The following is a 72089-nucleotide window of genomic DNA, read 5'->3' as shown; positions in this document are numbered from 1 at the left end:
CCCACACCTATCATATCCTTCTGAAGATATGGATTTAACCACTGGAGTATTATGGTATGGTTACGTTTATGCTGCCTTTATGTGCTTTTTGGAGCATTACAATTTTTGCCTACAGAGCTAAAATTTTCTTCTAAAAATCTTAATTTGTGTTCTGCAGAAGAAAGGAAGTCATACACACCTGGGATGGCATGAGAGTGAGTAAATTATGAGAGAATTTTCATTTTTGGGTAAACTATATCTTTAAAGTGATAGCTCAGCCATAATTTAATATTCTGTCATAATTTCCCTACCCTCATGTTGTTCCAAACCAGTGTGACTCTTTGTATTATGTGGAACACAAAATATGTTAGACAGAATGTTAGGGACTGACAGTCTCAGTCACCATTCACTTTCAAAATATGGATAAAAAACACATTCACTGAAAGTAAATGGTGACCAAGGCTAACATTCTGTCTAATATCTCCTTATTGTGTTGTATGGAGGAAAGAAAGTCATACAGTTTTGGAAAAACATGATGGTAATGATGACAGAATTTCCATTAATAATAATAATAATAATAATTCTGTAATACAGGTTAAATGTATATTAGATATGTAAATTGTGTTGTATAAATCTGATGTTTATTGTAAATTGGTATATGTCTCATCACTGTCATGACTGCTATGTTGCTCGGAACTGCACCCAAGACTTTCACCCACTTTTGCACTTATGCATATGGTTGTGTGACAATAAAAGTGATCTGATTTGATTCGATTTGACTCACTACTTGAGTACTCTTTTAATTGAATACTTTCTTACTCTTACTCAATTAATTATTTATGTTAGTACTTTTACTTGAGTACAGTTTTTGGCTACTCTACCCAACTCTGCATAACAATGATGAGGACATTCCAGCGCAAGCATCTCCACCCATACATTCCCGTCAGACGTGATATGAGAGGGATGAGTGAAGCCAGTCTCTGTCCTAACCTTTCCACTCCCCTCACTTGTGCTTTATTACACCGCAACGCACCAAAGGACACAAATCGATCGCTTTGGTGGTGATTTTTTTGGTGTGCCCATTCTCTTCTGAGTAAGGGGATTATTTTACCCCTTTCCAGCTATCAGTTTGTTTAAATGAGTGTGTTTGCGTGTGAGCACACACACACACACACACACACACACACTGTTAGCACTAACCTTCCTGTGGTGGAAAACTCATTTGTCAAAGTAAATCAGTCTGTGAAGCTGTGGAGAGCTGTGAGCAGTGGTCAAGGAGGAGTTCAGAGGCTTCACTATGATGGATGGATGATAAACTGAAAGACAGAAAGCAGGATGACACACAGTTCTGACTCCAGCTTCACTTTTTATGCCAACCTCTTTGTCTTTTTTTTTTTTTTTTTTTTTTTTGGTGGTGGTGGTTTTGTCACTGGTTGGAAAGCTGAAGGTAACGTGTTATGCATTGATTGTAGGGATGCACTGATGTATCGACTGCCGATATTTATTATGCAGTTATTTACCAAATTACAACCGTTGGCATATCGGTTATTAGCATGAAAAAATCCAAATATGAATTTATAATTGATTAGTAACACACTATGTAAAATCTATGTTAATTCAACTGCACAATCCAGAAATAATAAAAGCCACAATATGTAGAAGGGTTGGCACTCCTAAGAACACGTAATATTACATTTTTGTTCTTTCTTGTTTTCACATTAATGCAGAAAAAAAGTCATAAACCAACATTACAGTTGTGAAAGCAGCACTTACCTTTAGGCTATATGATGAGGGAAACCATCTACTGTAAAACGCTTTGAAACCAGCAGACTTTGACTTCTGAGACATCGGTATGATATCCAGTAATGCTGCATGATTGATTGAATTAAGATTGAAATCACAATATGGCCTTGGCCTAAAAGGCTTCGTTTAAAATATAGTCTGCCTTCAGCGCTTCAGTCAGCGCTGTGTGAGCAAGCGGCGCTCTCTAGTGGTCTGGGTGGCATTATCCATTATACCACTTCAGTTCTGAATTTAAAAGGGGGTTTTGTTCCTTTGGTTATTTTTATTTTTTATTTTTCCATGATGTGGTATTGCCCAACATATGCATAGTATGAATTTGTAATGTTTTATCATATACAGTACTAACATGTAAAATGTGAGTTCTGTTGTTTTGAACAGCAAAAACAGAAGTGCAACAATATTTTGGAAGTACATTTTTTTTTTTTCATATCAATCATCATGTTGTCATATTTTTTTTTTTTTTTGTGTGTGTGTATCTTTTATATCTTTTTATCTTCTATTTATCATTCATTGTGGCTCTCTTTAAAATGTTGGCCTGTGTTCAACAGATTCAATCCATTTTTAATGGAAATTATTTATTGTTAGAACAATAAAAATCATTTGTAACTCCAAAGTAAATCAGTGTTCTGATGACTTAAGGTAAGTGGCAAAATAACGCTATTGGTATTGTTATTGGTATCGGCCTATAATATTTTGTTAAAATTGGTATCAGTCAAAAATTTTCATATTGGTACATTCCTAATTGATTGCACTATTTTTTAGTTGTTTTGAGGCTGTATGTGTGCAGAGTGGCTGCACTGCAGGGTGGTTGTAATGGAGAGATGGTTGACAGCTAAGGGGCTCTCTGCCTTACTGAAGAGAGATGAAAGTGATAACAAATCTATCTGTGACTCCTGGCACAGGAGTCCAGTGTTGGACATACACATACACATGCTCCACTGCTGTGAGAAAACCTGATGTCAGAGATACTTAAGGTACTTCCTAGCATGGGAGTAGAGAAATGTACACAAACACACTGACATAAATCTGCAGGCACTGGCATAAGAAACAAGTCTCTCACATGAACATACACCACTGAATGTACGTATTGCTGTTGTTTCCTGGTGAAAAAAAAAATACTTCTACACTTAAAAAGATATTTTCCCCTTAAGTAGCTTCAGTGTAGTTAACTACTTTTGTTTAGTAGCTTGTAGTGTGCCTCCTACATTTTCACAAGAGTAGCATGACCTTAGATTAACTACAGTAAAATATGAGTAGTTTGTAGCTTGGGAATCTTCCGCAATGCGGATGTACACAAACGCAACTTTACATTTAGAAGTTTCAGATCAACTGTGACAGCACATGCACACAAATCAGGATATGAGTGAAATACACATGAATGTTACATCATAACCAGGTTTTGAAATGTACTTTTTGGCTCCTAGTTTCCAAGGTCACAAGCCACTCAAAATTTTCACTAGCCAAAATCCCCCACCTAAAGTGATAAAGGTACAGTAACTGAAGACTGTAACTGCATGCAATTGTTTGGACATTATTTGAACAAGAATGATATTACTGTAGTTTAGCAGGACACAGGCCTAATGATTTAAGCCACCTTTATAATATCTATGTCATGGACAGGAAAATCTGTCAGTAATTTGTCCATAATTCATGGAAGTTTTAATACCTTCATTCTAAACTGTACTTGCCTATATTAAAGTTTACCATTTTCTACCCTTGTTTAACAGCGGCATTTGTAATGATAAGGCCATAAACACAGGTAAGACCATGGATGGCTCCTCATTACTGTGGTTAGGTTAATGTAATACAGGGGTGCCGTATCATGGCTGACCCTGCACTCTGACCCCAGCTTAGCTGGGATATGTGAAAAAAAGAATTTCACTGTATATGTGCAAATGAATAATGTGTGATAAATAAATAAATAATTATAATAAATTATAATAATAATAATAATTATGTTGATAGTCTTCTCTAATATATATATATATATATATATATATATATATATATATATATATATATATATATATATATATATGTTATTTATTTATTTATTTATTTTTATTTATTATTTTTTTTTTTAAGAAAAACATTATCAAATACCAAAAAGAAAAAAAAAAAAAATGATTTTAGTAAGGATGATGTGTATTATTTTTTTTTTCCATTTCACCTCATCAGTGCTGTTTATAATGAAGGGGAAGTCTATCAGTTTGAGGGTTTAGATTTCCTCCATATAGAGTTTTATACTAGAATGTTCTCTGTAGATTCAAATGGGTCACATATATTTTATGGTCTCCTCCGGCCGCCCTGATATCGAGTGAAGCCAGACTTAATCACACAAGTTTCGCTCTGGAGCACACTGACTGTACGTGTCCACTGGTGTGTGTGTGTCCACTGTTTTCAATTCATTCTGATGAGCATCCAACTTGCGAGCGTGGTGCTCGGCTCCCATTGGAATTAACTGCAAACGCTTGCTTCACTTTGCTCAACAAGTGCCAGTGGACACCCAGCTTAATGTGCGCTGTGGCAGTTTGCTCAAAAGCACCTGGAAAAAAAGCCTCCCAGAATCAAACCCACGTCTAGAATGTCACAATTTTGCCTTTAATGTTTTCTTATATATTCTGTAGGTATGATTTGCCCTTGTCACTTTAACGTTTCACCACCAAGAATGTTAGAATGAATCCAGAGTGCATTCTGTTCAGTACCGAGTGCAGTTATCTTGTCTTCAGATGTCATTTCTGTACTCATGATAGTCATGACGCCCTGACCACTATTACACTGTAAGTGCAGTGACATGAAAGCCATGGGACAAAACATTCTCCATGTGAGAAAACAAAGGTTAAGCTCACTTGACCTTGTGGTGAACCACAGTTTGAGGTCAGTTACTCATAGAGGACACAAACAAAAATACCCCCTAAGTCAAACTGCACCACCACTGAGCAAACATTACCTTTCACATCTCAAACACACAAATGTGTGAGGTGTCACCCAATTCAGAATTTGATTCAGTGGTATTTGGCATGAGTAATATAGAACAAACCGATTGCACAAAGGCTAAATGGAAAAACTCAAAAACAGTGTATGCAAAGCAGAAAATACAAAGACAGACTCAATCAAGTGCAAACAAAATGACAATGCAAAGGACAGTATCAGAATCAAGGGATGCAAGAGGAATATCTTTATGTTAACTGTTTTGCCCATCAAACTTTAATGGCCAGTTACTGACCTAAGGAGGGTATTTAAGGGTACTCACCAATGCCTCTCCACATCTGGTTTCCATAATAAAGCTCAACCATGGTGGGTAAAATACCTGCAAGTCACACACACAGAAAGAGAGAGAGAGAGAGAGAGAGAGAGAGAGAGAGAGAGAGAGAGAGAGAGAGAGAGGGAGAAGCCAGGTTATATGAAAGCAGTGTTAACTCAAGCATTACCCCAACCCTTGGGAAAGTCCTTCTCCTGGCCTTTCATTAATATGCCATATCAGCCATGATCTCACATCCATATGCTGGTGTGAGATAATCATTAAGCCGAAAGCCTGAAGCCATGTGTAAGGAGGAAGATTTGATGAGGTACAGGAGTCATTAAAGAAATAGCTCAACCAAAATATACAAATTACGTCATCCTTTACTCACCCTTGTTTTGTTTTCCGTATTTTAAATTTATCCTGTATACTCTTTTCCCTGTATTGAAAGTAAATGGGGACTGGGTCTATCAAGCTTCAAAATGACAAAAGAACTACCACAAAAGTATTATAAACAGGGTCCGAAATTCACTTTTTAGTCCACCAGCCAAGGTGGCTGATAGATAAAAAAATTTACCAGCCAGTTTCTTACTGGCCATTTTTTTTTAATTTATTTTTTTATTTCAAATTTATTTTTATTGCATTTTACAAGTGGATTTTACAGACATGAAAGACAAATAAACAATACTGTAAGCATGTTTAAAAGTGAACTGTTTTTAAAGATTTGTATTATTTTATGATTTATGAAATATTGAATTGCCAGATAGTCCATTTAGAATTATTTTTCAGATTATTCACTTATTACAACAAAACTAAATTTGTATTTTAAACTAAATGTTGTCATATGAATGACCAGTAAGTAACTCTTTAAGTACACATAACACAGTAACAGATCTTGATTTATTTGAAGTGTCAATTACTTCAGTCAGCTCCATCTGATTCATAAGCCTTTTTGATTCACTAAAAAGAGCCGGCTCATAGATTTACTGCTAAATAGGGATGTCCTCATACCATTTTATTTATTTATTTGTATTTGTATTTTTATATATTTTTTTTGAACGAGTACCAAAACTTTTCAGTTCTCGCCGATACTGATACCTGTTTTTTGTTGAACAGTTTATTTTAATGTTATCATCAAAATTGTGTCTAAATAAATGAATTTAATTAAAAATGTAATCAAATGAAAATAGAACAATTAATTTTCAACATAATATTGTATTAATTAAATGAGGTGGTTTTATTCAGAACCTCACTAAAGTGCTGCAGAACAGAGCATCACAGGTGTGAGATATTGCTTAAATATTATACAATTACTACTGACTTGTTGTTATTATTATTATTAGTTGTTGTATTACAGTAAATATTTCTTAACTAATAAAGTAGTGATATATTTATGAATACATTTTTTCCATTTAAATCAAGCTTTTATTTTGAAGCCCTTTCCGTTTTTGTGTGTTTTAACGGAGGTTTTCACCTCCAGAAAAGCTGGTTGCTACGTGACTCAAAGTGTTTATTAAACTGCAAATGGCTGCTATTTAATTAAATATATATGCAGCCTGTATGAACTGAATTGGTGCTCTGATCGTGGTAATCTGCTACAAACAGAGCACGCTAGTGTGAGACAAGGAGCTCATAAGAGCAGCCGGCATCAGCACAACAGCGGCTCCACACATTTGAAGAGGCGCTGACATTTGAAGAGCACACAGCGCATATATATATATATATATATATATATATATATATATATATATATTTCTGTCTATTTTTAACACTATTTTTATTTCTATTTTTATATTATAAGTCTTCATAAAAATCAAATGAATTACTTTTATTATACTTATATGGTGTTTTTTGTCCTTGTTGGAATTCTGCATTTAAAACCAATATGTACATTCTCTGTATGGAAAACAGAAGCTCAGGCATTCTGCCTAAAATCTCCTTTTGTATTTCACTGTAGTTAACAAATATGCGGCTGGAACAACATGTGGGTGAATAAATGAACAAATGGAACATTTTCATTTTTGAGTGTACTAACCCTAACCCTAACCTAAACCTAACCATTCCCCTATTTCTTGTCCACCAGCATCCGCTAAACATTTAACAACAGATGACAGCAAGTTCCCCAGCTATCTAAGAAAATTGTTATGACCGAGCTTGACCACTATTATCATTCCCACTGCATTACAACCTCCATTTGGTGCAGCAATGCCTTATTATAAACACATTCTTACATTTCTATAAATAAAAAGCAGACAAATCAAACCTGTGTCTGACATTTAAAGAATGAACAAGCAGACAAAAGGAAGACATTGTCTATGCATCATGACACACTCAGAGTCATGTGAAAATAATCATGAAGCATGAAGTACGTTCATTAACAATCAGAGTAAAAGAGACAAGGAAGAGGAAGAAAAAAGAGGGAGGGAAGAGGAGAAAACAGGAGGGAAGAGAAGTAGGTCAAGGAAGGAAGAACGCAAGCTGCTACCTCTCTAATTAACTCTTCAGCATTGTTTCGATGAGTTTGGACTAATGAGTAAATACAATTGCAACAATGAGATACACAAGGGTTAGTGCTGGCAGATATAGGTTAACCTCTCTGGGCCAGAACCATCAACCGGACAAAACCTTAATGGCAGCAGAAGGTTCCTGCTCCATATCCCACTTCCTACTTGAACTGTTCAAACAAAAATGAACATTTTGTCATCATTTATTCACCCTCATGTCGCTCCAAACCCAAATGAGTTTCTGTCTTCTCTGGAACACAAAAGGAAGTAATCTATGAATGTCCTGTTGCCTGAATTCAGTGCATTGGCAGCGAATAATGACTCACTTTAATGCTTAATAAAGCACCCAAAAGTTCCAAAAAAGTAGTCCATGTGACTTGTTTGTGATAATATTTGGTGTCTTCTGAAGGCATATGATCACTTTGTATGATGAACAAACCTTAACTTAGGGTTTTTTATCACTGTAAAATCAAATAAAATCATGAATAATAATAGCCCTTAAATCCATGAGGTGGCTACGTCGATAACATCAAATCTCATTGATTCTTGTGCATATTGTGACCAAATGTCATGGTGTCAAGATACAATGATGTCTGATGTTATCGAATATTAGATTTCAGTGCTATTTATGTTAATGATTTGATTTGAGGGTGAATAACAACTTAAATTACTGTCTGTGCATAATACAAAGTGATTGTTTGCCTTAAGAAGACTTGGTATATGATGCTTGAAAAGTATGGACTACTTTTATGACACATTTGGGTGCTTTATTAAAGGAATAGTTCACCCAAAAATAAAAATGCTCTCATCAATTACTCACCATCATGCCATCGCAGATGTATATGACCTTTCTTTCTTCTGCTGAACACAAACAAAGATTTTTAGAAGAATATTTAATTTCTGTAGGTCCATACAATGCAAGTGAATGGTGACCAGACCGTTTAAGCTCCCAAAATCACATAAAGGCAGGATAAAAGTAATCCATACAACCCAAGTGGTTAAATCTATGTCTTCTGAAGCAATGCAATCACTATGGGTGAGAAAAATATCAATATTTCCGTGCTTTTTACCATAAATCTTCACTTTCACTTTTAGAATGTGAAAGAAAGTGAAAGTGGAGATTTATAGTATAAAATTACTTAAATATTTATCTGTTTCTCTCCCGCACCTATCATATCGCTTCTGCACATACTGATTTAACCACTGGAGTCGTATGGATTACTTTTTTGCTGTCTTTATGTGATTTTGGGAGCTTGAAAAGTCTGGTCACTATTCACTTGCATTGTATGGACCTACAGAGCTGAGATATTCTTCTAAAATCTTTGTTTGTTCAGCAGAAGAAATAACGTCATACACATCTGAGATGGCATGAGGCTGAGTAAATGGTGAGAGAATTTAAATTTTTGGGTGAACTATCCCTTTAAGCGTTAAAGTGAAATATGTACTGGCATTGTATTGAATTCAGCCAACATTAAATTATTTACTATTGTATTTCACAGAAGAAAGAATGCTGTATGGGTTTGGAACGACATGAGGGTGAGTAAACAATGACAAAATGTTCATTTTTGGGTGAACTATTCCTTTAACCACACGTAAAAAATAAAAACATAAAAAGTTAAAACTTGATGCCTGTTACATTTTAAAAATTCATTTAAAAGGTGCGTTACATGGTTTAAACAGATATGAAATATGCATTTTATTGCGAAATAAACCCCAAAAAACAGGTCTTGATATTATCCAGTCAGGACACTAGGAAAACATCATTTATAAATCTCAAGTATAATTATTTATTTTTGAAACATCCTCCTGAGGAGGGTCATGATCATTCTCTAGTGCAGAAATCCATCTTTTACATATCCATGTTGCTAGCATGTGCACAGGCATGACAAATTAAATATTAAGAGATAATTCGTTTCAGCTCTGACAGAACATGAAAATAATAAATCATCAACAACGAGCCAAAAAGATTGTATTTTCCTGAAACCCTCTCCTCATCTATGAGTAGTACTTAAGAGGAATATCAATTTGTGCAAAATTAGAATACAATATCAGAGACAGCACTGAGCGGTCCCATAGTTGGGGCCATTTTCCAGGGTTTTCTAGATTGCATTTTAATGGCCATCTGAAGTGTGAGTAATGAATGGTGATTATCACCCTGTAGAGAGAGTCTATTTAAGCACCAGTGGGGAAGAAAACAAAGACATAACGGAGCCTGGATAGGCTTTTGTCTTCCTGCCGTTAGGTTGGGAGCGACCAATGACTGCGGCACCACTTTAGGAGCAGTAATGTTCAACTTCCAGTTTAGTATTTCGACCCCTCCCTCTGCAACGCTCCACACCCATCACTCTTCCTGCCCCATTTTAGTTTCTTTCTTCAAGGACATAAGTTGGAAGGCCAGACCCCCTGCTCGGTCCTAATTGCCCATGATGAGTGCTCCACACATGAGTAGAGAGACATCAGACTCCTGCTGACAGGGCCCATGCCAGGGGCCTCTCTCTCGCTCTCTCTCTCACTCACACACATACACACACAAACACATACAGAGGCCAGACTGGGGTCCTCACCTGCTCTCACACTTCATCCAGTGTCTCATTTCACCTTCATCTGTCCCCATTTCACACACAATGAGATACAACACACACATAAACATGCATTTCTCACAAACACACACAAAGGTCACACCAGTGAAGATTAGTTGAGTAATCGAATAAGGACAATGCACTGGTGTTAACAGAATGTAAACAGTGGTCAAAATATGGACAGAAATCATTCAAGAAAAATAATAATAACTAGCGCTGTCGATTTACACGTTAACTCAGTGTGATTAATTAGATGTAAAAATAACGCGGTACAAAATTTTACACAATTAATCATTCCCCCAAACCGTAACAAGGAATATTGCTAACACTTGAGAATTTCAAGCTTGAACAACCACCTATATGTTTTTACGAGTCCTAGTCAACAGGGGGCAGTAAGAGCAACTCCAGCTGTACAGGCAACAACCCAAGGGCATAGCAATCATTTCAAAAGTGAGGGGGACAGAACGATTAGCGCAAGACGAACATAAATATATAAGATATATATTTTAAGGCTCTCAATTGATTCCAATTTTTTACTGAAATATTTACATGCTTGACCAGTGAATTTTAACTTTTGCATTTACACATTTATCCATTTGCTATATGAAATTCACAGCGTAAACACATTTTCCCTGTGAAAAAGTGCGTATTCTACGCCCATGCAACAACCCACACTTAATGAAAGCAGGCAGCACAAGATGAGGATGCATTCTTTAAACACAGCTGGAAGTATGGCAACTCATACTGCAAGGTTCAAACTACATTTAACTCAGCTTCCTAAAAATGCTTGTTTATGACGCAACGCAACCAAAGTGAGCGTCCGCCTGATGCATGTGTACATAGACATGTCCTTAGAAAAGCTCTTCTAATAAGTCTACCTCAGACAGATTGTTGAATTTATCTGCAAAATGATAGGCTTTTGTTCAGTGATATGGAAATAAACAATATATTGCCTTCTAAAGCCACACTAATGTCTGCTATAGCACCCCTTGTGGCAACACTGAAAATGCAACGTGTACTTGCTTTGTAAGGGTGGGTAAAAATATCGATTTTCCGATGTGTTGTGATCTTCGTATGAATGATCTCGATATCGACTCTTAAATCCCAAGATCGATCTTTTACTTTATGCGCAACCCTCTACTACAATGAGGAAATCGCTCGCATCTGCAACCAAATTTTGCGCTATGTGACTAAAATGTATATTGGCAAATGGCTGGTAAATGTTTACATTTCATTCACCAGTAATTATGTTGTATAGTATAGGAGTATTCAGCAGCGAGATCCTTTCCGTTGAGAGTAAAATTTCTTTAGTGTAATGTGTCCAAAGACGAGATCCAAGCGACCCATTTTTATATACTTTTAATACCCTTTCTGTTCTGTACAGTCAGTTGTTGATGAAAAACAACAAAAAATAAATATTTTATTGTAATCAGGCATAGCACAGATGAGATAAAGCCATTTGAGTCTCTCTCCTTAACATGTGGTTAAAGAAATGTCATTTTTCTTAAAGAGACAGTACCAGTTTTTAATTTGTGTTCAACAAATCAATGTAAATACCTGTAAATAGTACATATTATGTTAATAAACAATAAACATGTAACAAAAAAATTATATATATGCAATATATTATCATTGATTGAATAGATGGATTTGTTAATTTTTCAAAGCTAAAATGTGACCAAAATGATGAAAAACGAATAAAATATCATTAGTAAAATTAATATTTTCATTATGTACCTAGTTAAAAGGTCCCCTGTATGATTAACAGCATTAGCTGGGAGAGAATTTCTTTCATATGTAAGCAAAAGGGATATTACAACTGAAATATACCCATTGAATCGATATCGAATCGAGAGCGTGTGAATCGGAATTGAATCTGGAAATCTGTATCATTACCCAGCTCTCTTGCTTTGTGTTATGAAATGTGGTCTGATAAATTTTGGAACATGATTATGCACAAGATCAAGCTTGCGTAATTAGAAGCATCTGCGTTCACGTCCTTGCATAGAGTATGTTTTGGCCTTAAATGTTGTTTGCGTTGTTGTGACAATGGAACACTGCCCCCCCCCCCCCATCCAAACCCAGCCATGCTTCAGATGCAGCCACATAACTGAATAAAAGCAGCAGCGCCTCCAGGATTCATAAAAAAATAATAAAAAAAAAAATAAATAAATAAAAAAAACGAATTCACCATTTAACTGCTATAATGAATTATTGTGTTTACAGCCAGTTGAGATTTTGTGCTTTATAAGTAGTTTATGTACTCATTTATTTATTTATTTGTGTTAAAATGATAATAGCTCTGCAAGCAACCTCTATTTAATAGTGTTTAACAGAGGCAGTAATTTTCATTTTAGGAGACTAAGTAGGTGCAGACAATATTCCCTTTTTTATTATTTTAGAGGATTTAAACTTCAACAATTGGCTATTAAATGGCCCATAATTTGCATATTTAAAAAAGGAAGTGCCTGAATCCAACAACTTTCTCCATTAATTTGATATGCAGAAAAAATTAGCACAAAGACCTTTTCTGTGACCTGTCCATGGTTCTGCATTTAAAGTCAGAGGTCTTCAGAGATGCACAGCAGACCTTAAGCACTATTAGCATTGCCTAACTGCATAATCAGAGCCTTTGGTAAGACTTATCAGTGCTCAGCGACTGACACCGAGTAATCGAAAATACCCCAGATACACTGGCTAATCGTCTTGTGAATGAGAGTTATATTTCATCAAGAATTAATGTTTATCTGCAGCAGATATTGCATATTTAGGCATTAAAGATGAAGTGTGTAATTTCTGCGCCACTAGCTACACTAAACAGAATTGCAATAATAATAATAATTCCCAAAGAGGTTTCTCAAACACTCCTACTGCCCCTACCCACTCATCTACCATTTTTCAGCCAAACTAGTCAACGGACAACTTGCACAATTGCTTTCGCCGCCACATTCTACTTAGTAGGTGTTTCCAATTACAATGTTCAGCACAACTACATGCAGAGGTTTATTTATGCAAGGCAGCTTATTTAAACCTTTTAGGGCTGTTAATTGATTAAAATAATACATCATGTTTTTGGCGTTAAGGTGACTGACATCATATGTATAATTTTCTGAAATCTGCATCTAAATATATTTTTTTTCCTTTTCAAATGTAGCTACTCTCAACTCCTGAATAATAAATCAAACATATATAACCTGCAACAGTCTGGCCATTTCACTAATGCATGTATCATTCATAAAAATCACTCAGAACAGAATGAAGCAATTGAATAAATACATTAACTGTGCTAAAATATATTTAATGGCACTATACATATTTAATCAATTTTAAATGTAATAACTCATTATCTTTGGCAGCTCTTCTACCTATGCATTTCATCATACAGCAAAATACTTATCAATGACACAAAATAGAGATTAAAACAGGCATTTAATAAAAACGAGGTGATGCATGTCACGTAGTGTTGGGTTCGAGTCCACCTTAGTCGAGTCCGAGTCAAGTCCATGTCTTTAAACAATCGAGTCCGAGTCCAAAAGGGGCCGAGTCAGACTCAAGACCGAGTCCATAACAGGCCAAGTCCGAGTCGAGTCGAGCCCGAGTCTGAATTAATCTACTCATGAATCTGAATTCAAATTGTAACCGTAAACTCAACATCGATATTTTAAGCTTATTTTAACATTCACAACTAAGAAAAATTATTTGTTCATTTTTCCCCTCCACTCAAACATACACCAAAGAAAGTGAGTTATTATTATTTCGAATATTAATGTATTTATTTATTTTTTTAGTTTTTTATTTTTTTACTTCATTTTCAATTTGTCCATTCAATTTAGTTTAGTTTTATCTAAAATTATGGGTGAAATACATGTAATGTAATTCATTAAATACATTTAATGTGTTTAATACATTTAATTAATGGTAATATTAAATCATTTAATAATGCCCATAAAATTAAACAGAAAATAAAAACAGAAAAGGTCAGATACCATTAGAAATGTATTTTTATTCTACTACACTTCACACTTTTCAGTCCTCCTGCTGTGTCCAGGTGTAGCCTACTTCCCTAAAGTTAATATCAATTTTTTTTATGACAAACTCTTCTTGAGCTGATGTGTTGTTCTTTTCACATTATATTTAGTATGAATAATAGGTGAATAAAGACTTCTCCCTTCACATTGTATTTTCTGACTTTTTTTGCCATTGAAACGCAAGTGCCAGCTTTACAGGTAACACACACAGAGGTTGCACTACAAATATGTAATGGACTGAGTTGTACAATTTCAATGGTCTATTTCATCCATCATATTAGTTTAAATATCCCTGATCCCTAGCATATTTGATTTGGGGAACGTACATTTAAAAGTGTACTTACGTTATTGATGTTTCTGTATGACAGTGGCAGAGCACGTGTGGCGATCTCTTTCATGCACACAAGTATTTTGAAAGAGTGTGCGCTGCTGCTCTCAGCCAGAATAATCACACATAAGGACATATACGCATGAAAACTGATGCGCAGTATCAAATACACAGAATGTATGATAGTACTAACTGTAGAGAGCACATCATTATGAAGACAAAGCCAAATCCCGGACATTTAGAGGCAATTTTGAAATCAGGGCCGGACGCTTTTTTCAGGTCTGAAAAAAGGACATGTCCGGGAAAAAGAGGATGTATGGTCACCCTATGTTAAATTATTTGTTTGCTTGTTTGTTTGTCATTGCATCACAAATGCCATGGACTCCCAGAGTCCTAAAGGTTGAAGTCCGAGTCAAGTCAGAGTAAAAATGCATCCGAGTCTGTGACAAGTCCCAGTTCATTAATATTGGACTCATGACTGGGACTCGAGTCCGAACTCGAGTACCCCAACTCTAATGTCATGTATTGGACTCCTGTTAAGACTCTTATTTTGAAAGTTCCTTTGTTTCCCTCCATTGTCTCTGTCTTCAGTTCCTTCCTTAATTGTATCCCAGGTGTTTATCTTGTTATCCTTTGTAAATATATATATATACAGGTGCATCTCAATAAATTAGAATGTCGTGGAAAAGTTCATTTATTTCAGTAATTCAACTCAAATTGTGAAACTCGTGCATTAAATAAATTCAATGCACACAGACTGAAGTAGTTTAAGTCTTTGGTTCTTTTAATTGTGATGATTTTGGCTCACATTTAACAAAAACCCACCAATTCACTATCTCAAAAAATTAGAATACATCATAAGACCAATAAAAAAAACATTTTTAGTGAATTGTTGGCCTTCTGGAAAGTATGTTCATTTACTGTATATGTACTCAATACTTGGTAGGGGCTCCTTTTGCTTTAATTACTGCCTCAATTTGGCGTGGCGTGGAGGTGATCAGTTTGTGGCACTGCTGAGGTGGTATGGAAGCCCAGGTTTCTTTGACAGTGGCCTTCAGCTCATCTGCATTTTTTGGTCTCTTGTTTCTCATTTTCCTCTTGACAATACCCCATAGATTCTCTATGGGGTTCAGGTCTGATGAGTTTGCTGGCCAGTCAAGCACACCAACACCATGGTCATTTAACCAACTTTTGGTGCTTTTGGCAGTGTGGGTAGGTGCCAAATCCTGCTGGAAAATGAAATCAGCATCTTTAAAAAGCTGGTCAGCAGAAGGAAGCATGAAGTGCTCCAAAATTTCTTGGTAAACGGGTGCAGTGACTTTGGTTTTCAAAAAACACAATGGACCAACACCAGCAGATGACTTTGCACCCCAAATCATCACAGACTGTGGAAACTTAACACTGGACTTCAAGCAACTTGGGCTATGAGCTTCTCCACCCTTCCTCCAGACTCTAGGACCTTGGTTTCCAAATAAAATACAAAACTTGCTCTCATCTGAAAAGAGGACTTTGGACCACTGGGCAGCAGTCCAGTTCTTCTTCTCCTTAGCCCAGGTAAGACGCCTCTGACGTTGTCTGTAGTTCAGGAGTGACTTAACAAGAGGAATACAACAACTGTAGCCGAATTCCTTGACACATCTGTGTGTGGTGGCTCTTGATGTCTTGACCCCAACCTCAGTCCATTCCTTGTGAAGTTCACCCAAATTCTTGAATCGATTTTGCTTGACAATCCTCATAAGTCTGCGGTTCTCTCGGTTGGTTGTGCATCTTTTTCTTCCACACTTTTTCCTTCCACTCAACTTTCTGTTAACATGCTTGGATACAGCACTCTGTGAACAGCCAGCTTCTTCTGCAATGAATGTTTGTGGCTTACCCTCCTTGTGAAGGGTGTCAATTATTGATCTGTCAGATCAGCAGTCTTCCCCATGATTGTGTAGCCTAGTGAACCAAACTGAGAGACCATTTTGAAGGCTCAGGAAACCTTTGCAGGTGTTTTGAGTTGATTAGCTGATTGACATGTCACCATATTCTAATTTTTTGAGATAGTGATTTGGTGGGTTTTTGTTAAATGTGAGCCAAAATCATCACAATTAAAAGAACCAAAGACTTAAACTACTTCAGTCTGTGTGCATTGAATTTATTTAATACACGAGTTTCACAATTTGAGTTGAATTACTGAAATAAATGAACTTTTCCACGACATTCTAATTTATTGAGATGCACCTGTATATATATATATATATATATATATATATATATATATATATATATATATATATATATACAGGGTTGGGAGGGTTACTTTTGAAATGTATTCCACTATAGATTACAGAATACTTGCTGTAAAATGTAATTTGTAATGTATTCCGTTAGATTACTCAAGGTCAGTAATGTATTCTAAATACTTTGGATTACTTCTTCAGCACTGGTAGATTTTTTCACTTGTTTTGACTATAAAAACTCTGCCAGTACAGTAAGACAAAATACATATGTTAAAAATACATTCTCTGAAAAACCTAAATATCTTATGCAGTGTTGTTTCTAAAACAAGATCAATCAAATTGATCTTGTTTTAAGGATTTTTAGATATTTTTACAGGAAAATAATACAAAAATTATCATCAAGAATAAGATTTTTGCCCTAATATCAAAGGTCTTACCTTCGTCCAAAGTGAATTTTCTTGTTAAAAAATATGATCGTGCCTTGTAACGTGCATGTAAAATGGCTAGAAAAAGCATTTTAGCTTAGCGTAAAGCTGACAATTTACAAAAAAGGTTTATTTCTATTTCTTCTGCTCCAAACTTACTTCAAACTTACTTCTCTGTCTGCTCGTATGAATGTAACACTTTGTAAGAAAGTTTCACCGCTGTTCAAATGCACTTTGGATCGCATCATATATATGTATAAATGTTTTCCATCTGAAAGGACTAAATAAAATGAAACAAATGACAATAAAATGCAAAGTAATCTCTTCAGTAATCAAAATATTTTTTGAATGTAACTGTATTCTAATTACCGATGATTTAAATTGTAACTGTAGTGGAATACAGTTACTTATATTTTGTATTTTAAATACATAATCCCGTTACATGTATTCCGTTACTCCCCAACCCTGTATATATATATATATATATATATATATATATATATATATATATATATATACTATATCCTCAGTTTCTTTGTTCCTTTGTCAGTTCTTGTTTGTATGTTAGTGTGTAACCAGCATACGAGAGTAGAGTTTGTTTTACCTTCCTGTTTGTATATTACCTTCATTGTTGTATCCTCTTCTTTTGTTTAAATTAAAGTTCTGCGTTTGGATACGCACTCTCTCATCTCTTCCCTGCATAAACCCTGACAATGCATGCATTTGTCAGGTCTCTCTCTCCTCCCTCACAAATGAATCATTGCAGTGTTTGAAGGATGTAGCTGTTTCATTCAAAGAGCGCTGGTGCTGACACCCTTTAATAGTCTACTTCAACCATCTGTTATTTGCGGTATAAACTGATCTGTGGTTAAATGTTTGCTACAGACTTCTGTGTGAGAAGAAACTGTGCAATGCGCTTGGAGTGTATACTAGCCATTGCTTTCTAAGATGAGCGTGGGCTGAATTAAAGCTTTGAAAACTTTTCCTGTATTCCAATGAATTTTAAAAACGCGGAACACATTAATGTTCAGAATGTTTTTCTCCTGTCTTTGAAAATATCCATACTTTATAATCTTCTAATGAACACTCATTTTAAGTGGAGTTTCGGGAACTAGGCAACTACAGCTCATTGTAAACACATATAACCGAAAACTAGCGAGCAGCTTTATTTCAAAGCGAAAGTGTGTCAAGTGGTCAGTGCATGTTGTCCATTCACTGCTAAACATATTATTACAAATAGAGCCTCAGTCTGCCAGTCAATTGCAAGACAGCCACTGATTGATCTCATGAACAGGCTAAAAGGAAAAGAGAGTAGAGAGAGAAACTACACAAATAACAAGAATCTTAAAGATCACATTTTGGCACTGTAGAGCTGAGGAGGGCGGGGCCGGGCTGGAATGAGACACACCCGGTCCCCAATCAGCCTGATGGGGCGCGCGAGGGATAAAGGCGGCTGGGGACGACAGTTCGAGAGAGAGAGAGAATTACAGACAGCTGTGCTGTGTTTTTAGTTGTGTGTTTTTGGTTAATAAATTATTATTTAAGTTGTCAAGCCGGTTCTCGCCTCCTCCTTTCCTCTAAACCCCCTTACACTGGTGCCGAAACCCGGGAAGGAGGAGGGATTCCCGTCGCAGAGTCCTCGACACTGCCGTCCACCCAGGGGAGCGCCGCTGCCGTCCGACGGTGGACGGAGTAGCCCGACTACCCGGACGCGGGGAACGGCCGCCGTCCGCGAGGCGAGTGGGGACGGGACTCCACGACCGCCTGGAGCGAGGGAGCCGCTGCCGGGGGCGGAGGAGTGCCCTGCCGTCCCCCGGGAACGCGGAGGGGTCGAGAGAAGACCGCCGTCCGCGGGGGGAGGAGGGAAGTGACTCCCCGACCGCCTGGAGTGGTAGGGCCGCTGCCAGGGGCGGAGGAGAGTCTCCACGGGACGCCGGGAACGCGGAGGGGCGTTCTGTCCGCTGGGGGTCGGAGGTCTGACTCCGGTCCGCCCGGGGAGGAGTGGCTGCAGTCCGCGTGAGAGGGTGGAGTAGTGATCGAGGACCACGCGACGGCGCATCAGAGAACCGGTGAGTTTCTTTTTCTCTCTCTCTCTCTCTCTCTCTGCCGCTCCGTGTTGGCCTTTCCCTCGCCATTTTGTGTTGTTGTTTTTTCTCCTCCCAGGTCGAGGAAGGCGGGGAGGACCCGCCGGCAGTCGGGGCATAGAGCACGCCCCCCACCCGGAGAGGAAGGGTGGGGGGGGATGTACGTCATGCCGGGGGCTCCCCGGCCTGAGGCAACGCCGGGAGGAGTGTAGAGCTGAGGAGGGCGGGGCCGGGCTGGAATGAGACACACCCGGTCCCCAATCAGCCTGATGGGGCGCGCGAGGGATAAAGGCGGCTGGGGACGACAGTTCGAGAGAGAGAGAGAATTACAGACATCTGTGCTGTGTTTTTAGTTGTGTGTTTTTGGTTAATAAATTATTATTTAAGTTGTCAAGCCGGTTCTCGCCTCCTCCTTTCCTCTAAACCCCCTTACAGGCACCCTAATACTGTTTTACTGACAGGTGGCTTATGTGTGTGTTCTTTACAGTATGTGGGCATGTGCTCTTAGAGCGCTTGCTGAGTGGTGGTAATGTGGATACGCGCCTAATAGGTAAAATACATTTCAAACGTCAGTGGAAATGACCATCTTGGTGTGGTTTTACTGTTTTTGTCTAAAATGAATTCAAATACTGGGACAAAAAAGCGGATTTTGTTTACTTTAAGTGTGTGGCAAAAAGGTCTCTTGCTTATCAGGAAGGAGGAGGCAGGAACCAGGTGAACAATCACGAAGATTTTTAATCAGACACAACACAAAAACTGCTTGTAACAGGTAAAGGACGGGCAAGGAGGAGGTGGGAACTGGCTGAATAGTAAACATAAAGTTTAATGATAAAACTCAACATAAAACAAACATAAACAAACATAGACATACATGCAGCCCTCCTCCTCATCACACTGCTTTTCAGCACAACCAAACATTGACGTGCACACTCCGCATGCATCTCTCTCTCTCTTGAACTCGCTTCTCGGGCTCCTCCTTATCCCCCTCCCGGATGATTGGGGTAACTCAGTACCAGGCGTCCATCCTTACGGCCCGGCCATGCCCTCCTCCTCTTCACAAAGTGTAAATGCAACATTAAGGACCGTAAAAACTTTTTTTAATATTAACTGAGTCATCTTTGAGTCATCTTGGCTGGATGGCCACTTATAGGGACAATAGCCACAGTACTAAATTGTCACCATTTATAGAATATTTGTCTAACTGTGGACAGATGATCTTCAAAACTTCTCTAATCGCGAAGTCTGTGTCAATACCCAGGCCTTCGGGAGAATAGGAGAGTGTTTTAAAGAAATAGTTTAAAAATGAAAACCATTTAGTCACTTTTTCAAGTCGTTCCAAACCCGTATGACACCAATGACATTTGGTTTCAAGACATGCAAGAACCAATGATGTTGTCACTAACATCAAATCTTGCGTGACACACTATATTTGAATGTACACTATATTGCCAAAAGTATTCGCTCACCCATCCAAATAATTGAATTCAGGTGTTCCAATCACTTCCATGGCCACAGGTGTATAAAATGAAGCACCTAGGCATGCAGACTGCTTCTACAAACATTTGTGAAAGAATGGGCCGCTCTCAGGTGCTCAGTGAATTCCAGCGTGGTACTGTGATAGGATGCCACCTGTGCAACAAGTCCAGTCGTGAAATTTCCTCGCTACTAAATATTCCACAGTCAACTGTCAGTGGTATTATAACAAAGTGGAAGTGATTGGGAATGACAGCAACTCAGCCACGAAGTGGTAGGCCACGTAAAATGACAGAGCGGGGTCAGCGGATGCTGAGGCGCATAGTGCGCAGAGGTCGCCAACTTTCTGCAGAGTCAATCGCTACAGACCTCCAAAGTTCATGTGGCCTTCAGATTAGCTCAAGAACAGTGCGTAGAGAGCTTCATGGAATGGGTTTCCATGGCCGAGTAGCTGCATCCAAGCCATACATCACCAAGTGCAATGCAAAGCGTCGGATGCAGTGGTGTAAAGCACGCTGTCACTGGACTCTAGAGCAGTGGAGACGCGTTCTCTGGAGTGACGAATCACACTTCTCCATCTGGCAATCTGATGGACGAGTCTGGGTTTGGCGGTTGCCAGGAGAACGGTACTTGTCTGACTGCATTGTGCCAACTGTGAAGTTTGGTGGAGGGGGGATTATGGTGTGGGGTTGTTTTTCAGGAGCTGGGCTTGGCCCCTTAGTTCCAGTGAAAGGAACTCTGAATGCTTCAGCATACCAAGAGATTTTGGACAATTCCATGCTCCCAACTTTGTGGGAACAGTTTGGGGATGGCCCCTTCCTGTTCCAACATGACTGCGCACCAGTGCACAAAGCACGGTCCATAAAGACATGGATGAGCGAGTTTGGTGTGGAAGAACTGCCTGCACAGAGTCCTGACCTCAACCCGATAGAGCACCTTTGGGATGAATTAGAGCGAAGACTGCGAGCCAGGCCTTCTCGTCCAACATCAGTGTCTGACCTCACAAATGCGCTTCTGGAAGAATGGTCAAAAATTCCCATAAACACACTCCTAAACCTTGTGGAAAGCCTTCCCAGAAGAGTTGAAGCTGTTATAGCTGCAAAGGGTGGGCCGACGTCATATTAAACCCTATGGATTAAGAATGGGATGTCACTTAAGTTCATATGCGTCTAAAGGCAGATGAGCGAATACTTTTGGCAATATAGTGTATGTGAATGCAAATTAGATTTGAGATCTATGGTGAAAGGGGAGATTATAAGTGAATAACAATTAAATTGAGTTGTTTCCTCACACAAAGCTATCATAAAGCTTCAAAAGTCTTGGAATATAGTGCACAATTCATATGGACTACTTTTATAGTGCTTTTATGGTGCTTTTTTGTCATCTTTAGAGCTTGACAGACTCAGTCCCCATTCACTTGCATTGTATGCTGTGTGAACATTCACCCTAACATCTCCTTTTGTATTCCTCGGAAGAAAGAAAGCCACATAGGTTTGGAACAACATGAGGGTTTCTCTTCTTTAACTTCTCCTTTAACATTGCAAAAAATACACACTTCACCTTTAACACACAAGTGTTATTTAATGATGGTTAAAAACATTGCAATATAAAAACGAACAAGCTATTGAATAGAGTACATGATGATGATCACATAAAGAAACAACTAGAACAAAGGCGATCTGTCCTATCCTTGACCTTGAGGACATGCACAGAGAGAGAGAGAGAGAATGTGAGAAGAGTCTCAGTAAGGAGCAAAGAGTTGTGGATCCATTAATGTAAAGGAAGGCAGGCAGGGCTGTAATTTATGAGTGATGCAGGCATTGCTTACTCTGGCACCCGCTCCTCAGGCCTACTGGCTCATCGCCACGAGATGCCCTCCTCTTCCTATAGGCCCTGTGAAAACAGCTCAAACCCACATACAGTATCAAGGAAGTCTCTTCTCAGCCTTTTAATGTTGTTGATCTCTGGCATTGATTTTTATTTTATTTATTTACGAATTTATTTTGGTCTTTTAAAAGTTGAACTGTGTAATTTTATAGATGTAAAAATTATTTATGTTATTACTATCCTATCCAAGAATAATATACTATAAGTAAGTCATTGCTGTTTGTCTGAACGTGATGGAACTTTAGGGGAACATTCTCCAAACCTAAAGGGAACACTCTATTTCCATTTAAGAAAATAATAATAATAAAAAAAAACTTTCCTGGCTAACCAAAAGAGAATGTTAGAATATCTGTTCTGGGAACCTAAAACTAATGTTCTCAGAACATTCTGGGAACCAAAAATTGTTAAGTGGGTTCTGATGCCATTACTTATTTTGATACTGTACATGTTTGTCCTGTATACAGTATTTTCATTCTATTGTGCTGTCTTGTGGCTTTTACAATGTATTTAATTCTAGTGATTATCCCATTTATGTACATCACCCTCTCTGTTTCTCTTTGTATTATCCTCTCCACTATTGTGTGCTGGTTATAGGCCTGATGAGACTTCTAACTGTGAGTGAGTGGCTGCTCCAGCTAATTTGCCAGACGGCTTATTTACAAACAAACGGCTGGGCAGACGGCACACAAAGACAGCCCACAGAGGACTCCAGAGATCCTGCGGAAGTGTGAGGGAGATTTGGCAGATGAGGGACCCCTCTCTCCATCTTTTTCTCAACCGCTCACTCCCTCCCTCAATTTCCCTGCAGGCTAATTGAGCTGAAGCGTGCCAGCGTAGAGAGGGTGCCCTCATGTCCACATTGTGTGAGTGAGTGCATGTGTGTCTGTGTGTGTTAGAGAGTGGTAGAGGGTGGTGGAAGAAAGAGAGATATAAGGACGCTTGCCAGACTGGCTCTACCAGAGCTTGTGAGCAAGGCATGAACAGATGTGCCCGCTGTAACTTTAGATGGATAAAGAGATGTTTGGTGCAGAGAGAAAATTACACGCCAAACTATGGAGCAAAGACAGCTGGGCTGAGAGTTGGAGGGCTAGCTAGCTGAATGCAGATTGTGATTAAAAAAAGAAGAAGAATTTACATTTCTAACTGATGATAATTTCAAAACTATATAAGTTAAATAATATAGCTTTATGATGCAGTTATCTCCATCAGGTGCTGGCCCTGTGTGATGTGCCTGAGTGCTGATTATTTGATAGATGAAATAAACAAGGATGGGTGGATCAATCCTAAAGTATTGATACTTCTGAGACTGATGTTGTATTGAGAGGATTTATACTTGCATACAAAACTAGTGATTGTATTATTTATTTACCATGAAAACTACTGTGTTTCAAATTGACAAATGAACTACAGTATATAAGTATAATAGTTTGATATGATAGGATGAACATGCAGACATGATGTCTTCAGTGCTCAGTCACAGGGCTCAAGTAAATTTATTTAAATTAAAATCTGTTAAAAGAGAAAATGTTGTTGATTGATGTCTGATCATTTGCAGTTTAGGCCAGAAAATGTGAAAAATTATGGCTTTTAAATGTTATGTTAAACAGCTAAAATTACCCATTCCAAAACTGTACCCATAAAAAAAAAAAAAAAAAATCATTTTATAGAGGTATCGTATTGGTATCAAAATCGGCGATATTGCCCTTGATAGTATTTGGTATCATATTAAAAAAAGGAAAAAAATTGGCATTGCCCATCCCTCTAAATAAACAACAGAAGCAGCAGAGATGTAAAGACATAGGGATCCAAGAATGGAAAACAAACAGTGGCGTCTCAACATTAGGGGTAAGTGGGGCTGAGCCCCACCAGATGGCGCTGTTGTGCAAAATGCGTGGCATTATCATAAATTTATTTTAAGAAATAATATATTTTCTGTATATTTAAAACTTGTTTCATGTCTATTATACAAGACTAAAGTAGCTTTTATCTTGAAAAATTATATTATTATTAAAGGTACACTTAAATTTGTCGTGTTAGACTAATGTGCCGTGTGCATTCCGATAGCGTTTTGTGGCGCCCCCCATGGAACATATACACTGTGCACTAAATGCCTTACTACCATACTACTCTTACTGTTTCTGTCATTTCTGTATTTGGCAAAAACAGTGAGAGAAGTATGGATAATATGCCATTGTGAGCACGGCCATAGACTTGTGAGCACGGGGCTCATGAATCAGAGCGATACCCGATGGATGCGTGAAATAATCTCTGGTTCTTCTCAATGAATTTATCTAAAGTGTGGGCTGAATCGTTTGAAGCGCTTTGTCACGCAGTAAAACATGCTTTAGAAGACAAAAACAATGCTGAATGAAGTGCATATTTACTTGCAATTCATTGAAACGAAACCTGCAGCTGTATTCAATCGTCACATGCGAGTGCAGTCTGTGAACGATTGTCTACTGCAAGTAAAGACATTTTCTAAATAAAAGTGTATCAAAACACTAACATTACATGAAAGCTCTTAAAAGTACCAAAAAATAACAAAGCCAATACCATGTTTATTGGACATGTTCCTTTGAGTTGCCTACCATATAAATACCATAATATATTATAAAAAATACCAAGGTTTTACCATATTGTACCATCACTGTAGCATGATACTGCCACAGCAGGCTTTTGAGAAAGATAAGTTTGATAAATTTCATCTTGTGCTGTGTCCTAATGTGAAAAGGTGTCAATATGTTTTTATTCCATAGTTTCATTAATGCTACACAATATTCAGTATGTAGGCTACTAAAGAAAATGTTCAAATGATTCTCTTAAAATAACCACAAATTAATGCTTTGGTGCTGTTTTTTCAATAAAATAAATAAAATAAAAAATCAATAAATAATAAATAAAAACATAAAATCTCCCAGAGGAGCATGCCCCCAGACCCCCTTACAACATCATGGTGCACTTGTTGGGCCCCAGACTCCCCAGGAATGATGAAAGCCTACAAGTGTCCCTGCTGTGAAACATACTGTACAGTGTGCACAGATCTTTTTTTATTTCTTTACTTTATTTTATTTATTTATTTATTTGTTTTGTTTTTTGAACATCTTAGACCACTTGGTATGGTTTTCAGGCACTTTACATTAAGCTTATTTCTTTTTTACTTCCGATTTTCTCCCCTTTTTCTCCCCAATTTGGAATGCCCAAGGATGAATCTCAGTTGCCTCCATGTCTGAGACCATCAATCTGCTCATCTTATCACGTGGCTTGTTGAGTGCGTTACCGCGGAGACCTAGCGCATGTGGAGGCTTCACGCTTTTCTCCGCGGCATCCATGCACAACTCACCACACACTCCACCGAGCGCGAGAACCACATTATATCGATCACTAGGAGGTTACCCCATGTGACTCTACCCTCCCTAGCAACTGGGCCAATTTGGTTGCTTAGGAGACCTGGCTGGAGTCACTCAGCACACCCTGGATTCGAACTCACGACTCCAGGGGTGGTAGTCAGCATCTTTACTCGCTGAGCTACCCAGGGGTGTTTCTTCCCAACATTGTTTTTATTAATGTTTTGCTAGATTTAGTTTATACCCATTTCTGATATATTTAATTATAAATTAATTTGTACTTTTTTGTGTAAAAATGAATACATACATTTTTAGCACGTGACTGGGGGGTGACAGGAGGGTCTCGCCTAGGGTGCCAAATGGGGTAAGACCAGCACTGATTCAAACGCAAATGTTTTCAGTTAGAAATGCCATTGTAGAAATTTACTATTCACAGAAAGCCATGATTCATTTAATTTATGAGTCAAAGTATCAAATAATAGGACAGTTACTGAGAATAAGCGAGTAGTATTCAGCTGGTCATGTGATCATAACATGGCAGCCCCCATGTGCGGACCCTCTCCATGTAGAATAAAACAGCTTTTATAAGGTTACTGATATAACTGGAGTCTTTATTTCATGTTAATGCTCATGATTTTATACATACGTTTTAAAATGACAATTCATTTCTCAAGGTGTGCAACTTTTTTTAATGTGGAAAAGAAATTACTTAGTGCACCTTCAAGGTCTTTAGCGTTAAAGCCATTTAATTTTCTCATTTGACATGCCTAGGGCTAGCCCGTTGTCCTCAGTGTTAATCAATGGAGATCTGGAGAACATCATGAGCATGTGCAACAAGCCTTCAATTATCGCCTGAGGGGCTCATTTGCCTTTGCCCTGTAGCCAATCAAAAGCTTTGATCATATGTATGTCAAGCTGTTGACATGACCCTCGGAATTTAACGCTCTTGAGTGCAGACCTCTGTAGTGAACTTCACTGGCAAGTTTTAAAAGCTAATTTTATTCTAATATGTTGCTGGTTGGTTAGTTACAGCGCACCGCTCATCATTTCAATGAATTGTATGCCATTGTTTTAAAGTGTTGTGTTTTTGATGCATTGGTTTGGATTAGATTAATAAAAAACGTGAGAGATTCAGACTCTCAATATTGAGCATTTATTGTAGTTTTGTTATATATTTCATGCGACTTAGTGAGATAATATGCACAGCATTTGACGATTTGCCTATATCTGGTTTGCTTTCATGGTTACTTGATCTTTTTGATGTGGATGTGTATGTTTTAGTGGTGTTTGTGTGTGGCATCCTATCAGTCACTCTGAAGGACGGATTGTACATTTTCTGTCATCATCTATTTTTATCCGTCATACTTGTTTTCATTTGATAAGTACTAGAGCTACATTCAGGTGCATAGCATCCATAATAATGGCATATACATGACAGTAGATAGGCTTATATGATAGATTTTTTTGAGCAAGTTGAAACCAATGAGTTCTAGTGTGAACGTTCTGCCTGTCAATAAACCGCTGCGCTAAAACAATGTTTTTAAACTTTGCCCGTTAAAGCGCATACATTCATACACTTGAAGGGGCCTGTTAATACGCTTAACGCATTTTTCTTGTTTCTTGTTTGTCTGTCACATTGACGGACAGCATTTGGAATTATCCTTCAATTTTAAAAAAATGTGTACAAATTATTTTTTACAAGTGATTGTTTGTGCACCACCAGAAATAATAAACCTGAGATGCCACCGAAAACAAATAAAAGCTCAGTGGATAACGTCCACAAAAGTCCTCGTGTTTCGAATACATTAGAGAGCACCTATTATGGTTTTTAAACGAGCCTAATTTTGTTTTAAAGGTCTCATACAATAGATTTACATGCATCCAAGGTTACAAAACACTTTAATTTGCTCATAATTTAAATTGCAGCATTACCTTTTTTTCCCAGTGTCAAAAACGACTCGTTCAATGATCCGTTCTAAAGGATTCATTCTAAACTCCTCCTTTCAGAGAGCATACTCTGCTCTGATTGGTCAGATGTCCCAGTCTGTTGTGATTGGTCTACCGCTTTGTGTAGTGTTTGAGGGAGGGTCAAAGCTGTTTGCAAGCAGCCAATGAAGACCAGAGGTCGTGCACTTTGATTTTTGAAACTTTGCAGACTTTTTTACATTCACAAACATCTATATAACGCACTACATGAAAGGCAATATTTGTAAAACCATAATAGGTGCTCTTTAATACATAAATATTACTACTACAAAATACAAGTATAAAAACTTGAAGTAGGTGTCAAATTTTGGCCTGTTTCTCCCATGGGTCATATGTACTGCTTAATGGTGATAAGTGCAAGGTCACTATACGCTTTCATATAGTGGTAAACATAGATACAGTATATATACGTAGATACCTTATTAGCAGCTGTTCCAATGGACCATGATACATTGGCGCATCTGACATATTGGAACGATCAGGACCTGTTTGTTAACACATGAAAGCATATGGTCTGCAAGAGTCTGGAGTCTTTTCCAGCCAACTTTCACATTATCTGATCTTCCATAAACATTGGGCATCATTTTAGATGTTATAAAATTCCAAATTAAACTATTGGTAAAACGCTCTTATAAATAATGTTGAAAATCAGAGCACTGTCTGATGCTGGAAGCTTAAAATACGTAAGCGGTGGTACAAGTGATCATAAACACAATGGGAAAGATAGGTCATAACCATAAAGGAATCTAGCTCCAAAAACATCCATAATATGTTTGTTTATTCAAATCATACATTTGTTTTTTTATCTTTTTTTTTTTCGTAGCAAACTGCAAATAAAGTCCCATAATATGTGTATGAGTAACCTGACTCATTCCCTTATAATGTCTTTTGCCAGACCCTATTGAAATCAGATGTGTGTTGAATCTCCTGTGTCCGTGAGGATGCTGCCTTCAAATTAGCAGCCAGTCAGTTCATTACTTGATCAACTGTTTCCACACAAAAGCAGTTTATGCAGTGGTCTGAGGCATCTCCTCCATTCACTTGCGTTCAAACTGCTCTCCTTGTTGACTGTTCCAAGATGGCACCGTGGTTGACTATCCAAACCAGCCAAATAAGGCATTTACAGTACGTATGTATATCTATGGTGGTAAAGATCAGGTCAGAAATACTGCAAAACATAAAATTTTGTGTTCCATGGAAGAAAGTCATACGGGGTTGGAACTGCATGAGGGTAAGTAAAAGATTTTTATATGTATTTATTTATTTTTCATTCAGGGTGAACTATTCTTTAATATTCAACATTGTGTAAATTTCACGAATATCTGAGACATACAAAAACAAGAGAGTAAAGGAAAGAATGTGCAATGGACATAATCTTTTCTCCATACACACTTACTGTAGCTCCTTAAATACTAAAAATGCAATCTGCAAGCAGGCAGACAATACACCTTTATTCATCTAAGGATTACAAGTCCACTATTGATCCTTAAAATCGTGACTTTCATAGAGAGCAGTCTAATCTAAGAATACAAATCTATCAGCTCCCTCTCTCTTTCTTTCTCCCTTTTCCTTGGAATCTGTGATACTTCCTTATTTGATCTGGGCCATTAGAACATAGAACATTTACAAAGCAGTAGCTGTTCAGAGAGTTTAAAAAAAAAAAAAAAAAAAAAAGAAAAAAGAAAAAAGAAAAAGAAAATAAAAGACAAGACAAGATTTACTGTAAAAGATAGGCATATCTGTGACTTTGACCTACAGCTCCCTTTTTTTAATGATAATGAAAATTGGTCAATTCAAAAACAATCAAAAGAATTAATTCTGTTCCACTACATGTGCCAATTGTGTCTAATAGCCAAAATGTGATGTAATATAACAAGTTTAAGCTACAGAATGCTATTCACAAACTCTACAGTCCAACAAATGTGTCAAAACATGACTTAAAATACTTACTAATCTAAAACACATACGTGTATTTTCGATGTTTTTGATTGTGTTTAACATGGGTGTTATGGATTGAAAGCTGCTCTGAGGTCAGAGAAATGTGGATTCCATGATCACAGGAGTAGCAAAATGGAGGGCTTGACTGCTGATGCATTAAAATCAATTTTCAGTGATTTGCTCAAAGCTAATTATCAAGCCAGACAGTGTTTATAATGCATATGTAGGCAAAAAAAAAACAAACAAAAAAAAACATTCCCACTCTCTCTGCTCACAACTTCAAATGAAACCAAATCAAATTTGAACTTGAATTAATTTAAACGCTATCCCTGATTAGCTGGTGAAATATTTATCTGTTGATTAAAGTGTGTTTAGAAGCTGCAGCCACGGGTGCTCCGGTGAGCATGGCATTCTGGGCTTCATTTATGCATAGAGCGCACCGCACTTGTTTCAGGGTGTAAATAATTTAGCGTGTGTGTACACACACACTGTTGGGTAGCCTTTTAAAGGGGTCAGTGGCCAATTTCTGTGAAATAATCTCATTAAAACAGCTGTGTTTTGCGGAATAGACTCCCGGCTGGTGTTGGGAGAGTGGTGTTTCTTTTTAAATGTCCCCATTTGGAGAACAGCCCTTTGGGAAGCATAAGCCAGCCTTCCAGTACTGAGAGCACCTCTGTAGAGGGGTGTGTAGTGTTTCAAAACATGCACAGTCATGGTGGGCTTTAAAGGTGAAGTGTGTAATTTTTTGATGTTAAAATACTTTTTTCTTATTCTGGCTTAAAATGCAGAGACAACTATTAAGTAATCGCATTTTCATCTTTGTCTGTTTGCCCAACGAAGGGTAGATCAGGGTAAGAGTTCAGGAAACCTGTTTGAAAACAATCATCATGTGTGTGTGTATACAGTATATTTATATATATATATATATATATATATATATATATTAGTGCTGTCAGTCGATTAACATTTTTAATTGTGATTAATCGCAGATTTTGAAAGTGCTGAAATTTTACTCTACAAATTTATGCTCTATATATATTAGTGAAGAAAAAGAAAATAATAAAATAAATATAAATTATTGTTTTCTAATAGGTCTCCCGAACACTTCCCTCAGAAGAGGGATTACCCCCCCCCCCCCAAATATGTAGGACTGGTCAGGATTCTCTAAAAAAGAAAACAATGATCTAATAGCACTATAGTGTTTATAGTGCTATTAGAACATTGTGTGAGGTTTACGAGTAAAATAATAATAATAAAAATAAAATAAACTTGCCAATGGGGTAATTAAAATTACATTAATTCAAAAGTAAAACATGCATTTTATGTTATGTTGTTTTATTTGATTTAAATCTAATAAAATGTATTTCCATTTTTTTTTTCTTACCCCATTGGAACTTTTTTTTTTAAATAAATAAACCTCACTAGAATATTTAAGGATATTTAGATATTTTTACTTAAAAGAAAATACAAATATACCAATAAAGAAAATTATTTATTTATTTATTTATTTATTATATTTTTTCAATGTAGAGACCTAGAAATTAAACACTTCACCTTTATAACAAAAGCAAACAGTGAACACCGAAGGAACATCGCTCAACTCCTTTTGGTAATGATGAGCAGCCTGGAAGCAGCACAGCAGTCAAGCAGGTTTCTGCTCATAGTGGAACCACCATGTCCCCATACAGCTATACATAAAGCTGCCTCACACTACAGTGTTAATCCATCCTTATGGCAGATGAGTAATGAGTATTTTAGTAGCATGTTAAAACATAATCTATAAGCCTTAAGGGAAAGAGGGAAATGCAAAGGTAGGAACAAGTGGGAAAGCGAGAGAGAGAGAGAGAGAGAGATGGAGAAAACGAAAGCACAATGGTGTAGAAGGAGGGAGAGAGAGAGAGTGGCTCCATAGACTTCTATTAGTCATCCTGTAGCCACTGGTGCAGCCTACTCCTACCATTAATGGTCACCTGAAAAATAAAATCATGTATGTACACTGATGGCCAAAAGTTTGGAATAATGTACAGATTTTGCTGTTTCAGAAGGAAATTGGTACTTTAATTCACCAAAGTGTCATTCAACTGATCACAAAGTATAGTCAGGACATTACTGATGTAAAAACAGCACCATCATTATTTGAAAAAAGTCATTTTTGATCAAATCTAGACAGGCCCCATTTCCAGAAGCCATCACTCCAACACCTTATCCTTGAGTAATCATGCTAGATTGCTAATTTGGTACTAGAAAATCACTTGCCATTATATCAAACACAGTTGAAAGCTATTTGGTTCATTAAGTGAAGCTTAACATTGTCTTTGTGTTTGTTTTTGAGTTGCCACAGTATGCAATAGACTGGCATGTCTTAAGGTCAATATTAGGTCAAAAATGGCAAAAAAGAAACCAGTCAATCATTGTTTTGAGGAATGAAGGCTATACAATGTATGAAATTGCCAAAAAACTGAAGATTTCATGCAAAGGTGCACACTACAGTCTTCAAAGACAAAGGACAACTGGCTCTAACAAGGACAGAAAGAGATGTGTAAGGCCAGATGTACAACTAAACAAGAAGATAAGCACATCAGAGTCTCTAGTTTGAGAAATAGATGCCTCACATGTCCTCAGCTGACAGCTTCATTGAATTCGACCCACTCAACACCAGTTTCATGTACAACAGTAAAGAGAAGACTCAGAGGTGCAGGCCTTATGGGAAGAATTGCAAAGAAAATGCCACTTTTGAAACAGAAAAACAAAAATAAAATTTTATTTTAGAGTGGGCAAAGAAACACAGACATTGGACAACAGATAATTGGAAAAGAGTGTTATGAATCTTAACCCCATTGAGCTTTTGTGGGCTCAGACTGTAAGGTGTGTGAGAAGTGCCCAACAAGACTGCCACATCTATGGCAAGTGCTACAGGAAGCGTGGGGTGAAATGTCACCCTGACAGCTAGAATGCCAAGGATCTGCAAAGCTGTCATTGCTACACACAGAGGATTTTTTGATGATAACTCTTTGAAGTATTTTAAGAAGTTCTGAATTTTTTTTTTTTTTTTTATAGTAATTTTTCACATTATTAATGTCCTGACTATACATTGTGATCAGTTGAATGCCACTTTGGTAAATAAAAGTACCAATTTCTTTCCATAAGAGCAAATATCTGTACATTATTCCAAACTTTTGGTCACCAATGTGTTTTATATTTATGTATATATTTATTTTTGTCTAGGGATTGCCTGAGAACTGAGATATTGACAACCTAGTCTCATAGAATGAACGTTACTATAACAACAATTTTTATAAACTGAATTTACGTGCTGCACATGGCCATTAATAACATTTGAACAATTACAGAAAGTAGTTTTAACATTTCTCATAATTTCTAAATTTGTCTAGAACTGCACAATAAGGAAAACCAAACATATTTACTTATTTATTTATATTTTTTTAAGGGGGGGGGGGGGGTGACATATACTGTATTTACATCAGAGCGGAAGATTTAGACTGTAGTACACTTCCCTTCTTCATGCTTCTGTAAATAAATCTCTACCATGCCTAACACAACCGCTCGTGCAGTCCTCCACTGTCTCTCAATGGTTCTGTGGCAAAACATAGTGAGCTGCCTTGCTGTCTACTGCCTACAGCTGCCTTCAAAGGCAGCATCCTCACGGACATGGGAGATTCAACACACATCTGATTTCAATAGGTTCTGGCAAGAGACATTATAAGGGAAAGAGTCAGGTTACTTATATACATATTATGGGAGAAGTTGCAAAGCTAAATATGATACCCGTAGTCCAGCCGTGGAGTTATGAAGTACCATCTCACTTTTAAAAGAGGCAAACTTCTGTTTGTTTACTCTAGAACTTGCATGCACATAATCTACACCAGTCTGAAAAAACATTGTTTTTAACCACAGAAGCACATTTTATGATACCATTGTTGTCAGATTTCAATCCTGATTTGAAATATGTTACTGAATTTGAATGTAATCTTGATTTACAGTTTTAGAGATTTCAGTCTTCCCCCATTCAAGTATATAGGAGCTGTACATGCATGACTGGAAACAGCTGCTTGGCGGCAATCCAAGATGGCTGCCGAGTGACCTGACTCGCCTTAAAGAGACTTTGGTTTGTCTTTAGCTTATTGCTAAGCTAAAATGTGATACTCTAATGAGCATAAAGCATTCATAGCATATGCAAATACTGAAATATCACAATTACAAACTAGACTGAAATATTTTTCATCAATACTTTTCAGTATTTAATTAATTATACATATGTTTATAATCAACACTTCTCTCACTTCATCCGCCACATTTATTTATGTTTAACACTGAGCTTGTCACAGTTCATTATGCCAGTGCCCTTTTCATAAACAATACATGAGATATTGCCTCAGAACTTGGCCAATATGAAGTATATTAGAGGCAATTATACTGCCTACCTTTTGAAACAGCCTTTGCATTGTGTTGTTGCCTTAAAATGTCAACCTAGACAGCTCAATAGGTTTTGGACAAGAGCCTATTTCACCTATGCCTCTCACAGTTTCATTTCTTAAAGTAATAGTTCACCCAAAAAAATAAAATAAAAAATAAAAATAAATACAAAACAAATGTCACTGTTTATTCACCCTCATGTCAAAACTTGCAATGTTTTATGCTAACAACACAAGTTCTCGTGTGAACATACCACTGTGAACGAGCAACAGACATCCAAAACCTATTATCTGCCTTCAAAAGACTTGGAATATGATGCAGGAGTCGCATGGGCTACTTTTAGTATACTTTTGGGTCCTTTTTAATGCTTTAAAGTAAAACACAATCCGCTGCTATTGTATTGAAAATATGTCCCTCAATATTCATGACAACATTTCCTTTTGTGTTGCAGATAAGAAAGAAAGTCATATTGGTTTGGAATGACATGAAGAGGAGTAAATGATGACTTTAAATTTTAGGGTTAACTATTCCTTAAGCAGTACCTTTCTTGATTGTCTGCATCCCATGTTTTATCTATTAAGGCCAGTAGCATATGTTTTAGTGTAAGTTTCTTCAATGGTTCTTTTGCAGCACCTAAGGTTCAGCAAAGAACCCTAACTCTTATCAAGAACTTTTTTTCCCCAGCTGTGTAGAGCTACTTGAGGTCTTAAGAAGTCTGGAGAAGCCAGCACAGTATTATTTTGGAATGGTCTGGCCTGGTTATGCACTGTATAAAGGTTCTTCAGTTGTAATGGTTCTTCAACCTATCTTTACATCTCTTTGGTTCGACAAAGAATCCTCATCGTATCAAGAAGCATCACAATAATTTTGAGCTGGCTTATGTGGTTCTTTGAATAAGTTATTAAAGTTACACTCTGGGTTTTTCAGTTCAGTGTATTGGTTTCTGGGTTCTGTAAAGCAGTGCTGTAACCACTACAGACATTGAGGGGGACATGTTCGCCCCCAATATTCAGAATAATGGTCCATTAATATGGGATTTCAATGACTTATTCTCAAATGTTAACATTTGGTCATCCCACACCTAAATATCTGGTTACATCCTTGCTTTAAAGCACCAGTTCATAGATGGTTTCCTGAAGAACTAGAGAATAAAAATTATAAAAGCTTAAAAAAGATTCTCTTATTGCATCATGGTGTAAAATCTAATTGGAACCTTTAGATTAAAGTGTGTGTTTTAAGGAGAGAGGAGGAGGAAGAGAGAGACATACAGTAATGAGAGGGAAAGGCAGAATTGTGGGGAGGGGGTGTATGGGGTCTCTAAGCGTGCATCTCTTCTTTTCCAGTTGGCCTGTGCCTGGCACATCCCGTCTCCACGGTGATGCTCAGGGGCTCATCATCGGCACCTGTGAACAATTAATTACTGTAACCTAACTGCAGGGTGTGAGTGTATGACAGAGTGAGAGAGAGATTGAGAGTGAGTGAGGAAAAGTGGGGGTTTGGCCTGTTAGAGCCATGTGCTGCCCTGATGGGGTGCACTCATTTGAGAGAGAGGAACAGAGAGAAAGAGACGGATGAACAGAAGTACTCACCCAAACTGGTCAAGCTATTCAATAGCTTGGGCAATTTAAACAGTAGCTCATATCTTGCCAGGTTTTCTCTTTCGCCTCCCTCTCTCCTGTTCTCTCTCAGAATGTATGTCAGTTTTGCATCTGTGTCAATACTACTCACTGTTTACACAGGACATATTTGCACCCTTATTCCAATAGAAATTTGGCTACAGGTGGTGAGCTTCACCTGTACACACACATTTATCAATGCACTGCTGTATAATGCCTGAAATAATAGTTTGCCCAGGTTTCATAATTTACTTTTTGACACACTCAGCAATGGCAAGTGAATTGAGAAAATGTATCAGCCTTAAATATTTCTTTTTGGCCACAAAACTGTAGTTTGCATTATTTGTTCTTTTTTTTTTTTTTTTTTTTTTTTTACAAAAATATATATTTTTGTACTAATGATAATGGAATTTCAGCATTTTAGTGACAAACAGCGCAGTTCACTCTATCACTTTGGATGAGTCTTTGTCTCTTTGTGAAACGGCACTTGACACAACCACGAAGACACATCGTAATGTTCCTCACATTTTCGTTTTGGTGGTTCAATTCGAGGAATATTCCACATACAGTATATATAAAAAATAATGCCATAAATAGCTATCATTTATCAATTAACGTCATACAAAGTCCAGTAAACATAAAAAAGCTAAATCAATATTTGGTGTGACCAACTTTGCCTTCAAAAACAGCACCAATTCTCCTAGGCATACCTGGACACAGTTTTTCTTGGTTGCTGGCAGATTGGATGTTTCAAGCTTCTTGGAGAATTTGCCACAGTTCTTCTATCTATTTAGGCTGTCTCACTTGCTTCTGTCTCTTAATGTAAGCCTAGACTGTTCAGTGAGGGGCTTTGTTGGGGTCATGCCATCTGTTGCAGGGCTCCCTGTTCTTCTATTCTATTCTATTGTATTTGCAAAAGGAATGTTTGGGAGACTAAAATTTATATTTCCTATTGACACTAAAGCTGAAGATATAAATAATCATCTTAAGATTTTTATTTATTTATTTATTTTGTGAAACATCTTATGTGCTAAGACTTTTGCACAGTACTATTGTGTCGCAACATATAGTGTTCTGGAGGAAAAAAGGCATCCTAGATACATTTCTGATGATACATTTTCCACTAAGTTGTGCTGTTTGAAGACACAAAAGTCATGACAGATGTTTTCTTTAGTAGACGGTTTTGTCTTTGATTAGAAGTGCTCAGAACACTCAGTTCTTACAGTTGACTTATGTGTTATGTTGTAGTTCCTTATGAACCCAGACATTGGCAAGTGACTCATTTTTATTTACTTTCCAAAGCAAATAGTAACTTGCATTTGGCACTTGGTGAGTGCCAAAAACATGTTTTAGAAAGCCACTGGTTATAAAAATTGTGGCACTTATGCATATTTTAAATGGGAATGAATTGTAAAAAAGACAGTTTTCAAGTCTGCCAAATTTCACTACTGTAAATTATTATGTATACAATTATATAATAATAATTATTTAAATTTATATAGCGCTATTCTAGGCACTCAAAGCAGTTTTTACATAGTATTGGGGGAAATTCCTCAACCACTACCAGTGTGCAATATCCACCTGGATGATGCGACGGCAGCCAGAACACAGGAATGCCCACCACACACCAGCTAGTGGAGAAGAGAAGAGTACAGTGATGTAGCCAATTCATATGCTGTATATATAGGGGATTATTAAGAAGCCATGATGAATAGAATGCCAATGGCCAAATTGTGCCAGGACACCAGGGTTACACCCCTACTCTTTACGAGAAGTGCCCTGGGACTTTTAATGACCACAGAGATTCAGCACCTCGGTTTAATGTCTCATCCGTAAGAAAGTGCTTTTTTTTGCAGTATACTATACTGGCACATTAGGACCCACACAGACCGCAGGGTGAGCAATCCCAGCTGGCCTCCAAAATACCTCTTCCAGCAGCAACTGTAATTTTTTTCAGGAGGTCTCCCATCCAGGTGCTAGCTAGGCTCAACCCTGCTTAGCTTCAGTGGGTAATCAGTCAAGAGCTACATGGTGAAATGCTGTTGGTATAATCAATGCGATATATGCTTTGACTTTCAGCTAGGATGCTGAAATTGGTATATTTTCATGCCATGGCAGTCTTCTGACACTCTATATTTTCCAAAACTTGTCTTACACCTCACAGATCCCCCTGTAATATGCAAATATTGCATATACATGAAAATTGAGACCTACAGTACAGTGCAGTTGCATTGACCCTTATAAAAGCCAGTAATTTCAGAACAGCCCTCTTACACTCTATAAAGTTTCATTACTCTATGTTAAAAATAATTTGTATTAGCTTATTAATAATTTACTGAACAGGCTCTGTTGTGTGACTATTACAGGCGTCATTTACGGATGGGACAGGTGGGACAAGTTCCTTAAATTTTTTGGCTTTGTCAATTTGTCCCCATCACATTTTGAAATAGCTTTCTTCATGTAAGTGTCTAAGGCAGAAGAAACACCTCCTGCTCTTGTTGACCATTAAGACCACTGTTGCATTTCTGCAACATTTAGAAAATTGTGTAGTCTTGTTCCAAGGTTTATTTGTGTATTTCTTTTTAATTTCCCCCTTTTATCACTAAAATACAACTGAAAAGACTGACTAAAGACTAAAAAACTAAAAATGTTAGGATTTGTGAAAATATAATTAAAGGTTAAACATGTACTTACAAGAAGATTGCCAAAATTGATCCAGTAGGCAGTTACAATGTTGTGTGACTTAGGCATACTGAGATTTTCAAATTGTATATTTTTGTTTTTAAACTTCAAATTGAGTATGAGCTGCTGTTAAATTTAGTTTTATCCAATATTTTGTGAAAATGTCTTATTTGAGGGGGTCATGACATTTTTATTATTTTAATATGTTTCTTGAGGTTCACTTATAAGATTAGATTTTTGCACACACACACACAAAAAAAAAAAAAAAACAGCAACAACAAAAAAAAAAAACAGCCATCTATTTGTAAAATATGATCATTTCCCACCTCATTCCGACCCTCTGTCAGAAACACTGTTTTTTGGAGCTGTTTCTCCTTTATTGGAACTGTTTCTCCATTAAGACTTGGCAGTAAATGGCCACTGTTATGATTGGCTCTCTGATCTTGACTGACCTGCTCTCTACTGAAGTGATAAATAGGCATTGATGTGTTTTTGTGGAGGCGGGCAGATGCAAATGTCTACCATAGTGTGACATCACAATGTGAAGGAAGTAGAGAACGAGTCGTTTTGGCAGCTTGATTTCAACAAATGCTCTTTTTGCTGTGAGGGGGAAGTTTTGAGTTCTGAAACTTACAGTATGTTTTATAGTACAATGACCACTAATATGTCAAAAGATCAAGGAATATTTGATAATGGTTTTAATTTCAAGTGTTACAATTATTCTTCACCTGGGCTTTGAGGGTTAATAGACCTTATTCACTTTAGCACCATCTTTGATTTTTGAAGGGAATGACAATGGGGCTGTGGGGGATAGACGGATAGTTTCTTCAATGGGTTGTACAGTTGTTTAAAGTGTTTTTAGATCATTCTGCTGATGAAACATTGGGAAAAAATATCTTACCAATAAATTTCAGTAGACAAAACAATTCTTAGTGTGATATAGGAGCTTTATACAGTGCATGTCATAGAAGAGACTGTAAGTCTATCCCAACTCTCTCAGCCTCGTTTTCATTCCTGTCAAAAACAAAGAAGACGCTACTGTGTATGGACCACTCACTGCTTTTACTTTACTGCACACATTAAAAGGCCTACAAGAAATGTAGAGAATTAAGAAGGAGAGAAAATAAGGAAAGAGAAAAATAGGGAAGGAGATAAAAGAACCAGAAAAGTGTGAAGCAGAGATTCGCTCCCTGATTGCAAGTGAGAGCTTCAGAGAAATTGCATTGAAATATGGTAAATTGCCCTGCAAGATGCCAGCAGAGAGACATTATAAAGCCTCAAGATGTAGCCAATCACATAACACATAATGTCCATGTAATGACAGATGGGCCACATCTGCACTCTCTACTTTCAATATATCTCTCACTGAGAGAATATATCATACTCAAACGACCAGCCCTTATCAAAAATGTGGATGCTACATGGGTCGGTTTCATTTTGTTGAGCAGGTATGTAGAAACATGCTTATAATGTCTGTCAAGTGCATGATGGCTTAGGTTGTCTTATCCACTGTAGCTCTGGGGATCAACCAAACAAGTCTCTGATTAACAGCCTAATGCAGCACTGTAAAAAATGAATCAGTGGGGTTGTAACTGTACAAAAAAAAAAAAAAAAAAAAAAAAAAAAAGAGAATATTTCCAACAAATTAATCTATGTTTGTTCATTTAATTTGATATTTTAAATAACCTACTTAATATCATTATTTGCAAACACATAATTTTTTATGTATTATCTTGAGTAATCTCTACAAGGCTTTATAGGTGTGGGGATTTTCGATATAGAATTTAAGTTACATTTACTTAAAAGGCTGTATACCTGTAACCAAGTGATGCTGTGTTTAAGATGTGGGCATGAGAGAGAAATGCCGCGTAAAACAATTGTGAAGGCTGAACCACGAGAGACCTGTAACTGTAAGTACTTCTTTAAACTATTTTATAATGTTAAATAAGCAATATTTGTGTTGTGCATTCAAAGGTCTGGAATCAATAATTCCGCTCATCCAAAGATTATCACATACAATTATTTTAGCTCTTCTTCAGGGCTTTACAACATTAATATTAATTGTGCTATCCTTGTCTTTAGCAACCTTTTTTTTTTTTTTTTTTTTTTTTTTAACAACAATTTCACTACAGTAATACTGCAGTATCCTTATAGTAACCATGGTTTTAATAAAATAATATTGAAGTAACTGACTGTAGTAATTATGGTTAATTTTGTGGTTCTGGTTTTATCTCAAATACCATGGTTTAACTATGCTTACTAAAACCTTGGGTAGTTTTAGCAAATATCTGACAGTGTTTGTCTTTTTTCTTTACTTTGATAAGACTTCTCAGTTTTGAATCGTGACTCCACTTCAAAGCTCGAGAAGAACTGTGTGCCTGTGTTTAAGGACAAGATCCTGCACTTTTCCAATAGAGAGAAGTGGATCTTAATCTGCTTTCAAATGTGGAAACTATGACAGCAGGTATTGGGGATAAAGAACATTATCTGTATTTAAGAGAACACCAAGACTGTGCTGTCATTCAGGTTTAACTCTTTAAATTAAGTAAAGGAAATAGTTTACCCCAAATTAAAAATTCTGTCATTACTTACTCACACTCACGCCATTACACACCAAAGAGAAATTGCTTTTATGTCCATTTTGGTGGCTGACAGACATGTCCTGACATCATATGGAAGAAAAGGAATTTGAAGAACATTAAAACATTTTTAAATTTTTGTTTCATTGAAGAAAAAATAACAACGTAAAGTTTAGTATGGCTTAAGTGATGATAAAATGTTCATTTTAGACTGAACTATTCCTTTAAGAAACTTTACATAAATTAATTTCACATCACACATCCAAATGTCATAGCAGTCAAATTTTCTTAACAAGACTTCAACTTTTTTAGTGTACATTGAACAATTGTACGTTCTCATTTTGTTTTAGACAAGTGGACATCGCCTTTCTGGTCCATATTGTGCTTTCAACATTGGTACATGATTGGAAGGAAAATGTTTGGACCAAGCTTCACAGGAACCAGGAAAGCCTTCATTGACATGCAGCCTGTAAGTTAACACAGCCATTTCTAAAATCATAGAATTAAATACACATTTGCATGTACACATACCCACGCTCCGTTGCATGATGCCCCACCATCAAAACTGCCCTTAGATCTAGCAATACCCTGAAAAATGTGTTGTATTTGTCGCAAACAGTACGCCATTGTTCAGCTGTTTCTAACAATTTTTGGCTCGGAGCGAAGATTAAAAAAGAACTTCTCAGTGAGTATGCCAGGGCCTTTAGGGAAGCCTTCTAGAAGGAAATACAGTAACACTACAATAAAGTTCTAGGCCTATTTGTTAACATTAGTAAATGCATTTCTTGCCCTTGACCCATCTGCAGAGCACTGTACATGTACACTACTCATGTACACACGCTGTATAAATGACGAGAGAATTATAATTTTTGGGTGAACTATTTTAACCACTGTGTGTTCACATTAATGCATTTCATAAATTTACATTAACCCAAAATAGTGTTCATTGCTACTTTAATGTAGTTAATTAATGTTAGCAAATACAAAGTTATTGAAAAGTGTTACTGAAAATATTAAATACTTTAGAAGAAGCACTAGTAAGTCATGAGAACTGTGTCAGATGCAATGATTTTACTGCTCCTAAAGATGTGTACTTAAAGCTTTTAAACTTGGTTGCACTGGTAATGCATTGATACACAGTCATTTCTGATTTTACAGGTTGGTACCAGTGGCTGATTTCCTGCACTGTGCAAAAGATGCAATTTTTCCATACACACCGATGCTTGGAGAAATCAGTCAGTGCTTTCAAGCATTTGTTGTCATTCACTGAGAAGCACTTCAACAAAATACATTGCAGGGCATAGTGGACATTTTCTTCAAAGTGTTCTAGGTCTTAAATATTAATTACCCCAAACTGAAAATTTAAATTAATTTCTACTGACTGGAAACTTGTTTACCCAAACAGAAAATATATTTCAACCTTTTAAATTGTTATTGTAGGCTGCCTGCCTCTCACTCACTGTGTTGTTGTGTGTTTGATGATCAAGAATTCTGTTTTAAATTTTTAACCCAATTTGTGTATATTTTAACCCAGCATGCTGCAATGACTTTGCAGCAAAGTTACTGACGACAACAGTCCAAAAGTTGGGATAGTCATTAAGGGGAGCAAAGGTTTATACTGATGTTCCAGATGTAAAAACAAATGTACCTTTAGGTTTTCTTGCATATATATATATATATATATATATATATATATATACACACACACACACACACACACACACACATATATATATATATATATATATATATATATATATATATATATATATATATATATATATATATATATATATATTCATTTGTGTTCACAGTCTTCAAGTATGTCTTTGTAGTCATGTTTTAATGTGTTTTAGTGTGGCATATTTGTTCAAAATGTAAAATGTAAAACTTGCTAATAAGTAACCAACAATTTTTGCAAATTCCGCTTAATTATGAAGTTTGCAAAATGCATTTGTCTTTGCTGCTGTCATTTTTTTTAATTTTTGTGATGTTGCTGCAACAATGTAAACTTCACAGGTACTATTTTCTAAACTTTTAGTGTTTAACATTAAGACCAAATATAACTGTAGTTCATGATGAAATAATAGGTACTGATACCAAACCTGTTTCTTTGTACTCCCATTTGTGTTTTATTCTATATAAGAAGGTGTTTTTGTTTTTTCTATTTTTCTTGGATACATTTACAAATGTATTGCTGTTGAAATGTTTAATGAAATTGTAACATTGTAATATGAATAAATATTTAGAATTTCTTTTGAAACACTTATTGAGTACACTTTTTATACTAAATAGGCTATATTAGGAAACTTAGAATATAAAATAAATGCATTTGAAAATCAAGTGTAACTAACTTAAAAATATGTGTAACCTATCTGAACAAATAAGTAAATACTACTTGATAATGGTAGTTCCCAACAAGATAAATATTGCCTTTATAACTTAAAAAAAAATTGGCCTGTAAATTGATACATTTGTGTTGGCATTACATGTGAAATCTAATATGTCAAACTAAAATGTGTTAAATTCAAAATACTCAAAAAGCTGATGCAAATAGCTGTCTCAATTTTTTTTGAGTAAAACCAGCGCAATATTTTTTTTTACATTGAGTGGTACACTATTAATCCATTGTACACCATCTGTGCCTTAAATGTGTCAAAAGATGGTGTGGTGTAGTGGTTTAAGACATGGGCTGATAACTGAGGTTGTAGGTTCAAATGTACTTGAGTCTTAACCTTCCACAGTCCATTCACTGACCATGTGATGCAATTTGCACACAGAAAAAAATACAAATGGCAAGCACTTTCTTGATCTTGCTAGATTTAATCTGATTGGCTGGGATTATGCACCTCCGACGAGTCTGGATGCACAGGTTTTTACTGATCTGCCTGAAAACAAAGTTGTAATTATGAAGTATGGGGTTTCTAAAATGATTGCTTTTGAGGAAGAACTAATCACTGGATTTACCAGAGGTTAGTGGCATCAAAAGTTTAAAGTTATTTTAACAGAGTACTTGTAACTGTGCTTCGGATATGTGTGCTCCTGATCTGTGTCATTTTATGTTGATATCAGGCACACTGAAAAAGTTCTGTGGACTTGTGCATGTATGTATGCGCTTTCTCAAATTGTCCCTTTTTTTAAAAAAAAGTAGCACATAACTGGTAAAAATATTGTTTTAGCACAGTGATTGATTGACTAGAAGAACTTTTACCCAAGAACCCTAGGATTCACCACACTTGCTTGGGAAGTCAAAAATCTACTGTACACTCATCGACCACTTTATTAGATACACCTGTAACCCTAATTATTCATGCGATTATCAAATCAGCCAATTGTGTGGCAGCAGTGCAATGCATAAAATCATGCAGACATGTGTCAGGACCTTCAGTTAATGTTCACATCAACCATTAGAATGGGGAAAAAATGTGATCTCTGTGATTTCAACGGTGGCATGATTTTTGGTGCCAGACGGGCTGGTTTCAGTACTTCTGTAACTGCTGATCTCCTGGGATTTTCATGCACAACAGTCTCTAGGTGCCAAAAAAAACAAAAAAAAAAACAAAAAAAAAAATCCAGTGAGCGGCAGTTCTGCAGACGGAAATGCCTTGTTGATGAGAGAGGTCAACGGAGAATGGCCAGACTGGTTCGAGATGACAGAAAGGCTATGGTAACTCCAGTAACCACTCTGTACAATGGTAGATAGCAGAAAAGCATCTCAGAATGCACAACTCATCGAACCTTGAGCCAGATGGGCTACAGCAGCAGAAGACCACGTTGGATTCTACTTCTGTCAGCCAAGAACAGAAAGCTGAGGTTGCAGTGGGCCTACCATCTGTGCACCTCAGCAGAAATTGAGATTCATCAGACGAGGCTATGTTTTTCCAGTATTTAACTTTCCAGTTCTGGTGAGCCTGTGCCCACTGCAGCCTCAGCTTTCTTTTCTTGGCTGACAGAAGTAGAACCCGACGTGGTCTTCTGCTGTTGTAGCCCCTGCTCCTCAAAGTTTGACATGTTGTGCATTCTGAGACGCTATTCTGCTCACTACAATTGTACAGAGTGGTTATCAGAGTTACAATTGTACAGAATGGTTATCTGCGTTACCGTAGCCTTTCTATCAGCTCGAACCAGTCTGGACATTCTCTGTTGACCTCTCTCATCAACTAGGCATTTCTGTCTGCAGAACTGTCACTCACTGGATGTTTTTTGCATTTGGCAAAATGAAATTATGTGAGATAATATGAAATCTGAGAATTTGTTGTACCAAAAAAAGAGAAAAAAACATAAACCCCAAAACTCAATATGTGTTATTTGCTTAATTTGCTCAATGCAACTTCGATGCATTGCATAATTTTAAATTTTTGTTAATAAATTCAGCAGGCTTACGCATCATGAAATGTGAGACCAAACCTTGCATTTCTTAAATTCAAGCAGATGGAGGGCTATATCTGGGGCCTATAAAATGAAAATGCGAAGACATAAACTAATAATAAAAGTGAGATTGTTAATATATTTTACATTTGCCTTTTTGAAAATTTTAATTCATTAATTATTACCACCCCCATTGAGAACCCCTGCTCTACAGACTGTTGTGCGTGAAAATCCCAGGAGATCAGCAGTTACAGAAATACTCAAATCAGCCCATCTAGCACCAACAATAATGCCTCGCTGATTTTTTATGTGAACATTAACTGAAGCTCCTGACCCGTGCATGATTTTATGCATTGCACTGCTGCCACACAATTGGCTGATTAGATAATCACATGGATAAGTAGGTGTACAGGTGTATCTAATAAAGTGGTCAGTGAGTGTATATTCACCGTCATAAATATACAATTATAATGGATGCTATGCACCTGAATGTAGCCCTAGTACTTACTCTTTGAAATGGAAACAAGTAGGATGGATAAACAAAGAAATGATGACAAAAATCTGGCTGTTTAAGACTAGTTTAGATCACCCAAGGTGAAATTCATGAGCTATTGTTCCACTGAACTCCAGGTTGCTTCAGAGTGACTGACCCTGTAAGTCTCTTTGCATAAAAGCATCTGCTAAATGACTACTTATGTACTTAAATGTATGGATAGTAAAATAAAAATGGTAGCATCTGATCTCAGGACACTACATAATAAAGAAAAGAAAGAAAATGAGCTAAAACAACACCATGAAGTCAGACCTGCATTAGCGTAGCTATCACTATCTCCCAATTAAATGCAGAGTGCGTACCTCCTGCCAGATCTATGATCGCACCCTGCATTTAATAGCTCAGCTAAGTAAACGTGTTTCGCTAAGACACATTAAACCTAGCTGTCATCAAACTTAGTCAGTGCACAAACATGCTAATGCTAATTACATCGTAGGCTGTGCTTTTCCTCATGACAGTCCCTAACAGTGTAGCGGAGGTAAAGAGGCCACAGTGGGAATGCTAATGAACAATAGCAAAACAAAGCCTTCCCTAATGACAGCTCTCAGATAACAGGGTACAGGCTGGCTAAGAAGAGGGATGATCTTTTTTCTCACCCTTTTCTTTCTCTCTCTCAGACACTGTTAATTAAACCAGCTATATTTGGAAAATATAAACAAAAGCTAAAAGCTTGAATGCTGTACTCCCTGTCCCTTACTTTAAAACAGATGCCAACCGCTATTAAAGCTTACTTTTGCTTTTGTTTTACTACAGTGTGAACATGAGGGTGATTTGCTGGGTTAACCCTCACATGTGTTTGACAGAAGCAGTTTTCTTGTTTGCATGCCTCTATAAATTGATTCTCAGCTGGCCTTGGATTGCATAAAATTATGTCTTATGACTTGCTAACAAGGTGAACCGGCTGCCATTTTTACAGATACACAGGTGAAGCACTTCTAAACTCAAGAGTAAAAAAAAAAAAAAAATCAACACAATGCTAAATGTATTACGCATTTCACAAGTGATGACTAGGACAGATACAAACCCAAATACAACACCACCAACAATGCATTTAATGGCATTTTAGCCAAAAAAAAAGAAAAAAAAAAAGTGGCAACACCAATAGGGTAAGCCTTGTATGTGAAATCTGGTGATCACTAGTTTCAGCACCATGGACAGCGCCAGCATAACATGGGTATATGCGGTTGGCCGGAGTCTATTTAGCCCAAGATGGACCACTTGTATTAAAATGAATGGGAAAAATTGGAACACCCAATATGGTGGGTGTAGAAAAAGAAGTCCAATCTCACAGGTAAAAGAGTCGATCATCTTTTAGATACAGAGTTTGCCTTATAGCCTTATAGTTTAGCTGGACCAGCCTGAAAAATAGTGGCTTTTAGTGTGATCTGTGCTAAAGATGCACCATTTATGATTCCAATGATGTCAGATTTTACTTCTGATTTGAAATATGTTATTTGATTGTACTCTTGACCAACCCTTTGGGAGATTTCAGTTTTTTCCCCATTCAAGTATATAGGAGCTGTTCTTTTATGCCGCTTATATCCATAGAAATTAGCTGCCCGGGAGCGTTCCCAATATGCCCGCTGAGTGAACTGACTATGTAGGCCAAATGGCTCCATCTCAGTTCTGCCAATCAGTTCTATTTAAGCGCCCATGTTTCTTCTGAGAAGGACATTCACCTTATGCAAGTGTTATTTAATAAGCACCAGGAGCCTGATCGAGGCCAAGTACAATTTCATCTCATCTTTAACCTGATGAGGAAATTAACATCCCCAGTGCAGTCACTCATGAAAAGACATCACAACAGGAGTGTCAAAATTAATTTACCATTTGGCCACAGTTCCCCTAACTACCCATTATTGATTAAATATTGCTGAGTAATTACAATTATTCTAAAGCCATGGTATTATTTGAAAGTCATGATATGAACTGACCCCCATCCACCTCCCTGCTCTCCGTTTCTCTCTCTCACTCTCTATCTCTCTTTTAGTGAAAGCACCATTGAGTATTCCTCTCAGGCAGTGTGCCTGCATAAAGTCAAATAATTCCCTTTGACATCCATTTGTGGAGCAATTTAGCACAGGAAAACAAAGGAGCTATTGTGAATAAGAACCTGATCTGAATAATCATAAATAGTATTGCTTCCAGGACACATGCTCTGCACACACATACTCTCACAATCTTTAATATGATCCAAAGATTGTGATTTCCTCTTTGAAAAAGTGGACAATATTGTGATCATATTATCTTTTGGTCAATTACAGCTCAAAGCTGTTTTGTGATAACCTTGTGTCAGATGACACACAAACACACACATGCCAGTCAAAATAAAACCTTGGCCTAGCATACATCAGAATATCCACTCCGCTCAGTCAGCAACTCACAGGTCCAGCCAATCAGATAGGTTGCCATGGCAACCAATCCACAGCAAGATGACTGGTCAAAGAAAGGCAGGACAATTTAATGTTTGCTCACAATGGTGTTATTAAATTGCACAGTTCCTGGAACTAGCTTATACGATCCAATTTTGCAGTAAAACTCGCAGTTTCCCACTCTAACGCTGTTTCAGCCAAGAAGTCTTCCTGTCCTTGAGGGGTTAAGGAAAAAATTATGAATAAACATGTAAGTCTTTGCTGACAAGTCAAGGGCAAACATTAAGTAATTAATGCCAAAATGTTGGAAGTGACAAGTTCGTTTGGATTATTTCAAAATTTCAAGGCATTTAATTAAAAATATGCTAATTTCCAAAGTGGCGAGTGCTTGTTAAATTAAAATCATTTTGGACTACAATTCAGTTATGGTCACACTACGCATTCATCTCCGACTACACACAGAGAGAGAGAGAGAGAGAGAGAGAGAGAGAGAGAGAAATTTCCACTGTCCCTGCTCCAAAAAAAAAAAACAACAAAAAAAAAAACATACGCACAGATGAAATTAAAGTGTTATTAATAATAACTGAGACTGTGTGCCCATCCGCGGTTTGTATCTCTATGAAGTTCAGCCAATCAGAGATGATGCTAGCCAAATAAGAGACCTCAATAAATCAGCCCAAAACATTTTGACTTTAAGTCCTTATCCTCTCTTCCTCACAGTAAAATAAAATTGATAACGATAATAATGGGGGAGGGGGTTTCAAGACTTGATTCAAAGGCCTCCATCTTCTGCAGGAAGTGGTTGTTTTTGCACACCCCCAAAACTCTCTCATTCATACAAGTGCACAGGGTGAAAATGAAACATGTCGATGTTGAGCATTTGTGTGTGCATGTGTGTGTATGTTACCCATCATGTTGAATACTGATCTAATACATCAAGCAGTGTGTATGCTGACCTTGTCAGTTTAACTGAGGGAACTTTGAACTAATGCTCACCGGTAGAAGTCACAGTATGTAACACATAATGTATCAACACCAACTGCACTCCACTATACTGCACACAGACCTCACCATACTATCAAGCTGACAAGCACATTGTGAGAAAAGTAAGAGAGAGAGAGAGAGAGAGAGAGAGAGAGAGAGAGAGTGCAGTTGTATGCCTATGTTGTGTTTTGTAGGGGAACGTCCTCTCTGGTTGGTTTTGACACAGACACTTACACATACTCTCTGACATGGTGGTCTTAATTAGCTCTTCAGGGACTCAGTCTGCATAGTGATGTTGGACAAGTGCAACAGTTGGCAGCTGCGGCTTTAACCATTGTGGTGAGACCGCTGGGCCAAGGTTGGCTCAGCGTGTGGGGTTTAGCTGTTTAATATCGACGTTTGTGTGAAGCCCTTTTTTGCTCTGATAGGCTCTGTTGCCATCAGAGTAGGAGAGAGAGAGAGAGAGAGAGAGAGAGAGAGAGAGAGAAAGAGAGAGAGAGAGAGCTTTAATTGTGTCAGTCAGACTGTCAACACTCTTACACAGCCCATTACTGAAAAGCTTCATGCTAAAAGCTTGATTGAAAACCCTATGAGTGAAACACAGCACAGACCAGACAAATGAACCAGAACCACAGAAAGGGAACAATTACAGATCTTCCAGAGACCAGAGCACAGCCAGGAATGGCATCAGAATTGGCTGAAGTACTAATAATTAATTGACAACTGGAATTGACCTTTGTACCTACTGGGTGACTTTGATTTTGGCAAGTAGGATGTGTTCCTGGTTCAAAACCCTTGTTGATTACTATCAACCAATCAGGTTTTAGTTTATTCCTATGAGGTTCAGGTTTAGGTTTTCGTCTGGTTATGGGTTTAATTTTAATGTTTATGTTTGTGTTTAGTTTGGGCTTTTGGGTTTTGGTGAAGGTTTGGGTTTAGTTTTGGGTTTATGTTATTCCTATCAACAAATCAGGTTTTAGGTTTAGGTTTGGGTCTGGTTTGGGGGTTTTAGGATTGGGTTTTTTAGGTTTAGGTTTTGGATTTAGATGTAGGTTTGGGTTTGATCAACAAATCAGTTTTTAAACCTAAAAACTTATGGGTTGATAGGAATAAGCAAGAATTTTGATCTAAGAACACATCCTACTTGCCAAAATCAAAGTCACAGAATAGGTTTGGGTTTGGGTTTTAGGTTTGGGTTTGAGTTTTGTATTTAGGTTTAGGACTCGAGTTGGGGCTTCAACATTTTTAACAAACCCAATATTTCACTTTGAATTAAGAAGGTTTTGGTTAGGGTTGGGATTAGGATTTTGCAAGTTTGACAAGATTGTTTTTCCAGGAAAGGACAGGTTACTAACCAATGGGGCAAATGCTAGGGGCCCCTGACTGTCAGGGTCCTCAATTTAAGAGGCCCATGGTGGCCAGGCACCTGGAAATAAGCCACAAGAGATGTAAAACTGATATACCATAGATAGATGAACAGCACTTCAAGGTGTGCATGAAAGATGTTATCCCTTCATGGCCCCTCCTCAGAACTAACAGTGCCTTCTGAACACCTTATTGCAGCTTTGAATTTGTTTACTTGTGAAGTTACATTGTTGTCTCTTTTGCAATATATTTCACCTATAGTGTGCTCATTCTTGTAACTGCAATGTTAAATCGAAGCTTTATAATATACTGCAACATATTAGCAATGCAATTTATCATAATCTAGACATTACAATTGCAACAAGAAGGGCCCTCCAAAGAGGCTGGTGACTCAGGACATTGCAAGACAATAATCCATTCTTGATTCCAAAAAAAATCATGAATCAGTAGCATGTCCTACTTGCCAAAAATCGCATTTACCAACCATCCTAATAGAAATGCCATGAAGAATACTGCAGAGTAGGGGTGTGCAGCGAATACGTTATCTGTATCTGTGTCTGTTGTAATGGAAAAATAAGCGGTATCTTTATCTGTATTCAGATATAACCGGTTGTCAGAGGGGCTTAAATCAGAAGTGCATCAAAATTCAATGAAATCCCATTTTAAATATGACACTCTTCCATTTATAGTTTCCATGTAGCAAATATGTGTTGTATAATTCATAAAGTTATTTATTCTTCTCTGTATTATTATTATTTATATTTTATTTAATTATATTCCTTTTATTCTTTATTTCTTACAAGATAAAGCTGATGATGTGTTGTCAACTGTGGATTGCTCTCAATCATCATCCATATTGTCAAAAAAAAAAAAAAAAAAAAAAAGATAAGAGACCTCTTAAAGCTAGGGTGTGCAATCTTTTCCAGAAACATTTTTTGTAATACTGGTTGAAAGTCTCTTCACATCCTGATAGCAATCAATAATTTAAGTGGTCTAAATGTAAAAAAAAATAAAAATATATATATATATATCTTCTGTGGAAGGGACAGGACTAAAAAAATTATCGACCAATCATTGCATTTGGTCCGAATGTAATGATAGGACGTCTTTCCTGTCTGTCAATCTGTATTTGCATACCGCCGCACAACTTGTTCACGCAGACAATCACACGTCATCAGCGTGGGTTCCTTGATGCTGTGCAGAGCGAGCGTGAGCATGGAAGGCGAACCGCAGGTACCTTATGTTCCTCCTGAACATCCAGTAAAAGGAAACAAGAAAAGAAAGATGTGTTAGAAACTTCTACAATGATAAACGTCTAGATCAAGAGCGTGCTAAAAGCAGAATTAACATTGTGTGATTGAGGAGGCGTGGCTTTGGAGACACCTCTGAAGTGAGGGTGGGCTCTATGCTTTCAAAGCTAGCTTGCTAACTGCTAGCCTCTCTGGATTACACACCCTAGCTTTAATGGCACAAAAGTAAGGCTGGGCAACATCTCTATATTTATTAGCCTATTCAGTGTATATCTCGATAATTATGTATTTGCTATAGTATGATTTAAAAGTGATTTTTTATTTTTCATTTTTACTGAGGCACCGTCATTTTAACCAAACAGACATTATAGACATGTAGATTCAATATGTATAATGCAGGGGTGTCTCTAGAATCAGTACGCTGAGGGTAATATGATTGTATCACGGTATTTACATGATGACCTGAAGTATCTCAGTACATGTAAGCATATCGAACCTTTTGAGTTGGACACAGATCGTGAATTTGAAAAACCTTTATTTTGGTGCATTATGACCTGAAGTATCTCAATACATGCAAGCATATCGAACCTTTTGAATTGGACACAGATCGTGAATTTGAAAAACCTTTATTTTGGCACATGGCACAGTGTTGTTGCTTTTCACCATCATTGCTATTAATAATGTCTGGGTTGTCTAGATGTTGGAGACTTTTTTTTGTGTCAACTGAATTTAGATGGATCGCATAAGTTTTGTGGTATGCGCAGCAAAATTGAGGGAAGCTTGCTCCATTGAATTGCTTGAGTGATTTGCTCTGAGCTATCTTATCTTATTCCAGAGATATAGTGGGATAGAGCAGAGCAGATCAATGATGCTTATGGTTCAATACGCACACAATAACCAGGCTTTAATCACGCTGCACAAATGTGCTTTTCATTTGAGAAGCATATTTAGTATATATAAAGTGCTGAATGCAAGATTAATATAATTTAATTTTAAATGCAGGAAATCCCTACAATAACTAACATTTATTTAATAACTCCTGCCTCAGTTCCACTCAAAACCTGGGCAGTTCCGAACAAGCGACGTAACTCACTGCTTAACCACCACAGTACAATGCATCGTTGGAATTGAATCGATGAAATTCACTAGCTAGTCACGACTGTTTCCCAAAACCATAGTAACTGTGTCCAACAATACAGAGCTGTCGTTACTGACATTAGACAGGGGGTGGAGTAATAACTTCAGTGGAAAACAAATTGATATAAAATTGAAATAGCTTTGCACATCAAATTAAAATGGCATGCACTGTGTAATGCGAAAGATGCATTGCGATGCAATAGTCACGTCATATCATTTTTATTTGTATAGCACTTTTCACAACACACATTTTTTCAAAGCAGTTTTACAGTAAATACTGTATACTGTAATAGAAAATTATGCTGTAATGTCTGTAATGTTTTAAAGTCTTCCCCCCGAATAATGGGGTTTTCCTCTACATCAGACTTCGGGGTTCCCAAGATGCACTTGAGCACACGCACATGTGTACTCTTCAAAAACATATAGGAACTCCACTTATGCATTAAAATGGACACATAAGCCATGTTCCCTGACAAAAACAGTGTGTGCTAAAGTGCTTTCTCTTAACAGCCTTTAATCCCTTAAAAAGTGTAAGGAAGGCTGCATTTGCGTTTTCATGATGTTTCAGATCGCTGCTTTCTGCAAAAACCCGAAATCAGATGTTTTCTTAAATGCATGTAAATGTGGTCAAAGTCTTGACAGAATGGAAGATATATATGGATTGAAATATATAGAAGTCTCAGTATTGTCAATTGATGTCCACACAGTAAACTAACAAGGAACTAGGCAAAGGTGAAGAGCTGTATTTCCAACTACACAACTTTGCGATACTGTTTGCAAATTTTCATTGGAACTATGATTTCAGAAAAATCCAAATCGATAAATTTAGTTGGTAACGATGGAATTTGCAACCATAGTTGACTTACAATGCTTTTGTGAAGCGCACCCCAGAAGCACACACATACCATGTAGGCTATTCATTTCTTTTAATCACAGGTTTTTTTGTGGTTTAACCCTTTCGCACGTGCGATCAAACCGGTGTGATTACACTAAGCTGAGCTTAGAGGCATATGATCAAACCAGTGTGATCTGCATTCGTCCTACTGTTTACCAGCAATTGAGGGATTGAAACGGTTTTCATAATGAACCAGCTGCTCAAATAGTCTTTTCAACATCATAATATCTTTATTTTTATATGTTTCAAACATTCAAACAATCACTAAATAAAAGTTTAAAGCCGTTACCGTCGGAGTGCACTGTTTTGATGCAGTGATGCGGCCATGTTTTCTGACGTCAAACAAAAAATATCCAAACTAGTCACTCCACTTAAGCATTCCGTCCATCACTCATTCTAACCACTTCCGGTGCTGGAAAAGTGGAAGGGCTAGGTTTTTAGACCCTTCTATGCTTCTATGACGAACTCAGAATCCCATGCTGCATTGCAATGTAAACAATATGGCGGCAGTCATAGCCGGAAAGTGCATTCGTGATTGCATCACATCTATTATAATCATTAGAAACACAAAAAACACATTATATGTTTGATAATATATAATCTGTCCTCCAGTGCATCTGCTGTGAAGTGTAAGGTAAAAGTTTTTTTTAATTACAGCGCGTATTAAAGAACTCATGCAGGGGATCCGTCAGTACAGGAGATAGTCACTTGTGAAAAGATTAATAATCACATATGACCATATCATGATTTTTATGTTATTTTGATTAATTGTGTTGTCCTGAAGGATCGTGAATTTTGTCTTATGATAAGCTCTTTAGGAAACCAAGTGGCCAAATAAAAAGCACATTAAAATCATTATAATAATCACGATTAAGTTTATTTACATATCACCAGCAAAATCACTGTGATGATATCCCAGCCCTATACAGCCCTAAACAACAGTCTCTTCTTGTTTTTTGCAGGTTACTCACCTTCGCTTTGTTTTAGAAAGAAATGGCTCCTATTAATCAGAAACCTGTGCTCGATGGATAATCAGTCTAACAAATATGTTTGTTTTCTATTATTCAGTAGAATTTTTTATTATTTTTTAAGTCATTATTCATGCCTTTCCAAATAAGGAATTCGGCCTCTGGCTCTCCTGCAGAGTATTTTCTGATTGACCTTTTGGGCCATACAGCTCTGGAAGAAGCTGAACTGGCATTCTCAGTACACTTTTTTAGTACATATCCTCCTTCACCCAAACCTGTTTACAGGTTGTTGTTTTCCACCTTTTAGTAAAGCTTTAAAACTTTTAAAACCCTTCGGAGACATCTCTCACCCATAGTTCTTTACTCTATACAGCTCTATCTCACTCTTTCAATGGCACCTTCTTTTTTATCTTTTAGACTACACCACTGATGAATTTGTTGCTAACCACTCCAGTATTAGCAGCTACTGACTTGTGGTTGTCACCAGCCTGCTATTGAAATCTATAGAGTGTACCTCACTCTACCTATCACTCTCTCTTTCTATCTCTCTCTTTCTAAGAAGCACAAATCTTCTGCATAAAGGGTCACTAAGCCCTCAGTTGACCTCAAATGCTATATCTGCTGAAGGGCTATGCCTGAAAAAACAGGCCTGGATATATCAGCTTCTTTCAGTTATGCACTTAAGATCTGTTAGCTCTCTGGAGCTCGAAATCACATCTTTATCACTGGACTCTAAATCAAATCAGTCGACTAACCCAAATCCTCTCTTTTATTTCAATGTCCATTACAATTATGTTTCATTGCTCTAAAACAATGTCTGGATAAAGGATTCAGCCAACAGTCTATCCTTTAAAATATTGAAAGCATGTGTCACGTGCTATTGCTGGCATTAACCATGCTAAAAAATCATACAGATGTTGATTTAATTGTGCATTTAGCAGGGCGAAGAATGAAACTTAATTTGCATTTCCAGAAGGAAATATTACTGCTTGCATGGCAGCAAATGAATAGTGTTAATCTTTTAGGTAAGCTTTGGTTGTAGGATTTGGTTCTGTGCAAAAGAAACCCTACATCTGAGCCTCAGCTCTGATACCTTTGTAGAGTAAATGCAGCTATAGATGGTTAAATAGATGCAATAAAGAAACAATCAAGCACAAATCAATACGCAAATAAATACAAGAGAGTAGACCGATCGCTATTCAGCATGCAAATATTCCATCACTGCTTTTTCGTTTTTGAGAACAGTCTAATGTAAGTTAATGGATCACTTTCCCAGACAATAATGCATTTCCACCTTCATAAATTAGTAAACATTATCATTTTCTTAAATGTTTTCTTTGTGTTTAATTATCCTGTCTTTAATAATAATATACAGTATAAAAAGGCTGCAGTAATCCATCTCCTCTAATTGCTCCTCTTTTGGTAAGTCATGGAAAATGTAATAGTCTCATTAACTGCTATAGAAGTTTACCCCACTATAGTTTACTTCCATGTTCCAAACCCCTAAAATGGTTCATAGAAAATTTTTATACCTTAAATGTCCACAAAATGTATTTCTGCATGCCTTTCAACCACTGTAATAAAATATTTTTCTTTACCACGACATGGCCCTTTGCTTTGTTTGTAAAGTTCTGGTAACATTCTACCTCTGCTGACACCAACTGCACACAATTTAGCAATAGATTTATATAAAATTTACAGCAGAAACTTGTCAACCTTCTCACCAAATCCTGACCCACCTAATGAGCCTTGACATGACAGAATCCCATATTCTCTCATTTAAATGTTTTGACATGAATATTTATCTTTTTCTTTTTATCAAAAACAACCACTTCCTTCATCTTAAACAGAATGTCAGTTTTTCTTTTCATATATCAAAAGGAAGTTGAGTTTCTGATGAAGCTGAGAGGAGTGTATGATCTAGAGTAGACATGGTTAAATTAACTTCAATAAAAGAGTTGGCAGCATGTAGCGTGGAGCTCAGCATTTGTGATGAATATCTACACTTGAACAAATCCAGAGGTGCAGGCTGTCTAGCAATCAGGAAGTTCTCTGAAGATACAATAACAGTTGATCAGAGAGAAATGTAAAAATGAGATGCAGTTTTCTAGGTAGAGGATATTGTCACATCAAATCAGGATCTCAAAGAACAAGTTCTGGAATTTAATAACCAGCAGGCTTGATGGATCAGTCTGATCTCACTGTGAATTTGGCAACTGTAGGTCGACAGGTTTTTAGCTAAACTTGATCTATGCTTACCGAAATTTGAACTGCTGCCCCCAGTGACAGAAGCAGTGTTTTTGAATGTATGGCCATATGTGAGGTCCAGTTTCCAGGTGAAATGTCCCCAGAGGGCACCAAATGTGTGTTGTAAATCAAGTTGTTGTTTTTAGTTGTAAATTCTGTAATACACTAAAGAGGAATGCATTTTATTAACTCTACCCCCAAACCCCAACCCTAAACCTTACCGTCAGTGGAGTAAAAATGTAATCTTAACACTCTGTGAAACTGAAGAGAGCTGAATATAGCTGATGGGACACCAGGACTCAGAGGCATCCTGGGCCAGACAGCCCAGCCTCAGGGATGTGGGCTAAATTAAACACTTCTGACGCACCGTGATGGGAAGTGACCTTTTCGTACTGGGAGCCTGGGAGAGGTCGCACACACACAGAGAGTTCTGATCCAGAGAGTAAAATGACTGGGTCATTTAGGGCAGCTGGGGCTTAATAATGATGCAGTGAAGGGGACATTATCTGAGGCAGGAGCTAAGAGCAAAACCTGCTAAAATGCATTTATAATGAAAAGTATATTTTTTCCCCAATCCACCATGGGGTGTTTGGGACTGATTGCTTTGGGGAGTACACATTCCTGAGCTAAACAAGGTCTTTAGCCATTGTTCCAGCATGTTTTGTCCACAAAAATGTTTTAGCCAAATAGGACATGTTCCTAAATCAGCATCCTTTATTGGTTCTTGAACAACAAATTCATATCAAACAATCATAGACCAAACCTAACCCTAACTACAAACCCTTAGCCCTACCCCCATCCATAACCTACACCAATACTAACTCCAACCTTTGCTTTAACCCCAGTGCCCAACCTACCATAACCCCTAGTCCTAACCCAAGCCCCTTACCTACCCCAATACTAAACCCAATGCTTAACCTACCCTAACCACTAGTCCTAACCCCAGCCTTTGACCTACAAGCTTAAATCCTAACACTTACCTTAACTCTTTACACAAACCTTAACCTCAAACTTAAATCCCTAATCATTATTAATAGTAATACCTCAAACCCAAACCTGTTTTCCTAAAAATAAAAAAATAAATCTACTGATCCACAGCTTAGAAACTTAGATGTGATCAATACCATAAAATAAACTCTGAAAACAGATTGAAATTATAAATTGATGAAGTTGTGAAAGCTAAATCTAAATCTGTATGATATTAATGTTTTTCCAGGACCAATAAGGATGTTGATTCAGGAACATGTATTACTTAGCTAAATCACTTTAAGCTATCAACATGATAAACAAGTAGAACACAAGAGAATGAAGCTGTAGTGGTAGCCGCTGCTATGACAACCTCACTGAAAATAGGAACTGAAAGCAAACAAGAAGTTATCAACAGGCCTATGAGATCCAAAATCAAGGTATAATGTCTCCAGCTCTCACTCTCCTCTTCTGTCTTATTTCAACTTGTCATCACTGACTATCTGTTACTCAATTGTTCTACCAGATCTTCCAATGAAAGAGAGGGAAAGGAGAGAGACATGGTTGCAATAGCTTGTTTATTGCCCCATCAAAGGCTTGCAGAGCAGGGTTCTGAAGTAGCACAAACTCTCAGAAGCAAAAGAGAGAAAGGGAGATGTGTGAAGTTTTATTTTCAGCCCACATTTGCTGGTCAGATATTTACACTTTCTCTAAACTGTACTCCGAAGAAGGAGAATGCTTTTCACATGTTATTGACACAAATATTACAACAGTTCACATATACACACACTTTCCACAGAGCTGCTTAATCTAAGAACCCTTCTGAATTAATCCTGCTGTAAAATACATCTAAAAGCAGGCTTGGTTTGCAAGTGGCCAAAGCTGGTAATTTATGATCATTTCCTGGTCCAAGTTGGTCTAGATGGTTGATCAGCTGGACTACCAGATGGTTGATCAGCTGGACTACCAGATGGTGGGGCTAAGGTCGACCTGGTAGACCATCTTAGATCAGTCTGGTTAGGGCAGGTAAGCCACCTTGGTCCAGCAACAAACCAGCTACCATGTTCCAAAAAACCTTGACCAACTTAAAATGAGATGACCTGTTTTTTTTATTATTATTTTTTTGGCAGGGTACATACAATGTACAATATGACAGTGGAGGAATGGGGGATGTGCTTTTTGCCTCATTATTAGATGGTGTGGTGTAGGGTGGAAAGGAAATTATTGGCGAAAGAGTATGAAAATGTGATCAGGACACTGGCCATTGCAGGTCTGCATTGAGCACTACGGCTTCAACATGTCAAGAGCACATGTCCTACCACTGCACAATAGTCTAGCAATTGCTGCCATTTTAATCAGCGATACCAAGATAATAATGGCTTAAAACAAAACTATTCAGATCCACTCCTGTATAGCCACTCTCCTGCAGAGTTTAGTTTTTAATCCAGCTCTTATACACCTGCCTGTAATTTTTAAGTAATTCAGGCGACCTTGATAAGCTTGTTCAGGTGTATTTGATTAGGGTTGGAGCTAAACATTGAAGGACGGAAGCCCCCAAGAGTGGAGCTGAATAACCCTGGGTTAGTTTAAGAGTACCTTAAAGGTGTCATGATACGAGGAATACTATGTTCCTTGATCTTTTGACATACACTCACTTTATTAGGTACACCTGTACATCTACTATTCATGCGATTATCGAACCAGCCAATCGTGTGGCAGCAGTTTAATGTATAAAATCATGCAGATATGGCTCAGAAGCTTCAGTTAATGTTCACATCAACCATCAGAATGGGGAAAAAATGTGATCTCAGTGATTTAGACCGTGGCATGATTGTTGGTGCCAGATGGGCTGGTAAAATGCATTTATAATGAAAAGTATATTTTTTCCCCAATCCACCATGGGGTGTTTGGGACTGATTGCTTTGGGGAATACACATTCCTGAGCAAAACAAGGTCTTTAGCCATTGTTCCAGCATGTTTTGTCCACAAAAAACCTAGAGGAATGGCACTCCATGTTTTAGCCAAATAGGACATGTTCCTAAATCAACATCCTTTATTGGTTCTTGAACAACAAATTCATATCAAACAATCATAGACCAAACCTAACCCTAACTTCAAACCCTTAGCCCTACCCCCATCCCTAACCTACACCAATACTAACTCCAACCTTTGCTTTAACCCCAGTGCCCAACCTACCATAACCCATAGTCCTAACCCCAGCCCCTAACCTACCCCAGTACTAAACCCAATGCTTAACCTACCTTAACCACTAGTCCTAACCCCAGCCTTTGACCTACAAGCTTAAATCCTAACACCTACCATAACTCTTTACACAAACCTTAACCTCAAACTTAAATCCTTAATCATTATTAATAGTAATACCTCAAACCCAAACCTGTTATCCCGGAAAAAAATCTACTGATCTGGATCCACAGCTTAGAAACTTAGATGTGATCAATACCATAAAATAAACTCTGAAAACAGAGCAAAATTATAAGCTGATGAAGTTGTAAAAGCTAAATCTAAATCTGTATGATATTAATGTTTTTCCAGGACCAACAAGGATGTTGATTCAGGAACATGTCTTACATGGCTAAATCACTTTAAGCTATCAGCATGATAAACAAGTAGATCACAAGCGAATGAAGCTGTAGTGGTAGCCGCTGCCATGACAACCTCACTGAAAATAGGAACTGAAAGCAAACAAGCAGTTATCAACGGGTCTCTGTGATCCAAAATCAAGGTATAATGTCTCCAGCTCTCACTCTACTCTTCCGTCTTATTTCCACTTGTCATCACTGACTATCTGTCACTCAATTGTTCTACCAGAGCTTCCAATGAAAGAGAGGGAAAAGGAGAGACATGGTTGCAATAGCTTGTTTATTGCCCCATCAAAGGCTTGCAGAGTAGGGTTCTGAAGTAGCACAAACTCTCAGAAGCAAAAGAGAGAAAAGGAGATGTGTGAAGTTTTATTTTCAGCCCACATTTGCTGGTCAGATTTTCACACTTTCTCTAAACTGTTCTCTGAGGAAGGAGAACACTTTTCATATGTGATTGACACAAATATCACAACAGTTCACATATACACACACTTTCCACAGAGCTGCTTAGTCTAAGAACCCTTCTGAATTAATCCTGCTGTAAAATACATCTAAAAGCAGGCTTGGTTTGCAAGTGGTCAAAGCTGGAAATGTATGATCATTTCCTGGTCCAAGTTGGTCTAGATGGTTGATCAGCTGGACTACCTGATGGTGGGGCTAAGGTCGACCTGGTAGACCATCTTAGATCAATCTGGTTAGGGCAGGTAAGCCTCCTTGGTCCAGCAACAAACCAGCTACCATGTTCCAAAAAACCTTGACCAACTTAAAATGAGATGACCTGTTTTTTTCTTTTTTTTTTTTTTCTGGCAGGGTACATACAATGTACAATATGACAGTGGAGGAATGGGGGCTGTGCTTTTTGCCTCATTATTAGATAGTGTGGTGTAGGGTGGAAAGGAAATTATTGGGGAAAGAGCATGAAAATGTGATCAGGACACTAGCCATTGCAGGTCTGCGTTGAGCACTACAGCTTCAACATGTCAAGAGCACATGTCCTACCACTGCACAATAGTCTAGCAATTGCTGGCATTTTAATTAGTGATACCAAGATAATAATGGCTTAAAACAGGACTATTCAAATCCACTCCTAGAAAGCCACTGTCCTGCAGAGTTTAGTACAAGCGCAACTTTCAAAAAGGCATCTCATTCTGCTGCTGCCACTGACTGGGAGAAGCATATTCCGTTCTGTGTGTAAACACACTGAGAAAATGTGAGATGTGAAGACCAGCTTCTCTGCTTTGGCCTGTTGAAGCCAGTTAACATCACTGTGGATTGAATAACATTTGCGTATTCAGTAGATTTCAGCGTGGATTACTTGTGAAACAGTCACAATATGATTCAAGCTTGGCAAAGGAACTGTTATTGAAAGATGGGGCAGTTAAAATTGGACTATTGGACGAAAAACTGTAAGTAACCAATTTTATTCACAAATGTTTTTTTAAAATGTCATGACTCTTTGATAGTTTATGCTGTGCTTGAGTGAACAATTTGACACATTAAGATGTGTTGGGTGTACGTTATGGGTTAACCCTGAATGTTGTATGGAGTTTGTTCATTTTCTTTGGATTGAATTTCAAATATGGCTGTATTGGAAGAACTGCATGATGTTAGCCAATCACAGCAGTGGCCGTTCACGTTGAAGTCTTAAAGGGCCAAACAGTTTAAAACCGAGTGTTTCAGACAGATAGCCAGAGATAGGATGGAAGATTATTATATATGACTAAATTATGACAGTTTGGTGCAAAAAAAATAAATAAAAATAAAAATAAAATAATAATAACATTATAAGTGGACCTCAGGGAAGATAATAAAATTATAAAAAAAGAGTATGTCATGAACCCTTAAAAGTTTGTTTTTTATATCACAGATGGCAAGATATCTTAGCTAACTCAAGTTCGGCACAATGGAGTTTTCATTTAATGTGAACTCTTGTCAGGTGTTCAAAAGCACCAGCAAACAAACAATCTCTTATTTTTTGACTTGTACACAGTTTAGACCTTCTCAGTACAAAATAGAGGCAGTTGGAGAGAAAGTCTCATGGGTCTGTGCATTTCTCTCATTGTCATGGCTCACCAGGAGTTGTACAGGCCATGTCACCAAGGGAGAAAAACCTGTCAATCAAAGCAGGTGGTGGTTGAAAGTGTCATTTGGCAGCTTGTCGCTGACTATGAAATCAGTATGAGTGTATGGGCTTGTGTGAGTGTGTGTGTGTTTGTGTGTTTATGAACAGCTCAACAGGGTTTTGGTGGATGACATTTACTGCCAAAAGGTTGAAAGAAGTGATGAGGGATTAGACCAAGATTAGACCAATGAGGGATTAGACCAAGGTTATGACGGAGGATAGTGAAGACTCTGAATTTAGTCTTTTTCCCTGATGTGAAGTCACGGAGCCACACCAGTTAAATTTGCCAAGAAAAAGTACATTTATTAAATCTCTTAGTTATCAGACATAGGAGAGAAAGCAAAATTTCAATTTAAAGTGTGGTGTCATACAATGGTTTCCGATCTTCCTCGTCTCTCTCGGTCTCACTTGGTCTTTCTCTGAAGAGCATACTCATGCAGGCCATATTTAAATCCATCCATAGGAAAAAAACAGCATAGTCCTTCCTTTGTCTAGAACAGACCCCACTCTCCCCCCTTAATTTGATCCACATGTGTATATGGAAAATTTACAATGAGGTAATGTAAAGAACTTATGTAAGACTTACTTAATAACTTAAATTTGAACTTACATGTATGTGGCTTTAAAAATGCATATAAGACACATGATGTAAAAGTGTAAGTAGAATAATGTTATGCAAATGATCAATAATGTTATTAAATTATTACTAATACTGATGATAATCAATAATACTGATCAACAAGAAAACTTTAGTCTTCAATAGAAAGAAAGAGGGATGGAGATCAACAGGGTTAGTGCGGAAAAGTAACGAAAACTCCTTCATTGAGGCAAGTCTCTCCTTTATTTCTCATTTCTTTCACGGTTTTATCTAAATTCTATATACAACACTGCTTTGCCAAACTGTTTCATTTAGATTTGTTATTGCTTTCATAAGGTCAATTCTTCACACATAACTGCTCTGTTTTTTAAATTGCTAATTCTTCTGTCTTTTCCCATCTGGCATTATGAACCTAATGCACTTCTAATCTAACTTCTCTTGGTATACTGTATATCTTCAGTATTTATTGTCTTTATCCTCTTCTATAACATTGTTTTGCATATAACACCTTAAATCTATTCAGATCAAGAGATTAAATGTCCTTATAATTTCCAGTTCCTCAAGCTCTGAATATAATCAAAGTTTCTTTGAAGTGTATGAAACATGAATTTAATAATTAGCTAGAGCAATGGGTTTTACCTCACTGCTGCACATGAAAGGTTTACAAAGAATAGATATGAGTCAATGAACCAATATAGAGTCACGATTATGTCATAGCTACTGTATAGCCACAAACTACTGCACAACTCAACCTACAATTGATTCCTATACAGTTTGGTGTATGCATGTTGTTAAGGCAATGACACAATATTATAATAAGCCTAAATATAAATAGCACACAGTTTTTAATTATATTAAACCATTTTTTTATCAATACTTTTCAGTACTGCTTGGATTACATTTAAGATCAACATTTATCTCGCTTCATCCCCCATCTTGGATTTTTTCTTTTTTTTTCTTTCTCTTTGCTCCTCACAATAAATGATGGGAATGCCTTTTCCATCAAGGATACAGTGTATGCGATGCTGCCTTACAATTTTTCCAAAAGAAGGCATCTTAGAAATATCTATCTTTTGAAACAGCCTTTGCATTGAAAGCGTGCTTATGATGCGTTTAAATGCTGTCAAGGTAGGAAATAATGTCTCATAGTAAAATTTGAATCCTCATTTAAAGCATAAATGACACAAAATATGTGTAATTTGAATACAGAACAGAAATCAAAATAGTTTACAATATGGCGAAGTGGCTCATTCTGGAAAAATCCTTCAGAAGAATGAACAGGGTGAAGTGATCCAATGCACATATACAGATGACAAATGGGAAGTCAACATAGTGCCACTGTCAATCACAAAACCGCAGATGATCTGCATTTTCATTAAAAAGAGCCTCGATTAATCACGCGCCAACACCCATATGCTCTTTAATCAAATGTTGCCTACTCATTCTTTCACTCCTTGCTGTACAGATCAAATCAGAGCAGTCTCATCACTAAACACAAGAGAGATGGAGCGCACAGATGACTGGTGCATCAAAGTCCTTGTATGAGAGGAAGCTGAAAGCATTTGTTTCCCTAAGTGAGAGTGAGGTGAATTCAAAGGAGTACACAAAGGTTATGGTTGAGACTGTCATTAGCACTTCTGCTCAGTACAGCAAGGTATCTATTAAAGCAGAGTGAACTAGTGATATTATTGTTAATAGAAACTAATATGAAAACTACATAAAGATTTTTTTGTTAACTGCAATAAAAATGGAAAATATTAAAATAAAATAAAATCAAAATGACTCAAAAACTAACTAAAATAATACAAAAATGACCACAAAATTTTTTTGATACACAGTATATTGTCAGGGTTGAAACCTTTACAACACACCTGTATTATACATGAAAATGCCAAAAGATAGTGAACACACTAGATTACCCTGATCATTTTATTGGTTTTAAACATATTTAAATTATATTAGTTAATTTTGGCAGCCCTAAAATAACTACATTTAGTACAAACTTAATTTACTAAAAAACTAGATTGAAACTATAGACAACACTGAAAAAACTAAAACTAACTGTGAAAATCAACGAAAATTAAGCTACAGTATATTGAAAGAACCAATTGCAAATAAAATAGATATTTAAAAAAATTAAATCTATAATAAACCTGGAGCCGTATTTATAAAACTTCTCAGAAATGCTCTTAGGAATAGTCTTAAGCTTCGATTTAAATGTCAAAAAATTCTTAGTAAAGAGTAGGACTTGTGTAAGAGTATGAGCTTTTTATAGAGATGCTAAAAGCAACTTTCAGCAAAGTCTAATACTGATTCTTAAGTGCTGATTGAGGTGACACTTAAGTGTTATGAAATAAGGACTGCAGTGATGTCAACCCAAAATGGCCTTCCTCAAACACTGAATCAGCCAATAGTGAGCCTGCAATGGTAAAATGTCCCAGCTGGTATGATCCCATTCATTCATTCATGATTTAATATTTTGATAATAGGTTATTTTCTGTTGAATAATACTAATTTAATGTAAAACATTATTCCATATCTTGCAAAATGTTGTCCTCAAACAATGTACAAATTGAAGGCTATAAAAAATCAAAACGCTAAATCTTGCAATAATGTAGAAGGACAATTTAAATCACAAAGTAAAATGATAATTAAAAAAAAAGTCCTGGTTACTTGTGTAACCTCCGTTCCGTGATGGAGGGAACGAGACGTTGTGTCGATGTAGTAACACTAGGGGTCACTCTTGGGAGCCCGAAACACCCCTGGTCTTTGATAAAAGGTGTACCAGTTGTACTGGTCCTAGCTCACTCTCGGGACATGTTGTGTGCACACAGGGACTTAGTGCTCTCGCACCTCAGCCGATTAGGGCTTCGGGTCAACTGGGAAAAGAGCAAGCTCCTCCCGGTTCAGAGCATCTCTTTTCTCGGTTTGGAGTTGGACTCAGTCTCTTTGACAGCGCGCCTCACGAATGAGCGTGCACAGTCGGTGCTGGCCTGTTTGAAGGCGTTCCACTGAAACTCTTTCAGAGGTTCCTGGGGCATATGGCATCCTCAGCGGTGGCCACCCCGCTCGGGTTGATGCATATGAGACCGCTTCAGCACTAGCTTCAGACTCAAGTCCCAAGATGGGCATGGCGCCGCGGGACACATTGCGTGGTCATCATGCCAGTCTGTCACCGTCTTTTCAGCCCTTGGACCGATACTCTCATTTCTACGGGCAGGTGTTCCCCTAGAGCAGGTCTCCAGGTGCGTCGTGGTTACAACAGACGCCTCCAAAACAGGCTGGGACGCTGTTTGCAACGGGCACCGCTACTGCATTGGCACATCAACTGCCTCAAGTTGTTGGCAATTCTGCTCGCCCTGCGGAGGTTCCGGCCATTGATCCAGGGCAATCACGTGTTAGTTCGGACAGACAACACGGCAACGGTAGCATATGTCAACCGCCAAGGAGGTCTGCGCTCTCGTTGTATGTCACAACTCACCCGCCGTCTCCTCCTCTGGAGTCAGCAGCACTTCAAGTCACTGTGAGCCATTCACATCCCGGACAACCTCAACACTACAGCGGATGCACTGTCACGGCAGGTTACCCTCAGGGGAGAGTGGAGACTCCACCCTCAGGTGGTACAGCTGATTTGGAGTCGATTCGGACAGGCACAGGTAGACCTGTTCGCCTCCCAAAAATCCTCCCACTGCCCACTCTGGTATGCCTTGACCGAGGCACCCCTCGGCCCGGGATGTGAATGGCACACAGCTGGCCTCCTGGCCTATGCAAATATGCGTTTCCCCCAGTGAACCTACTTGCACAGACTCTGTGCAAGGTCAGGGAGGACGAGGAGCATGTCGTCCTGGTAGCACCCTACTGGCCCACCCAGACGTGGTTCTTGGACCTCACGCTCCTCACGACAGCCCCCCCCCCCAGCGAATTACAGGTGGTAGATACGATCACTCAGTCTAGGGCTCCCTCTACGAGGCACCTGTATGGCTTTAAGTGGCGTCTGTTCTCTAAGTGGTGTTATTTCCGACGGGAAGACCCCCAGAGATGCGCAGTCAGATCGGTGCTTTCCTTCCTGCAGGAGAGGTTGGAATGGCGGCTGTGCCCTTCCACCTTGAAGGTGTACATTGCTGCTATAGCAGCACACCACGACACAGTGGACGGTAAGTCCTTAGGGAAGCACAACCTGATCATCAGGTTCCTGAGAGGTGCCAGAAGGCTGAACCCCTCCAGACTGCACCTCGTTCCCTCATGGGACCTCTCGGTAGTTCTTCAGGGTTTACACAGAGCCCCCTTTGAACCTTTGCAGTCAGCTGAGCTTAAGGTACTCTCCTTGAAGACTGCCCTCTTGACTGCGCTCACTTCCATCAAGAGGGTAGGAGACCTGCAAGCGTTCTCTGTCAGTGAAACGTGCCTGGAGTTCGGTCCGGGCTACTCTCACGTGATCCTGAGACCCCGACCAGGCTATGTGCCCAAGGTTCCCATGACCCCTTTTAGGGACCAGGTGGTGAACCTGCGAGCACTGCCCCAGGAGGAGGCAGACCCAGCCCTGTCGTTGCTGTGTCCGGTGCGCGCTTTACACATCTATTTGGATCGCACACATAGCTTTAGGATCTCTGAGCAGCTCTTTGTCTGCTTTGGTGCACAGTGGAAAGGAAGCGCTGTCTCCAAGCAGAGGATCGCCCACTAGCTCATTGACGCCATAGCTATGGCATATCACGCCCAGGACGTGCTGCCCCCGGTAGGGCTACGAGCCCATTCTACCAGGGGTGTAGCGGTCTCCTGGGCCCTGGCCATGGGTGCCTCTCTAACAGACATTTGCAGAGCAGCGGGCTGGGCAACGCCCAACACCTTGGCAAGGTTCTACAACCTCAGGGTGGAACCGGTTTCGTCCCAGGTAGTGGCACGCAATACAAGCGGATAAGCCCGGGATAGCCGGCCAGGTGTATCGCTTACACATAGCGCCTTTCACCTCCTCTGAGCTGAAGACGTATGCCATTAATTCCCAGTAGTGTTCACAAACTATGTTCCCTGGTTGACTTCCTCCGAGCCCTGTGGCAGCCAAGTTTTCGGAGAGACTCGCTGCCAGCCCAGTACATGTGCTAACTAAGAGCCCTGTTCTGGGGTAGGTGCTCCACATGTGGCGGTTCTCTGTAAGGTAACCCCATGCGATGTATATCTTCCGCTAATTCATTTCCCTGTTGGCAAACTGCGTCTTCCTTGGGCAGAGCCTCCTCTGCCACAGTCTCCATGTTTGTAGTAACTCCTCCCCCGTTGGATAGGATCTACCATGTGATGTATTTTTCCACTTAAATATCCCCCTTCTCTTTGGGGGCGAGGTGTGGTCTCCGTGGTGTCCTCCTCTTGGGAGGGACACCCCCCGACTTGACCTGGCGGCCCAGTCGGATAATCCCCCTTCTTTTTTATGGAGTGGAAAAAAGAAGGGGAAAAGAGGCCACGACTGGGTTAGCCTGTCTCTAACTTTTGGGTAGTCGACTTGTCCCCAAAGGGCCGTTCGACACTCATAACTATGTTGGGGGAGGTTACGTGACGACCTGGTGTGCTGGTATGAGGCACACAGTGGTCTGCCCGTCACACATCACCAGTTCACGTAACACAGTTCAGCCAGTTGCGGCATTTTGTATAGGGACCCCTATTGTCACTACATCAACACAACATCGAGTGAGTGACAGATAGGGAACGTCATGGTTACTTGCATAACCTCCATTCCCTGATGGAGGGAATGAGATGTTGTGTCCCTCCTGCCACATTGCTGAACTACCCACTGAAATGGCCGGACCTTGTCTCAGCTCCTCAGCATAAAACCTGAATGAGTGGTTGCATACCAGCTCCTTTTATACCCGTATGTCCGGTTGAGTGGCATGCAAATACCACTCGCCAATTTTCATTGGCCTTTTATCAAAGACCAGAGGTGTTTCGGGCTCCCAAGAGTGACCCCTAGCGTCACTACATCAACACAACGTCTCTTTCCCTCCATCAGGGAATGGAGGTTACACAAGTAACCATGACGTTCTGCTATAGCAACCCAAAACTATGGTAATAAAAAAATTACCATATTTTGTTTTTAAATGGTTACTACAGTTTTAGTATAGTAAAGGGGTCATGAAATGGAGAATCAAATTTTCCTTGATATTTAGACATATAAGATATAACTGTACTATAAAAACATAATGGACATTTCAGAACTCAAAACTTCCTCCCCAGTCTAAAAAAGAGCATTTATAGTATAGTTACCACCCTGCTGAAACATCTCGTTTTGAAATCTGTGTATTTTTGTGATGTCATGAGACATTGCTCATTTGTATTTACACATCCCACAAAATGCGTCATTGCACCATTGGCCCCGCCCATTGGAGTTCAGTTTGAGAAAGCAGAACAGGCAGGCCTAGTGTGGCTAACTATTCCTGAACAACAAAGGGGACCCATCTGGACTATTTTTAATTATTTGTATATATAAACATGCACTACACCGTTGACCGTTGTCATGTATCTCATCACTTTTAAAAGAAGCGGTGTCAAGTTACAACTGAAAAGGAGACCTCATTCTGTTTCATTCAGCTGCTCTGCCTTTTGTTGTTTTGAGCACAAATGCGTCATGGACACAATCTTTCACACATCTGCACTATTTTTAATTGTTGGTGTATGTAAACATGAATTAGATGGACGTATTTGACCATTTAGATGTGTTTCCAGCAATGTGAACCTCAGTGCGTCTACATGTGTGCATTATTTCACTGTGCTTTGGACTAAGAGTGTGCATTTTATTCAGCTCATGTCAGCGTGGATTTTTGGTGAATCAGTCATAATAAGATTCAAGCTTAGCAAAGGAACTGTTATTGAAGGATGGGGGTTAAAAACACTTGGACCCGATCAAAAAACGTAAGTAAGTCGTTTCATTTATGAATATTTCAAATGTCATGACTGTTTGATAATGTATGGTGCTGAGTGTTAATAGTTGTGCTTGAGATGAACAGTTTAATACATTCGGATGCAATGTGTTGGATGTGCGTTATGTGTAAACCCTGAAATGTAGTTTTATTATGTTGTGGAGCTTGTTCATTCTCTTCCGAATGAGTTTCAAATATGACTGAATTTGAGGGGCTGCACAATGTTAGCCAGTTATAACATGGGCATTTACATTGAAGTTTTAAGGAGGTGCTTAGGCCAAAACAGAGCAGTAAGAGGGGCAGAGACAGGGTGAAAAATTTTCATATATTACTAAATTATGAAATTGGTGCCATGGTAAATGGTTTTACTACAAATACCATATTTAAACTATGGTTAAAATAATAAAATCATGAACTGAATGACCATTATCATTTTGGAAAACTTTTGAAGTTTGAGGCATATCTGGTTTGCTGAGCTGATAAACTCTTTGACTCCTTATTCATAAGATGTAGAGGATCTTTAGACAGCTGAGACATGACAGTGAGAGACTGACACATACAGTATGTGTCTGTGCAGATACTCGCATGCCTGCACATACTCTTATACACATTCATAGACAGACAGAAACAGCCACAAAGTATAGAGCAAAGACAGTACAGCAGCTCTCTAAAAGTCACTCAGTTTCGTTTACAAGAGAGAGAGAGACAGAGAGATAAAAACAGGTTTTATTATATCTTTCTCTCTCGTTGACATCACCAGAAATATCTTTTCCTCACAGTCACACATGTCTTTGTTATGATTCTTTGTAATGCTCTGGTTTAGTGCCACTTTGGCTGTGGAGACTGTTTCGTCAAGTCAATCTCTGTCTCTCTTTCATTCGCTTTCTCTCCTTTTCCCCAAGCTATGGAAGAGGTTACAACAGACTCAAGGGAGATGTGCTCACAGAACAATACACCAAAAGCAATCCGCCGGTTGGACTCTCTCTTTTTCTCGCACACAGTCTCTCTTTCTTTTTTCATTCCCATGCTCTGGCCTGGAGACAGACATATGCTTCAGAACTGCTCAGAACTATATAAGCAATTGCTTTTGTCAGGGTATGTGTGCTGGATTTTGGAGACGTTTAACTCCTGTCACTTGCTATTATGTCCTGCTGTTTGTTTAGGAGAGACAGAAGGCTCAGTGATTCGCTCAGCTCACATTGATTTCCTTTTCCTGTGAGCTGTGAAGTAGCTACAGTAAGTGGTGTGGGTTTGGGAGTATGTTTATGAGTTTTGTCACATATAAAATCTGCAATTATGCATGGTGAATTGAGTCAATCAGTTATTATTTGAACTGTGTTAATCTACTTTTTTGGAACCATGACACTGGACTGTTAGGTTAAAGTTGAAGTGTGTATTTCTTTTTTTGTTAAAATACTTTCTCTTATCCCAATTTAATGTACAGAGACAACTATGAGAACGGCTTAAGCTATAAGTAAGCTATAAGGATGATTTCTGGAGGTAATCTCTGTGACTCTGGAATGCTTTCAAAATATTGCTCTGTTTGTTTGAGCAGTCCGACGTGTCACCTTCTGGTTTAGCCAATGATGAGTTTGGGGCAATTTGATATGAGTTAGCCCTTTTGATATTTAAT

Source organism: Myxocyprinus asiaticus, chromosome 19 (assembly GCF_019703515.2).
Source record: "Myxocyprinus asiaticus isolate MX2 ecotype Aquarium Trade chromosome 19, UBuf_Myxa_2, whole genome shotgun sequence".
In the NCBI taxonomy this organism is placed as follows: domain Eukaryota; kingdom Metazoa; phylum Chordata; class Actinopteri; order Cypriniformes; family Catostomidae; genus Myxocyprinus; species Myxocyprinus asiaticus.
The sequence above is the reverse complement of the archived record's forward strand: the minus strand, read 5'-3'. Positions refer to the sequence as shown.